Raw genomic sequence first — 72,089 nt, 5'->3', positions numbered from 1 at the left:
AAAACCTAGCAGAGGGTCTTCGCCATAATCACCCATAGGACTCCCTACCACAACCCCCACTGGCTGGGCTGAGCTCTGCTTCCTAACTTGCTCAGCCATGGCGTTCTGCCTGGTACTTGCCGACTCATGTCCTCATGTGGCCCCGACCACTGGACTCACTTGCCACCTGCATGACCCTTTTCTTCCTCTAGACATTGCCTCTGCATCTGCCTGAAGCCCTCCACGTTCAGAGTCTGCTGGGCTTGGGTGCCTCCTCTTCACCGGCACACCCTTTCACGGTTCCTTTGCTTTGGTCCCCCTCATGGTCTCCGTGCCCAGGCCATGCCAATGTGCCCAAGGGCTTCTTTGTTTTCATGATTTGAAATACATGCCTTCTTCCCCTTCCCTGGGATAGCCCTTTGCTCTGCTGGGAAAGTGTGGCTTCCCCTTTCTGCCTGAACATTCTAGAATCATTTCCCCCTCTCACATCTCTCTGGCCTCATGGAATTCCGGATCCCCCCCACCCCGCCAGCCCATCCTTCTTGTCTGACAATTAATCTCTTGATGGTTTGGGATGCTTCCAGCACTGCACTGGGGTGTTGTTATCATCTCTGTGTTATTTTGCTTCCCCTGGGGTCACACCCTATCTCTTTGAGAGAATGCCTCCAGCCTTCTGATTCCCTGGGTATCTCACTTGTTTGTTGTCGCTACCCTTCTGGAAGACCAGAAGTCTGTCCTTCCTTAGGTGAGTGCTACTTTTCTTTTAATAGCAGTGGTTCTCTGAATTCTTTAAGCCAGACAGAATTATTATGGGTCTTTCCTTGAGTAATGCGGAGGTAGTGAGCATACAATCTGATACACAGATGCCTTCAGATACCATTGAGGTCATCTGATATAACAATGACAGGACCCTCTAGTACACTATACAACACCCTCTAGTTTTTTTTTTTTATTTAAATCTTACCAAAGTCCCATGGAAATAATCACTACTGTGGTACCAATTATATATTAGGAAACTGAAGTGTAAAGAAATGACATAATTTTCTGGAGATCCATATCTTTGCATGTAGGGTACCAAGATTTTAAATTCCAGTAAGTACAAGAGAATATGGAATTTTAGCTACTATCCATGTATGGTTCAATCTAATCACATATGACCCCCTCACTAGCCCTTAGATATGTATACTATTATTCTATTTATAAACTACTTCCATAAATTATATCTTATTTAATTGGCTCAATAGCCCTCTTGTTTTTATGACTTGGATCACATGCCCCTCCTCCTCCCTGAGATGGGGACTGAAGAAATCATGAAACCCTCATTTTGTACCTATTCTTATTTATATTTTGAACGTCATCTTCTTCTGTAATCTTGGTCATTTTGTGCTGCTTCTGATTTTCCCTCTTTCTTGTAAAATGAACATCTCTACCTTGACTTTTCCCGGCACACAGTAAGCATTTATGTTAGTTTGGAATGAACAGAGCCGTTAGCAACAAAATACTCAACAGTAGCTTAAACTAACAGAGATTTATATTTCTTAATAACGTTAAGAATTCTGGAGGCAGGCAGCTGCTGGTATTTGTTTAGTAGCTGAACAACATGTGGCCTGGCCTCTGTGGTTCCCTTAGCCTTGACACTTCTCATTGGCAAACTAGTTGCTGTGGTTCCAGGTATCTTATCCTTTCAACACAAGGACAAAAGGTACCACCACCTCTTTCTCCCGGCCTATCCATTCTTGTCTCATTAGCTATGTTAACTGGCTTTGTGGAGCTACAAGAAAGGTTAGGAAAGCACATTTTCAGCTTGCAATATTTCATTAAAAGGGGAAATGGGAGGAATGAATACCAGGAAAAAGGCATCGTGGAAAGCCAACTAACTCCACTAAAGCATTTGCTGAGACTTTTCAAATCCTCTTAACCACTGAGCCATCTCTCTATCCCATGAGTCCTGAAGAAGTAAATGAATAAACTTAGTTTATTTTTCTTTTAATTTCCAAGTTACACACTGTCCTGATTAGTTTTCTGTCAACTTGACACAAGCTAGAATCATCAGAGAGGAGGGAGTCTTAATAGAGGAAATGCCTCCGTAAGATCATGCTGTAGGCAAGCCTGTGGGACATTTTCTTAATTAGTGATTGATTCGAGAGGGCCCAGCTCATTGTGGGTGGGACCATCTGTGAGCTGGAGGTCCTGGGTTCTATAAGAAAGCAGGCTGAGCAAACCTTGATGAGCAAGCCAGTAAACAGCACCCTTCCATGGCCTCTGTATCACTGGTTTTGCTCCGTTTGAGTTCCTGTCCTGACTTCCTCTGTGATGAACAGTGACATGGAGGTGGAGGCCAAATAAACCTTTTCTCCTCAAGTTGCTTTGGTCAAGGTGTTTCATCACAGCAATAGAAAGCCCGACTAAGACATTCATATAGGGCTTTCTCATTGTAGAAAGCAGAGAACCCGGGATAAAGAGAAGATTCGGCCCTCAATGGACCTCAGTCACTGAAGAACAGTTCATACTACAGCAGTACAATGTGTAAGTGCACTTTCACAACTAACTCTAAGAGTGGAGAGGTATGTTACACACATACATTTATAGTTGTTTACCCATGAACATATGGCAAGTCTCCGTTTACATTTCTACATTGATCTGCCTAAAATAAGTGAATAAATAAAGAGGACTGGCTTTTCAGTTGGAGTTCTGTGATTTGCTCTTTTTCCACTTACAGTGTTCAGTGTGCCTTAGGAATCTTTCTATGCCAGCCCCAATAATCTTCTCTCATTCTTTATCCCAACCCCAGAGTATTCCTAATTGGATGCTCATCTGTCTTAGACTCTTGTCTTTGAATGTGTTGTTAATGTAATTTGGACTGATAGCTTCATGCTCAGATGAGGGCGGTGCGGAAGGGCAGAGTGTCAGGAACTAACATTGATCAGACACTTAGCAAACTGGAGTGCTTCTGAACCAGGTAGCAGGATCCTCCATTTGCCCACTTCCCAAAGCTTCTCTCGGGCGAGGACTGAGCCACTTTGTGGGGCTCCACAAGTAAGCTGAAGTCGGATGATGCAGTTCTCCTGGCAATATTAACTAGTGTCGTGATCACACATCAAAAGACCTCTAACCAAATAGCTGTCATAGATGTTCACACAGCAAAACAGCAACAACCCAAAGCCCATCTACTTCTGAAGTTATGTTTCCAGGGATGATATATATATATGTATCCATGGGGTCTCAGAAGGGAGTGGTTCAATTTTGTTTGGGAGTCAGTTTCCTAGGTAAAGAGTGACAGGAAAGACAGATCCCTCGGGTTTTCCAACTCTTCTGAAGACCATAGTAGGAGTTATCAGGCCACACTAGAGTAGTTCCAGAGAATCACCAAGATCTTTTTTGTTCTACCATATAGCAGAGGGTGGGAGCAGATTCAAGCCAGTGTTCACATCGACAGCGCACTGCACATGTTAACACATGTAAAAAGGCAATGTGATCACATAATGGTGCATGAAAGCCTCCAGAATATCAAATAAAGGCTCAGCAGCTCCATCATTCCTGGGGATTGACAGGAAAGAGCCACCTGCTGTAGCATCAGCTTCCTGCCAGTGCTCTGTGTACATCACTGAAAATGAACGTGAAAGCGATACGGCAGCCTCTTTCAGAAAGGCTGGCTCATTCCCCGACACAGAGTGAGACTTAGGTCGCCAGAGCACAGCTGTTAGCTGATCCAGATTTTAACCAATGTTGAGCCAAGGTGACTGTTGCAAGGCTGTAGAAGAATTTTTCCCTTGACCTTAACTGGCATTCACAAACCAGAAGGAGGCAAATTCTGTTGCAGGGGGAAAAAAAAATAATTTCCCTTCTGTTTCTTTCAATGGCAAAGATTATTTACATAGACTAAAATGTTAATTTCTCTCAGAAATCAAAGCCATGGGCAGACTGTTATGCAAAATCCATGTGTGTGTGATTAATATTGGATGCCCTCTTGTTCTGGTAGAGCATATTCCTCCAGGAAACATATGGAATACATTCATGCTTGTATTATATGTATCTGTGTGTTCACAATCAAACATATAGATGTTTGACTTTGTGTTCAGTGAATTGTCAGATTTTCTCTTACAACAGATTCGGAAGAGAAGGTGCTTCTGGGAGCAGAACGACGCACAGGGAACTGAATGCAGGTATGGCTAGAGAAGCAAGGATTACAGAAGTGACTAGATAGACCCTGGACCCTGGGCGAAAAGCTACCACTGTTACTTGGCTAAAGGAGCATAATAATGGGACTCCCAATGCCACATTGCTGTACTCATAGATCAGGGCATTGCTCAAGCCTCCTCAGAGAAGTGGCTTCTTGCAGGAGATGGCAGTTAACACAGAGCTCCACATCTGAACAATGTGCAGGGAGTGAGAGCCTCAGCTCTAAGTGGTTGTCTTTATTACACCCTCTCCTGGCATCTAGGCAGAAGAGGAAGTAGGAAGATTGTAAGAACCAGAGGTGGTGCATGACCCCAGGGAAACCGTGGTTCCCAGACACAACCCAGGCTGATGCAGGTATGAACTCAGGGACTAGGACAGCATGCACAAGACCTACAAAAGCTCATGCCAGACAGTCCCAGTATGGAGAAGGGGAAGTAGACATGAAACCAAGAGCCTGTTTCCGATTCATAGCTGCTGGAAGAGGGGAAATTAGTTTTCTTCAGTGGTGTGACACTGGGTATATCAAAGACACTCCAGGCAGGCCTCATGATCAAGAGTCACTGGCCAATACACACTGGACTCCATGCCATTTTTTTGTCATGTCTCATCTTGTCTCATCTCTCTCCTCTTTCCTCTCCATCTCTCCTGTCTGTCCTTCCTTCCTCTCTTCCTCTCTCCCTCCTTATCTCCCTCCTTCCTTCCTTCCTTTCTTCCTTCCTTTCTAAGAGAAAGAACATGAAATTGGGTGGGTAGGGAGGGAGCAATGTTGGGGGGAGGGTGGTCTGGGAAAAGTTGGGGGAGAGGAAAAATATGAACAGAACATTGTATGAAATTCTTAACAACAACAACAACAACAACAACTATTACTACTACTATACAAAGGAGAGTATGCCATTTTCGGACTGGAAAGAAACCTTGAACAAGGAGAGGGGAAGGGGCAAGTTTTAGAAATGGAATTATACTGTTAGTCACATGATATTCTCTGGGGGGGTTGTTTGTTTTGGTTTCAGCATCCACGAGGAGGGATGCTTGAGGAGTATGGAGCAGCTTCTCATCTAGTTAGTTCATGAGCATGCAGGCATGAACAAGGATGACAATCTTTGTTCCCAGCGTCCCCCCGAACACACTGATTTCATTCCTCAGGCCAGTGCCATGCCTGGATGACACAGTGTCTCTGATTTTAGTTTTCTTGAGAAGCCTCCAGACGCTTCTCCAAAATGGTTGCACCAACTTATGCCATCACAAATTCTGTGTAGAGTGCCTCCTTCTCCATGTTCTTAGCATCGCTTTTTATCTTTCATATTTTCAATATTAAAAAATCTATCAGGTGAGGTGACTCCTCACTACAATTTCAATTTCTTTGTCTTAGAGATGCTGAGCAGTTTTTAAATATATCTGCTAGTCAATTGACTGTTCTCCTTTGAGAAATGTAAGTACAAACCCCTTTACTTACTTGTTTTAAGTGTGGTTATTTTATCAGCATTGAGCACTTTGAATTATGTTTTAAATATCAGTCCCTTATCAATCCCTATGGGTTGTCCATCTGCTTGGTCAGTTGTTGCCTGTGCTCTGAAGACATTTAGTTTGATGCAAATAAAATTTGTTTATTTTTTTCGTTTGTTGCATGTGCTTTGGGGTTCATATCTAAGAAATCACTGCCCTGAGCAATGACCATAAAGTTTTCCTCTGTACTTTTATAGCTTCAGTTCTCCTGTTTTCCATTTTTATATCATTTCCAAGTTCGTTCTTACATAGTCAGCTAAGCATCTGTGTTCATTCTCCTCTCTCACTGGACTATAAAGCTGGGCCTAACCTCATTTCATGTCATAACTCCAGTCTCATCTTCTCTCTCTTAACTCTTCTCTCTGTGCCAGCCATGCTGGCTCTCCTGGGTTCCTAGGACATCCTGAGTATCTTCTTGCTTCAGGAAATTTGTACTTGCTTTTTCCTCTGCCCAGGATGCTCTGCTCTAGGAAACCAACATGGTCCACTCTTACTTCCTTGAGGTCTTCTCATTTCTTATCTAAAATTTAACCCCCTGTCTGAAAGCATATTGGTTTGAAACTACCCCTTACCTAGTGGATAGTAAAACATGAAGGAGCTATAATTCCCCTGCCTCTTAAATGATGATAAGCACAGCACTAGCTTGGCCATGAGATTTCCACATCTGTAGGTCAAAGTGATGGAACACTGGTGAGTTTTTTAAGGTTCAATCTCACACCTCTTTTACTGAGATGGGATGATGTACTCTCCATGTATCGTGCAGCTTAGAATTTGCTAGCTACTTACACTGCCTGATAAAGTCCCCAGGGGTTCACACTCTAAAACCTGGTTCCCATTGTTGGTCTACCTGCATGTTCCTTCATGTGTCATACTCCGAACATCCCAACATGCAGAGGGGGGAGGAACTTGCTGCAGTCTCCTGAGCCCACCTGGCCTTCCACGGTCTTCTGCTTTTGATTACACTGATGTTTCTATCTGGAACCCTCCCTCCCCTAGCACTTAGGATCTAGTACAATAGTCCTCCTTCTTTTATCCCTCTTTGTAGGTGTCCCTGTTCTGCCCAAGTCTGTCTCACCTGCCTCTGTGCAATGCTGGGGTTTTAAAGAAGCTCCCTGCATGCGCAACAATGACTGATTTACATACCTAACTTCTTTACAACAGCCCACTCCCTCAAATACACAGGTATTGTATTCATGCCTATCGTCAGCTTCTTGCACACTCCAACACTGAGCTGCTTGTAACAAATATTGGGTGGGTGAATAGGCATACAAGTGCATGACAAGCTGAGAGCATGGAGACTTGCTTTAAGATACCTTTCCTATGCCAGGGGCTGATGGGTAATGATTAAGAAAACGTGCAAACCACCGAGGAACTGGGACAGGCCCTCATTTTAGAAATCAAGTTAAACAGGAATATAACCAGGCAGAGAAAGGGAGCAGCACAGAGCAGCAGAGATTCTGAAGAGGATTATATCCGAGAGGATGGCTGCTTGCCTTTGGCCTCTTTATGGCTCCTGATGGTGTGGCTGGCTTTTGTCCCATGGATGAGTGCAGGAAGCAATTTCCTGCTGGAGGGTGAACCAGAGGCCGGTGGGTCTCTACCCTGATTCCAAGTGATGTGTGGCAGAAGCCTAAAGGTGGAAGGCAGCTTCTAACAGCTGTCATTTTAGGGGCCCTGGGGTACTCTGGCTCAGGAAGAGAATTGCAAATGATTTTTAACTCAAATGAAATAATAGAGTGGCATTCCCCTGCACAGCGGCATCTCCTGAACCAACATCAATGACTGGGGACCTCTAGTCACACCAGGCTTATCAGCAAAATAGAGGCTGGTCGGTCAGTGCTGAGAGTGAATCTGAGAGGCCTGCAGGGGTTTGTTGAAATGACACAACATGGGTCCTTTCTCAACAGATCATTGACCTTCTATCTTGCCATGAGAAGCACTGGTCCAGAAAGAAATCAGCTTAATTGATAGCTTCATTTTCATTTAATCTATAGGCATGAAGTGGAATGATAATTATAAGAGAGATGAATTCAGTGGTTCTAATATACTGTTCAGTTAGTGTTTTTAACCCATGGACATGCTCATGGCCACAGAACATAGGTTCAGATCCTAAACCAGGGTATCTTCTGTGTCCACATTTTGTTGTTCCAATGTCTGGCTTAGGGCATTGCAAAATGGACAGTAGGCAGAATTATGATTTTAAGGCTGAATCTTTTTTTTTTTTTTTCCCCCGAGACAGGATTTCTCTGTGTAGTTTTGGTGCCTGTCCTGGATCTCACTCTGTAGACCAGGCTGGCCTCAAACTCACAGAGATCCACCTGCCTCTGCCTCCGGAGTGCTGGGATTAAAGGCACGCACCACCACTGCCTGGCAAGGCTGAATCTTTAAGAGGAAAAACTGGTCAAGGAATGAGAAATTCACCAGGACTCGCTTGCTGAGATGCATTGTGGATGATCAGAGCAAAAGGGCAAGATCTCCTGTGACTTTATCTTGCAGATTTCTGTGGAAATCAGGATCCTTTAAGATTTCCCACTATGGCCCATTGTACTGGGTGGTTTTGTTTATCAGCTTGACACAAGCTAGAGTCAGCAGAGAGGAAAGAGCCCCAGCTGAGGAAATGCCTCCTTGAGATCCGGCTGTAAGGCATTTTCTCATTTAGTGATCCATGGGGGAGGGCCCAGCCCTGTGGTGGGTGGTGCCAACCCTGGGCTTGATGGTCCTGGGTTCTATAAGAAGGTGGACTGAGCAAACCATCCGAAATAAGTCAGTAAGCAGCTCCCCTCCATGGCCTCTGCATCAGTTCCTGCTCTAGAATCCTGCCCTGTTTGAGTTCCTGTCCTGACTTCCTGCAGTGATGAGCAGCAATGCTGAAGTGTAAGCCAAATAAACCCTTTCCTCCCCAATTTGCCTTTTAGTCATGGTGTTTAGTCCCAGCAATAGAAACCCCAACTAAGACACCCACAAAAGGGTATATGAAAATGGTTTCATTATATTCTAGACATCAAAGAAACTAGAAGCCAGGGTCAGCTAAATGCATGGGGTTTTGAACCTTTGTTAATATATTGTGTTCCTGATGCATGCTAAGTAAATAATACAGAGGGCTTCTGTTCCTCAGTTTCTTTCTACAAGGTGGGGATAGTAATGGTGCCTAGGTCATCAGATTAAAAGTGAACCCATGAAGTATTGGATTTGGTACTTGATGATGAGTTAATTTGAATGAAGAAGATTGGGCTTGATTTCCATAGAATAGAAAGTATGCAGTGTGTGTGTGTGTGTGTGTGTGTGTGTGTGTGTGTGTGTGTGAGAGAGAGAGAGAGAGAGAGAGAGAGAGAGAGAGAGAGAGAAAGAAAGAGAGACAGAGACAGAGAGACAGAGACAGAGAGAGGAGAGAGTGACAGAGACAGAGAGAGACAGAGAGAGAGACAGACAGAGACAGAGACAGAGACAGAGAACCACATCCCTTTTTATAGGTAACTGCAAAGACTCGAATGTGTCAAATCCTAGAAGGAATCTCTGTCTGGCTGCACAATGATGGAAGGTCTTGCTGGAGAAAGAGTAAGCTGGGGCTCGTTGTTCTTTCGTCTGAGACTGGACTCCAGGGCAATCTCCTGGCCATTGGGAAGAGAACTGAAAGGGTGCTGGAATGTTCCTGCACTAGAGACTTGCCAGCTTTGTGAAGATATGCCTGGTCTTTTCTGAGGGCTCATCACAGGAATTCCCTTCTGAGCATCCCTGAGTATTGAGTATCTCAGGTAACTCTCGGTTCCCCGTTACATGGGGAGGAAGAGTGTTTTCGTCCTCCATGAGAGGACGTGGCAGTGAGTGTGTGGGAGTCTGGGAGACTCCAAGGGAGCCCAACTATACTATGGAAATCTTAGGTCTCGATGACTTCTGGGGCTGTCCACTAAAGACAGACCCATGCAACACACTACTGTCATTTTCTAAGGGACAGAGATTTGTCCAACCAGTAACCTATGGGCCACACATAGCCAAGGACAGTTATGAATGTGGCCCAACACAAACTGTAAAGTTACTTAAAATATGAGACTTTTATTCCAGGGTTTTTCGTTTGTTTTTGATGTCATTGTCATTGGTTTGGGTCTTTCAGTAACTTGATTGCACAGTTACTCCAGGGTGTTTTGATATCAAGTGGTTGGACATCCCTGGACTCAGTCCTTGACCTCTGACCTCTGAAATAAAACATCCCTGCCAATTTAAGCTTGACATTTCTGGATCCCTTTGCATCTGTTATTAACTAAGTTTTCTGAAGTTGCCCCAATATAAGGGACAGTGCAGAGGAGGCCTGGGAAGAGGTGCATTTAGACAGTCCCACTCATTCACTCTTGAGCAGCTGTAGTGAGGAGAAGCAGGACGAACAGGCTCTGGGAGAGAACTTGCCTACATTAGAGGGGCTAAAGGTAGTAGTTACTTGTCAATAGTTCAAACACTAGCAGGAGCCTGGAAAGGTCTCCCTTCTCACTCTCCATCCCCAGGAAAAAGAATTGAGGCTATCAATAGGCTCACAGGATATTATTATTTATCTGAGTGACCTTTGTTGCTAAGTAACAGCATGATATTCAGACTATATTAAAAATTATAATTGGCATGAGCTTAAAATAATGTGCACGGGCATTGTAGACATTAAGCCTCATGGCGGGGATGTAAATTAGTCAGAAAGGTTCATGGGGGGGGTCAGTGCAATTGTCAGATAATGCTGAACCAAGTCAAATTAATTTCTAATAATTTGTGGAAGGTAGGCAGCTGAGAAGCAGTAAGCTCTGGAAACTGTAGGAGCTGCAAAGCTTGGGTGTCAGGCTGGAAATATGGAAGCTCACCCATGCCAAAAAGCATTAAAACCGGGAGTTGGAATTCAAGGAGTGACATTTCCTAGGTTCAGATGTAATCTCATTCCAAGTCCTATTTTCTTGACTTTGCTGGGCAGAAAATTAAGTAATGATAGAGGGCTAGAGCGGACCTGCCGCCCCCAGGCTGCCTGACTAAATGCTGTCCCTGAATTTTAACCAGGGCTAGAATACATCCCCATGTCAGCAACAGGTTAAGTCTTGAGCTGATCATTAAGAAAGACCAATTCCTTCTCAGCAGGCTGACAATCTAAATAAGCTAGGGTAGGCAGAACACCAGGTAAATTAAGATACATCTTATCCTTTCACCCCACTGAGAAACTGAATCTTAATGTACAGTAGCCTTGGCAAGGAGACAAGGAAACTCTGGCAGTGGAGTCAGATCGGAAGTGGTGACCACAGGAAGCCTGAAAGTTCCACTTTGAAGTGCCTCGTGGCCTGTGCCAGTCCTTTTTTTTTTTTCAGTTCTATTTTTTTCCACGTTGCTGTCACAGAATACCAGATATAAACGACTTTGAAAAAGAAAAAGCTTGTTCTGGCCTATGAGCCATTGCTTTGAGACTGAGGAAAGGCAGAGATAGCAGGTGGTGGGAGCATGTGGTGACACTTTATAGTGGCCAGGAGAGGGGGAGGAGAATGGACGAGATGTTCTTCACAGGGCATCTCACTCATAGTGAACTACTTCCTTCCTTGTAGCCTCAATTCCTAAAGTTCTCACACCTTCCAAAACAGTGCCACCAGCTGAGGACCAACCCTTTAACCCATGAGCCCCAGACAGGGGTCATTTCATATTCAAAACCACAGCACTACATTCCATAGACTATAGAGTCAATAAGAGCAGAAACCATATTGGCTAGCTAACTATCATGTACTCCTGGAATGAAGAGGAAAAACTGACTTTGGAGACGAGGGCTCTTAGTGAGGTTTTCATCTTGTTTTGTGCTAGCCTGTCCATGGCAACTGGAAGCCTTTGTGTTGCATTTTATTCTTTAATTGTTCTGAACAAAATAAAGATTTGGAGAGAGGCTTATTTAGGTCTATCACTGGATTCCACTTCTGTTACCTAGGCATGGGCTGAGGGACTGCAGAGTTTAGGAAGAGCCACCTTTCCTTCTTGAGCAGAAACTGAATATTCACCAATGTCCATGCCCTTCTCTTGGGCATATGATCAGAATACACATTCCATCATTGTGGCTGGTAGGTATCCAACTCACACATGGAGGGAATTGGCACAGTAGAAGATACCTCTGTTATGGAATTTTTATCAACATGGCACACACCTTTAATCTTAGCACTCCAGAGGCAGAGGCAAGCGAATCTCTGAGTTTGAGGCTAGCCTGGTCTACAGAGTGAGTTCCAGAACAGCTGGAGGTACACAGAGAGACCCTATCTTGAAAAACCAAAACAACAACAATAACAACAGTGCTAAATGGGAGACATCAGTATTAAACACAAATAAGTTTGATAATTTCCTATTCTGTGTCCTCTCAAATAAACATAGACTATCTATCTTATTAATAAGCTCCAAGAAACAAATCTTCATCCATATCCCAGTCTGTTATCTATTTAGCTGTTTGATGTTGGTCAAACTACTTAAATTCCCTTGGACTTGACATCTTCCTGCCTAAGACAGGGATTGGTTGTAATAGATCCTTAATCTCTAGCACCACAAAAAACTGGGTGTAGTGAGTCTTGGCAATAATCTTAGCACTTGAGAGATCAAGCAGGAGGATCTGAAGTTCAAAGTCATTCTGAACTACATATAAAGTTTGAGCCTAGCCTGGGCTACATAAGACCCTGTCTCAACAAAACAAAACACCCCTACCCCGCCCCCAAAAAAAATCCTCACAAGCCTTTTCTGTATAGCATTGAAATCAGTGAACTTGGACTTTGGAGTTTGTGATAGGAATGCCGGTAGTGTTCTTTTGTGGTCCTGGGATGTCAAGAGCTTGGAAAATGGCTGCTGCTGGACTACAAGTCTTCAGAGTGTTGTACCCCTTCCAAGACCACCAGGGAGCTGTTTTCCCATGCAAGCACATAAGGGTCCCTTTATTCAGGTTCAACCTGGGCTACCGCATGGCAGATGGAAAGAAATGTGGCAGTGGCCAAGAGCCCAGGTGTGGAGAGTTTTTATAGGGAAAAACCAAAAGCCCAGGAATTGGCAACTTGGGATTGGGTAGAAGGGAGATGTGGCAAGGTGATTTTTTTGAAACTATTGGTCTAGACTTTGGGCGCAAAACCACATTTGAAACCATTGGGTTAGACTTTTGGCAGGGAACAACAACCTGCTGAACAGGATTATCTGGGCTGCTCAGCAGGATTATCTAGATATCTTCAAGGGCCATAAACCACAGACAGGATGTCTGCAGGAGGATACTGCTCTGTATCCATTGGAGTTGTCATGGCACATTCCTGAGGTCCTTCCTGGAACTGAGTACAGCAGGTGGTCTGAGATGGTGGCCCTTTCTCTAAGATGGAGCCTGTAAAGTCAAGTCTAGACCTTCACAAGAGCTCTGAGGGTCAGCCAGCATTTGCCTCTGTAGGTCAGTGTTCCCGGGTACGCAGCAGCTACCATTAGGGAAATGGCCCAGACATTCAAGACATCTGGGGTGAGTATGTTTGCATGCCATTTTCCTTTCTGGTTCTTTCTCCTTTCTCTCTCCTACTCTTTGCTCTAAGATGCTCAGGTATGTGCTTTACCTCAGTTGCTCCTTATTCCCTTACTTTTTGAGTCAGTTTATTCTAGATTAGGTCTTGAGTGTCCTCCAAAGATGCACGTGTTGAAACTTAAACATCAAGATCACACTGTTGAGCGATAGTGGGATCTTCAAGAAAAGGGCGGTAATTGGAGGCCTCTAGATCATCGAGAACATGTCATCAAAGGGGATTGTAGGGTCCTGCTGTCTCCCTCTTCTGTCTTTTGCTCTCAGGTTATGGTGAGGTCAGCTGTGAGCTTCCTCTATGAGGGGCTACCTGTTTACAGGGCCAAGCCCAAAGAGCCAACTAGTGGACCAAACTGCCCAAACCGAACAAAACACACTAATTGACCTTATAAATTAGTTTTCTCTGGTATTTGATATACTAACATAAAGCTGGCTAACTGTCACAAGGTGTCATAGCACAGGTGTGTGGATTCACGTGGAGCCATGGAAAGAAGACTCAGAGGCACCTTAAGAATGAATCTAGCCCAGAGCTCAGCCTGGTGCCTCGCTGTGGATCTCTGTATCTGCCTCCATCAGTCACTGGACAAAGGCTCTATGATGACAGCTAGGTTATTTGCTAGGCTGGTCACCAGAGTAGACCAGCCCAGGCACCCTCTGGACCACTGCCAGCAGTCCAAGGTGGCGTCATCCTTGTGGATTCCTGAGAGCCTCCCTAGAATCCGGCCTCTTCATATTTCCATGATGTCCTCATCTATCATGATATCTCCCTCCCTGCCTTCCCACTCTGTTCCTGTTCCAGCTCTATCCTCCTATTTCCCTGTGTTCTCATCTCTCACTCCTTGCCCTCCACCACCCCCCATACCCAGTCCACTCATGTAGATCTCATCCACTTCTCCTCTTTGCTGGGTCATCCATGTGTCCCTCCTAGGGTCTTTCCCTGTTAGCTGGGCAGGCTTTTGGGAATCCGGTGCCTGTGGTGTGATGCACAGCCTTGGTTCGGTGGGAAGGGGCTTAGACCTGCCTAGGCTCAGTGTGCTGGGCTCTGCTGACTCCCCATGGGAGACCTTGATTTGGGGGTTGTGGGGATTGGGAGAGAGGGCTGGGGGGTGGGAGGATGGATGAGGTGGGATCTGTGGGTGGTATGTAGAGCGAGTAGAAAATTTCTTAATAAAGACAAATGAAGGAAAGAAAAAAGAATGAATCTAGCCTTTCGCAGCTACATGGGGGTTCAGCCTCTAAGGACTGAAGTACTTTCCCTTCACCCAGGGCATTTTTATTTTTCTCAATATTTACAGTTTAGCCAGTTGATTTTCATATGCTTAAAACAACCTGAAAGGAGCTCCCAAAGATACAATGCCAAGTGCAAATTCCTTATCTGGTACCATGGTTTTCCAAGTTTTGCATAGGCCTTTTGAGCCTTGGGAGACTCTCAGACAAGATTCACATAGGGTGAGAAGAGAAACAAAAGGTATGGGTCAAACAAAGGATGGATTAGGGCTAGGTGCTACTCTGGAGCCAGGCCAGGAGTAGCTCAGCAGGAATAGGGTCACAGCTAACACACACCAGGAACCAGGTAACTGGTGCACCTTTTCCCCCCAGGTCACTGACTGCCTTGAATCAAGGTCACAGAACTCAAGGGCTCCCTTTCTTATGCTTTGCTCTCTCCATGTTCTGGCATCCACTTAGACCTAAAAATGCAGCAGTCACATTGCTAATCCTGGAGTACCAATGTATCCCTTGTGCCTTTTGAAATCTGTCCCTCACTTTTAGAAACAGCATCTTGTCCAACCTCCTAAGGTTTGGGCGTGTAGATGATTGAAAGAGTGCTTGTCTAGCATTCACAGGGTCAGATTTTAAATCCTTAGTACCCAAACCCAGCACCACTGCACCACGACCACCAGCACCAGCACCAGCACCAGCACCACCAGCACCATGACCACCAGCACCACCAGCACCACCTCTTAACTCAAAATTCTATTCTGAGTTTGTTGCATTTTGGCTCAGGTTCCCATCCTGCTCACTTGTAAATACAGCCATGTGTTTAGTCATCCTCACATACATGACCATCTCCTCTAAAGAATTTCTATAAGCCTGTTCAAAGTGTGGGGCTCTTAGTTGCCTCACCTTTATGTGATATTAATAATACCCAACTAACTGGTATGTTGGGAAGATAAAGATGATGATGTATGAACATTCTTCGTAACCCATAAATTTCTTTATACGTATAGGGCACAGGTCATTATTACTCTCTACTTGACTTGAAGGAACCCTCAAGGGCTTTCATGTCATGCCAGGATGAGATTTTATGTCAACCTCTGTCATGTCCGGAAAATCCAGAGGTAGCTGTTGCTAACATGTTCCCTGTTTTGCAGTCTTTCCATTATTGGCCTCTCTGCTATGACACAAGGCAACCTTCAGAGACTCCATGTTGCCCACATATCTGCAAACAGTATTCCTTCACATGATTTAACGAGGAGATGTGGGTTCTAGAGTCTCTTGGATGGCAAATGCCAACAAATGGTGTGGCGGACCCAAGTAAATGAACTTTTAAAACTAAAATGAACATGTCTTTTGAGCTCTCTGGTTGCTTTAGTCCATTGTGTTAGAAAGGGTCTATTTTTGGGGGGTGGGTTGGGGAGGGGGAAGACTCGATTCAAGTACATAGGGTAAAAATTGCCTTATTGGCTTTTCGTCTGAAATTTTGGCAGAGCATAGACATATTTCAGCATTTATTGCCCTTTGAGTGATTTCCAGCTTTGTTCCAGGAAAAACACAATTAATCTCAGGGAAGCCACAGTATGAGTCTGCATGCGGCGGCGGCGGGCTGTGTCAGATGTCATGCGGGGTCTCTAACTCCTTTGGCTCTCATCTTTTTGGCTGAGGGTGAGTGTAATGCACACCACGAGAAGCCTCTTGCCTCCATTTGTGAAGCTCTCTGCAAAGCCCAAGCCTTGCCTAAGGTGGGAGTGGGAGCCCTGCTCGTCCAGCTGTGCTCCATCAGCCCCAGGGACACATCTGGGAAAGTAGGTGTGAGAGGCCTGCCTGAGTGGGTGGGGAGGGAGCAGGACTTGTTTTTGTCTTAGACAGGACGCTGTTAGACTCTGTGGTAGGGTATGGGGAGGACTTCCACCCTCATATTCTGCGACAAGGCCATCGGATCTTCTTATTTCACCACGTTAATTTTCATAGTACAGCGTGGGAGCATGGACTTTTTATCAGGTCCAGGCTAGCTGAGAGGACCAGGGAAAACTGGCTTATTTCGTTTCTTCCCAAGTACATTGCAGAGTGGGAGAGACAGCTCGGCCGTGAAAGGATAAGGCTCGCACTTTCAAACATCAAAAGTTGAATTCCCAAGAGCATTGCAGGGCAGGGGTTCAGCCTGACTCTGTATTTGGCTCTGGCTGGTTTGATTTTGTTATCCTCATTTTTGCCTGTGTTGATCCGATGCACCGGGGACTGGGAGTTTTCTCCCCTTTGCCCTGCAACAGCGCCAGTCTGCGATCCATGTTAAAGCAGGGGTTAGCATCTCTGGGGCAGGATTCCGTGTGTTAGGAAGGTGTTCTCAAAGCTCACATTGTGCGGTCATCTCAGCTGAGTTCCAACCAGACGGAATTGATGGTGATTATTTTTGTCCACCCCCCCCCAGTAAAAATGCTAATTCATCCTTGTTAATTTTGTCCACCCAGGGAGCCGTGTCCCCAGCCTTCACAGCTGTTGCCACAGCCATGTTATATGGTTGGCTCAACGACCCTGTTTCCACATTCTTTCCCGTCCTCAAGCTGACAGGTCTTGTCCTCAAGCTGACGGGTCTTGTCGGCTACTTTCTCTTCACTGTATTCCGCCCTTTAATGCTTTCCTCTTGCTCATGTGATAAAGTCTGAAGTATTGAATGGGCCACTCACAAGGCATTGATTTGCCTCTTTGGCAATACTTCATGTCACCAGCTCTTTTCTCATGCTCTGGGATGCCAGTGTGGGCCTTGGCACACTTATACATCAACGCAGACTCTTTCCTCTGCCTGACTTATTTGGGCAGCTCACTAACTTTGCCCCATAGTCCCTGCTTATCTTTATCTCTTTGGTCACCTCTTCCCCCTTAGACTCCCTTGGGAAGAGCTCTGCAGTTGAGTACCCTTCTAGATTCATTCCTCAGGGACAGGGAGGCTATCATCACTGGTGTCTGTCTCACCAGTCCGTGAATGTTACTAGCCCAGCATATAACCTGAGTCTAGTACAGGGCCTGGCCTGTGACAAATACATGAAAGATTACTATTAAAGGAAAAAATAGGGAAAGAAACAGGGAATGAGGGAAAGAGGGAAGGCTCTCCCTTTAGTAATCAATAGCTCATCATTCAGGATAAAAATGCAGTCTCCACACCCACCTTTGAAATTGCTGTGCTTGTATGCCCCATCTCCAAGATGCTCTTAGGTTGCAGGTAGAGGATACAGGTAGAGGTGGAGGGATGTGCCCAGTCTACTTCCATTAGCAGATTTCTTTTTATTCCTGCTGTGGTGGAGGGAGGGGATGCTGGTGTTTGTAACAGTCTCTGATCTCTATGTTCTGACTGATAAGCCTGGGTCTGGGTGAGGCAGAGTGGAATTTGACTATGTAATCATTAGTTTAAGGGGGGTGGGGACGACACAGACACTGTTGAAGATGATCACATAAATAACCGGGTTTTCCTTTTTACTCTTGTGGTAGAGGACTCTCAAAGTCATTTGGCCCAGGATTTCCCTGACCCCTTTATTAGAATTTCCTGAGAAGTTTGCTGAAATAGATTCCCAGGTCCACCATACAAATTCCTGTTCAAATCTCCATAGGTCTATGGAGATTCTGACTTGGTAAGCTTATGGTAGTGTGAGCAGCTTATTTTTATCAAGTGGGCATTTGGGGATTCAGACAGCCAGATTTAGCAACCACTGATGTAGAGTCCAAAGCCGGATTTCACTTATTTCTTCTTTACAGTAGCTTTGCATGCTGTGTAAACATGGAACTGTCCATGTAAGTTGTTTTCCCATTAAAAAAGGTTATACTTTTGTAGTTTCGTGTCACATGTATTTGTCTTTCATTTGTTTGTTTGTCTGAGACAAAGTCTCACTGTATAACCCAGATGGGTCCAAATTCCCCATGATTACTTCACACTCGCCAGCTTTCCCAGTAAACCACATGCTGGGGTTACAGACATGTACCACCACACCTGGCTTTCACGCCACATTTAACTTTTCTATTACATCTTTAGTTATTTGTTTGAGGGGTGTGCCTGTGTGTGTGTGTGTGTGTGTGTGTGTGTGTGTGTGCACAAAAGTTTGTGCCACAGCACAAGTATGTCGGTCAGAGGACATCTTGGAGTCAGTTCTCTCTTTCCAGCATATGTATCCTGAGGCTCAAACTCACGTTGGTTAGTCTTGGTACAATTACCTCTACCTGCCCAACTATCTCAAAGGCCCACATTTGTTCTTTCAAAGTGCTTCCACATCTTTTATTTTCACTCATGAACAACTCTTTAAGGCAATGAAATGTCCATTAGCCATGCTCTTGGGGTAGATGGGGGTGGGGCATTGATAATGGGCAAGGTGGCCAGAAAGGTCTCACTAAAGCTCCCACAGAATGTTAGTGGCATCACTGGTCCCACAATCTTGATGCTTTGAGTATTCCCCTCCCGGAGATGCATGCATGTAATTCTAGAATGCCACACACCCTATTCACATCTTATAATATTTAATTTCTGCACTAAACATTCGCAATTAGCCTTAAGGAGAAATGATTGATGGTCTCTTCTCGTTTTTAAAAAGGCCGCTTTACAGATACATAAAGGTAGGAAGCTGTTAGGGGAGGTTTTATGGCAGGTGTTTCTTGGCAGCAATGGCCTTTCTTTTATGGCAGTCTGGAAATTTTCCTGGGTAATAACTTTCTTTTCTTTTAACGGGCATAAAATAAAGAGGTTCTAGATAGTTGGATCATTATCAAATGATTTTTCGAAGACAACCATAAATTGTCAATACCATTCAGGCAAAACTTAAGACATGCTCAACATCTGGAAATCCAATGGATAAATAAAAGCTTTGACTTTTCCCTTTCTTGCCGGTCACGAGAGCTGGCTCCCTGAAATGTAATTCCTTAAGAGGCACTCAGCTTGGGGAGCTGGGAGGCAGAAATTTTGAGAAAGGTATTCATGCAACTCCTCCAAGTGGTAAGATTTCTCTTGTGAACATGGACATTTATAGTTGGTCTCATTCACCACAGGTTAAGCTGAAGAGACAGAAAGTTTCCATTCTGAAAATAATCACAGGGAAAATTTTGGGTCTGAAAACAAAACACAGTACTCATGTTCATAGATTAAGTACCAGTATTTTGCACCTTTGCCGTGTGAATATCTGCTAGGCTAAGCTTTATGCTTAGCACTAACTGCAGAGCTAGAGAGGCCAACATGGGCAGGAGCATGGCCTTGACTAGTTAGCCCCTGACACTGTCTCATGTACAGAAGTCATCATCAAGATCATAATTTTGTTTTCAGGTGGTAGGGACTTTAAAGGCCAGTGTGAGCTGTACAGTGAGTTCCAGGACATCCTGGACTACGTGGTGAGATGGTGTTAAGAAGTAAAAACAAAAAAGAAAAAGAAACTATAATTACTGCTTTATTGTGTCTTTTATTCTAGGCACTGTGTCATAAAAATCATTAACTCAGTCAACGCTTTATAATTGTATTGGAAATCTTGATTTTTTGTTATGTGTATGCATGTGTATCTGTGTGGGGCTATGTGCACATGAGTGTGTGTTTCCATGGCGGCTTGAAGAGAGCACCAGAGCTCCCGCAGATGTAGTTATAGGTTGGTTGTGAGCTGCCTGACATGGATACTGAGAACTGGACTCAATTCTCTGTAAGAACAGCAAGGACTCTTAACCACTGTGCCATCTCTCCAGCCCCAGACTCAGCCAACTCTTACAACCTTGAAACGTGCACTTGATTATTAATTTCATATATTATCATTAGATAAAATAACTTATCTAATGTCACACAGGAAGCAATGGTGTTGGATGTTAAACCCATCAGTTGGGTTCCAGATTCTTACTGCATGAGTTAAAGAGCTAATGAACTGTTAGGCCATTTGAGATGAACCGTGATTGTCTAAGATAATCTCTCTGAGAAGGAAGCTTTGAAGCTGAGTCTGAGAGGGGAACCATGGATGGGAGTGGTAGAATTTGCCGGAATGTTAGAGGTGGAGGTCAGAAAGGCAACAGGGGATCTGGAGCCAGAAGGAACTTGAAAGGCCAATGTTGTAGAGTATTATTTTAAGGTGTGTTACATTTGTTTATGCAGTGGAACACTTGTTTAATGATGCAAAGATGTGTTGAGTTCCTTTATGTTACATTTGTGAAGCTGTGTTACTGAGCCTGTCTAAAATAAGTGCTTGGTCTCATAAAGAACTGAATGGCCAATAGCTAGGCAGGAGAGGGATTGGCAGGGTTTCTAGGCAGAGAGAATAAACAGAAGGAGAAAAAGAGGAATGAGAGAGGAGCAAGAAATGGAGGAGAGGAGGACTCCAGGGGCCAGCAACCCAGTTAAACAGCCAGACACAGAATAAGAAGGAAAGAAAAGATATACAGAAATAGAGAAAGGTAAAAGACCAGAGGCAAAAGATAGACGGGCTAACTTGTTAAGAAAAGCTAGCTAGAGAGATGGCTCAGAGGTTAAGAGCACTGACTGCTCTTCCAGAGATCCTGAGTTCAATTCCCAGCAACCACATGGTGGCTCACAACCATCTGTAATGAGATCTGGTGCCCTCTTCTGGCCTGTGGACATACATGGAGGCAGAACACTGTACACATAATAAATAAATAAATCTTTAAAAAAAAGAAAAAGAAAGCTAGCTAGAAATAAGCCAAGCTAAGGCCGGCATTTATAAGAATAAGTCTTCATGTGCATTTATTTGGGAGCTGGGTGGTGGGCCCCCCCAACAGCAAAAGAGTGAGACAGACAACTACAGGGCAACATGTGTAGATTTTACAGATGAGAAGAGAAGGGCATGGGTGTTGGTACAGGAAGCTGGACTGGGGAAGCAGAGTTCTGGCTTTAGAAAAGATTGAAAATGGACTGGTGAAAAACGAAGATTTTTTTTGTGTGTGTGGTGCTGGGGATGGAACCTAAAGCCTTTTACATGATAGACAAGTGGCCTATCACTGAGCCTGAGATATTATTTTTTTTGTTCTTGTGTGTATGTGTGTGTGTGTGCGTGCGTGTGTGTGTGTGTGTGTGTGTGTGTGTGTGTGGTGTGTTGTGTCTGTGTGTGTGTTATATGTAGAGACAGGGAATTTCGAGATGGTCTGGTGTGCTTTCCTCATCACTTTAGCTACGCTCTAATTTTGCTTTGTGTTTTGCGTGAGACAGGGTCTTTCAATGAGACTGGGGCTATGCTGGCTGGCCAATGAACTCTAGGGATCCACCTGTTTGTACCTACCCAGTGCCAAGACTGCAGATCTGTGCCTGAGTATCTGTCTTTTATGAGGGCTCGGAACTCATGTCCTCGTGCCTGTGAAGCAGGAACTGTAGCAACTGAACCGTCTCCTCATCCCAGATTTTCTTGTCCTTTTACCATCACTTACTCCATGTGAACTACATGCAGCAAGACAATCTTTACGTCATGGCCATGTAGAAATGAGCAGGTTACATGGTGGCAGCAGCTTGTGGCTAGTGGTGTCCTTGGGACTCTTGGGACTTTAGGCCCTATCCGGATGGCTGAACCCCTGTGTCCATTCCCAATACTTATCACTTCAGTGAAGACCTGAGTCCTAAAACCCAAGGATGCGCTGTGATTGGCTTCCCTCTTGGAACTGTCCGTTCCATGTTTAATTCCCAGACTTTGCTATTCCCTTCCTTCCTGGTTCTGTCTCATGTACTTCTCAGTGTACAGGAACACATGGAACTGTCTAGAAGCTGAATCCATACGTGGGAGTGCCCTCTAACTATGTTTTATAATGTTCTAAGTAGATCTTGATTTACAAGGCAGGCACATAACCATTTTTTGACCATCCACCTTTTGCTGTTGGACAAGATTACATTCTCATTAAGTTGCCAGGGACTGATAGGCTATTTGCTCTCTTAAGACACTAAGAGGATTTACCTTGTGAAAGAAGAGCCAGTTAAGTAAAAGGACACAGTGACATTGTCAGGTAAATGAGGTGACCTCCCTCCACCAGGCACAGGGGGACACCTGGGGAGTCAGTGTGCCACACATTGTCTCTCATTTCAGCTCTGATGGGTGCTGCAGTAATAAGTCCAGACTGCGAAGACATTTTGGGATTGTGACTTATGCTCTTCTGTCTCGGAGTCTTGGTGTTCTGGCTGTAATTAGGCTCTTACAAAGGCTGAATTGTTGCATAGAGAATGACTATTGGGACACAGGGGAAAGATGGCCATGTCAAATAGATATGATTCCTGGCTCTGTTTGCATGTGGATGAGTGCCTGGCTTAAGGTGTAGTACATTTAAAAAAAAAAATCAGTTCCAGGATGGGTAGAATGTCAGTGGTTACCCTTTGCATGGAAGGAAGAGAATGAAAAGGACCCGAGTGCCAAGGAAGACAAAGTTAAAGACTCCAAGTTTACCAGTGGTAGACAGGTAGACTGGCTTAGGACAGTCCCTGGCTTAGGAACTGTGCTCTGTGTATGTCAGAATGTACATGTTTCATAGTGAGCTAGGTGTCTCCTGGCAACACCACTCCAGCATCCCATCTCTGTTTCCACCTTGATACACTGGTACCAATGACGGATAAGGGCACATTTGGCCATGCCTCTTTCTGTGATGGAGTTTTTCAGATAGAGCGCCACCGCTCTCCTTGATAGAGTTCTCTCTGGTCAGTTACATACCCAATCGAGAGAGGCTTAGCAGGACTGTGCTTTTTCATGCCAGCATAGACTCAGCCAGTAGTTTTCCTGCAGGAAGTCTGACCTTCAGTGGAAGACCAGGCGGTAACAGGTAAGTTATGCCTTACCTGTTCAGTCCGACCTCACTTGCACAATGGCACAATGCCTCCCATGGCTGCTCTCATGCCTTCCACCCCCACCCTTGGTGGACTGACTCCTATAACACTAACACTATCGGCCAAATAAACCTTTCCTCCTTTAAATCGATTTTGTTCAGGGATTTTATCACAATAATAAAAGGAACTAATACAATAAAATAAGATCCCCTAGAGAAGGGGCTTTGTTCTCTCTCTCTCTCTCTCTCTCTCTCCCTCTTTATCTTCATTTCACCTCTATTTCTGCCCCTTCTTCTTTCCCTCCCTTCCTCCTTCCCATTCTGTGTGTCTGAACGTGACCCTTTCTGTTGAGCTGGGTGAGTTTTCTGGTGGGCATTTAACCCTCATTCTTCTTTAAGTTGGAAGACACAGCTAGTGTTTGTTGTGGTGTACAGGTGGGAAAATTGTACCATGGACAGAGAAGTGTCTTCCTCATCATTGAGGGTGAGATCTTATTGCTTAAGTCTGAGTGCATCTAGCACAGCTCCCAGCTATTTCTGTGTGGTAAGCCATCCTGAAACAGGGGCCTAATCCAAAAGTTGTCATGTAATCGCTACATAATTATTATTCCTCTTTAGTTATATACTATCACATACACATTGATTAGTTTTTCATCCCTGGGATTCAAATTTGTGGTATGGACCACTTGAGAGGGTTTTGCTCCTGGTTTCCAAGGTGTCAGTCAGTAGCCATGGTGGGGCAAATTTGAAAGAACAAAGCAGTTCACATCATGGTAGGCTAGGAAACAGGGAAAGGGAAATGCAGACCCTCAGATCATTTTCTTCTGTTAACCCCTATGTCAGCTACTTTTATGTGATACAAGACCAGAAGCATCTTATAGAAGGAAGAGTTTATTTGGGCTTCTGGTTCCAGAGGGATAAGAGTCTCATGACAGAGAGCCATGGCAGCAAGGAGCAGGTATGGCTGTGGGAGCAGGCAGCTGATACGATAGCTCACATCTCTAACTACAAATAGAACTGGATATGAAGTAAGAGTCGATACACTCAAAGTCTGCTCCATTGAAACATTTCCTCCAGCATGGCCACACCTCCTCATAAACCTCCTGCAGTAGTACCACCCACTGGGGAGCAATTATTCAATTGCTTAAGCCTATGAGAGACATTGTCATTCAAACTCTTCTCCCCTTTATTTCATTCAAGCTTTCAGTTCACAAATGATGACACACACTGGCAGGGCAGATCGGAAATGCTCTCCCAGACACACACACACACACACACACACACACACACACACACACACACCCCTCCTAGATAATCCTAAATCCATCAAGTTGACCATCAAATTAATGACCACAATGTAGTTGTTTTTATATCATTATTTTAGCTCCAAAGCCTGTGGGGCAACTCCACTAAGTTGGTACTGCTGAGGTGCTTTGCTGACTTGATTATTCTAAGATGGCCAGGTTTTTTTCTCCTTTATGGATCTCTCAAAGTCTTCATTTTTCCAGTAGGCTAGCATGGGCAAAACCTTTGGATCTATGCAACAGAGAGAGTAGCTGGGAGCTATGATATCTAAAAGCCCAGTCTTGGAAATGACATACTGTCACACCTCCCCTACTCTACTGGCCAAAATGAATGCCATGGCTAAATATCAATTAAGAGTGCAAGGATGGGTGAAGAACTGGAGCCAATAATGCAACCTCCCACACTAGGGTACGGGAAGTTCATTAACTTTGCTGTGTTGTTTTCTTCTTGCTTATAGGATGAGGAATGGAAATAGGGAGTGCAGTGATCCAGGCCAAAGAGAGGTGACCCATAAGGTCATTGCTGGTTTGTTTTGTGTGCTTGTGTGTGCACATACGTGCGCTGTCAAATGCAAAGGAGACACAGGCACTTTAAAATCCATCCAAATAAATCTTCCTTTTGTTTTCCTGGATCATCCCCCTCCCCCACTTCTCTACAGATTGTGTGCATGCTCCTGCTTTAATTTATGCTTTAATTCTTACCTTAGCTTATTTACTCAATTAAAAAAGAGATTCAAGCGTAGAAAACTCCATCACTCATCATCCGGTAAGATTTACTCTAGAAAGGGGTGCATATGATTTTGCAGGCTCATTAACTATTCGCTTTTTTAATTGCATATTCTGGATGCTGTTGGTTTATGCAAATGCTTCTTTTGTGCTCAAAGTGACCTTGTTTATCACCTCTGAGTCAAAAAAGAAAACTATTGCTTATTAAAGAATGAGGCGACAGGTCACCTCTTGAGGTTTTCTGAAAGGGCTGTCACCAGATAAACTAGAAAAGTTTGATTTAATACCAACTGCTCCTTTTGGGTCATGGAAAGAACATTTATTTTAATAACTGTTTGCAGGCACAGGCCCTTGCCCTAAATAAAATGATGTAAGTATTAGTTTACAGGCAAATTTGAAAGAAAAAAAAAGTCAGCTAAAGGAGAGGATTAAGTGAAATTCCTTAACAGATTTTTTTTTCAAGACTGCATGGACTCTTTGTGTCTGTCTTGAGCGTGTTACACTTTAATGAGATTATTTTGACGTTTTCAATAGATTTGAGCACCATGCATAACAAAGATTTCTTTCTGTTGCCCTTTCCTCCCAAGGAAATGTCTTTCTGTTGGGCTAGCAGTTGATAGTTGAGTTATTATGCCCAGTTGTTTTGATTTATATGTTCCAGTCTGCCTGTAGCATTTTATACATGCTGCCTGCCCTGGGCTTTGTCTATACACGTAAGCAAGTCCAGCTCCTTTCTTCTCTCGCCACATAGTCTATTTGTGGTATGGATTCCACATCTATGTGTGATTCTACAGGCCCTCGTACATACAGCCTTCTAGCTCCCATCATTGAGATGCAGTAGATGTCTACTGAGTCTCCAAGAAAATGTGTCTTGATGTGGCTCTCTCTCTCTCTCAGGAGTAGACCATTATGCTGGAAGAAATACTTAATGCCCCTGATCTCAGGTGTCTTACTGCCAAGCTGAAGACTTGGGTAAATAGTCTCTTTCAGTGCTTAAACAGTCCTGGATTCCAGGTCATCTCTAGGCTCTGTTTGCTAATGCTGACTGAGAGTTTCAGAGGAGGTAGGAGACCCATGTATCCAGAACTTGTTCAAATCAGTAGGGATAGAATCTATACTTCTACACGCAAGACCTTTCCAACCCTCACCCTGGCACACTTCTCCACTAACCTTTCTGGTTTCTAGACCTTTATTGTACAAAATGTAGCTGAAGTTTTCCTGGGTCTGAGCAGCTGCAGGCCCGGGCGGGACTGGAGAAAACTTCAGCTACAACAAAATGTCTCTTCTTTGCTACAGGTGTGTACAGTGTAGTTTGATAGACAGACTTAACTTTAGCCATCCTTCCCTTTTCCCTTCCTTCCCTTCCCTTCCCTTCCCTTCCCTTCCCTTCCCTTCCCTTCCCTTCCCTTCCCTTCCCTTCCCTCCCCTCCCTTCCCTCCCCTCCCCTCCCTCCCTTCCCTCCCTCCCTTCCCTTCCCTTCCCTTCCCTTCCCTTCCCTTCCCTTCCCCTTCCCTTCCCTTCCCTTCCCTTCCCCTCCATTTTCCTCTTTCTTATTCTATTTTCTGTCTGTTATGTTCTTTTCTTTCCTTCCCCTCCCTCCTCACTTCCCCTCCCTCCTTCCCTCTCTTCCTCCCTCCCTCCCTTTCATTCCCCCCTTTTCTTCTTTCCAGTGCTGGGGTTTGAACCTAAGGCCATGCAAGTGCTACACCAATATTCTCTACCACTGAGCTATGCCCATACTTCTTTATTTTCTTTTATGGAGGTGAGAAATGCAGGGTCTCCCTACCTAGTAGAGCCAGACTGGTATCTAACTGAACTTACAGTCTTCCCCTCTTCACGGATGGAGTGCTGTAAAGGACAGCATATGTCACCACATGCGCTTAGTCTTCATTTCCTGATGCCCACGAACTCCTTGTGGACAAGATCATGGCTTTCTCTTTCTTCATGTCACCTGACGGTAGTTTACTTAAGGGTGAAGTCCTACTATGTTCTAGACACTGCATGTGAGTTGGCCGTCCAGAAAGGTCTAGATTGGGGTTAGAAGAGAAGCAGGTTGAATTTCGAGGACAGGGAAACCTTCCTTGTTTCCTTCGCCTCAGTCTTCCATGTAAGCTTCCTTACTACTACATATTTCCTTTTGGACCAGTGCCGTATCCCAGAGGTTATTCCTGTTCTAATGTGAAAGTGATACAGGTTGGTGATGAGTCCCCAGGCACCTCGTGTCATTACCAGGGGATGGTTTTGGAGCTCAGTGGTCTGGGGAATCTGTGGAGAGGTGTTTTATCCATCTGATAAATCCAGCAGCCATAGCATCCACATACATGTGTGTACACTCACTGTGACTGCATATATGTTCATGAATGTGGATATGTATGCATGTTCACATGTTTATATGTGTATTTGTCACACACACACACACACACACACACACACACACACACACAATGAGTTTAACTCTCAGTAAGGCCTGTGATCACAGTTTAATATGTTATGTATGGATTCCAAAGCTCTAGAAAAGTCTGTGGCGTGTGTGTGTGTGTGTGTGTGTGTGTGTGTGTGTGTGACAGTGTGTGTGTGACAGTGTGTACATGCGTGTGGAGGTCAGAAGTTCACATCAGGTATCTCTCTCTATTGCTCTCCACCTTACATATTGAGGCAGGGTCTATCAGTGAACCTGTAACTCTGGGATTTTGCCTAGTCCAGCTAGCCAATGTGTTCTGGGGACTCTGTCCCCACTTCTCGAGTGCTGAGGTTATAGGTGGGTTGAGATGCTGGAGATCCAAATCCAGTCTCCTTGCCCCACAAGAACCTCTGTACCCACTGAGTTTCTTCCCAGGCCTCTCGCATATCTCCTGACTCCCTCCACCATTACGGAGTCCACGTCCTCATTGTTTAGTATACTGTTTTTTAATGACCATAAGGCAATATGGTTTGGATTTGGAAAAATCACACCAAATCTCTTGTGTCATGGTTTGTCCCTCAGCTTAGTGCCATTGGAAAGTAGGGGCTTTTTAGAGATAAGGTCTAGCAGGAGGGGTGATGTCACAAGTTGGGGGGCAGTTTAGGGGACTGTGAACACCCCTTTCTTTCTCTCCACTTTGCTCTGAGGAAAACAGACTCTATTATGTTCTCCCACCAGGCTGTACTCTGCTGCCCAAGGCTAGATCAGCAGAACTGATCAATCGTAGTTGGAAACCTATACAACTGTAAGCCCAAATAAACCTTTTCTCTTTATAAGTTGATGGGTTTCAGGTATTTGTTACAGTAACACAAAGCTTACTAACACAAACATTTGCTATCCTTTCTTTCCTTTTTTTTTTTTTTTTTTTTTTTTTTTTTGGTTTTTTGAGACAGGGTTTCTCTGTGTAGCTTTGCTCCTTTCCTGGAACTCACTCTGTAGCCTAGGCTGGTCTCAAACTCACAGAGATCCGCCTGCCTCTGCCTCCCAAGTGCTGGGATTAAAGGCATGCACCACCACTGCCCGGCGCTATCCTTTCTTTTTAATGGACATTTCATCTTCTTTAGATAATTTATTCATGTTACTTGATTTTCAATGCTCTGAAAATTTCCAACAGATTACCCATTTTTTTTTGTTCATACTTCTTTTCTCTCAACTAGAGATTTTGTTGACTTAAGGGGCCAAGACTTATTTTCTTGTGTTTGTAGCTGAGTTTTTTTTTTTTTTTTTTTTTTTTTTTTAATAATGGAGGTCATATAACCTTTATTTTTGATTCTCCAGAAAAAAGATAACCATTTCTGTGGTGCTAGATTCTTGAGACAGCTGATGAAATGATGCTTGTGAATAAAGCATCATTTAGTAAAGATAGAAGAATGCCGAATGGTAGGTAGCTTTAAGACTCATTCCTAAAATGCCTTGTATTTTCATGACCAGGCTTTGAGCTTAAGAAGTTAGAGATGAAAACACTTGAGCTATGCTTTGAACTCTTTAGCTTTTTGTGGCTTAATTCCTTCCTCCATAGAGTTACTGCTACTTACCTCAGAAGGTCGTTGTGTGGACTGCTAATTTATATTAAACATTCAGAGCAGTATCAGCATGCTCTGGGCATGAATACCAGCTATTATCTGTATAGCTCTCAACTTTTTTGACCATCTCTATGTATTTGTTTATTTCATTGTTGTTTTAATGTCTTTACAAATTTTTTACTTTGCTATTTTAATTTAAATACATTTGCACAGATACTTAATTTAATAAATTGTAATGGTTTTTATGAGAGTTATCCAACCTATTGGCTATTGTTGGACATTTAAGCTTTTCCTTATTTAAGAAAAACTGATCATAGATATAGTATATGTATAGATTTATGTATTTTTCTTTTTAAAACTTACACGTAATAATTGCACATGTTCATGGCCAGAGTATATGACACTCAATACATGTTTGTGATAATATGTAATGATATTGGGGTTTTGCCATAAGCTTTCATTTCTAAACAACCACATCTTCGGCATTAGTTATTTTGAAGTATACAGTGAACTGTTGTCAATTGTAGGTATTCTTCTATAGTGTCAAATATTAGAAATTATCCCTTACGTCTAAGGACATCACTGGTTTTCTGCTTTGAACAATAACCTTGTAATCACCCTCGGAAGCGTTCTCTGCATTAATGGGTGTGAGTGTCTTATGGATCATGTCTATGGGTTTGCTGCCTCCTGATGGACTGTACCAGGAGACATGGATGTTTCTAAGTTCTGGCAGCGTGGAGAAGGCTTTTGGCAACTTAGCCATAGGGTTTGGTGTTTTCAACAGTCACCTTAGAGAAGTAGTGACCCAGGAAAGAGGAATGCCATCAGCCTTTCTCCTCTCCACACTGTCTGTGACTTCCTCACTAACACAGTATAGAACAGGGACAAAGGGGCTGTTGGAGGTCAGCTCTTGTGGACTCAGGATTCGCCCCAGCCTCCTCCTTCTCACTGTCTGCGATAATTTTTTCTTAATAGCTCACCCCTTGTTTTTATTTTTCTTTTGGCAGCTCGTGGTGTATTTACAAAATGAAAACCTCTATTAAAATACAATTTTCACTGGGAAAAAATTAAAACAAACAGATTGTGGAGTTAGCCCAAGTAAACACTGATTCTGGTAAATTTCACTTGCAGGACAGTCCATAACAATCATGTCTGCCCTTATTAGCCCCAGAGCCACTCAGCGGCCAAGATAAGAATTTAAAGAATAATTTAAACTGAGGTTTTATTGTGTTGACATCTGGCTCCTTCACACCATTGTAGGTCAAGCTCTGAGCACTCACAGTTCTTGGACAGGAGCATCTGGAACTGGGGTGCTGGGAGAGTCTGTCCATACACAGCAACTGCATTGGTCAGGTGGTCTACACCCTTCTCATGGTCTCCTTTCACTAACAACTCTTCATTGGGCTGTGTTTCTTCCAGGAAGAATTTCTAAACAGCTTCAGCATCCCTAAGGTCAGGATGACTTGGACAGATCACCTCTTTCCCCGGCAAGCGTCTGATTTTCTTTGTTCTTGAAGCTGAGGTCACTCTGCTTCTTGCAGTGGAAGTAGATGCAGTATTGGCTGAAGAGGGTGCTGCATATACCTGCTGCTTTGGTGCCGTGCCTGCCAATCATCTTTGCTGCTTTGGGACATATGCTGGGTGCAGCATGGGCAGAGCAGTGGTTAGCACCAAGCACTGGGAGCCTGTGAGTTGCTCATAGCTACCAATTAGGACTGGAAAGACTGGTTTGCTTCCTCCTCATGTCTTCCCAGGCTGTCCTTGGAGGCCTGCTTTTGGATTCTCCATCTGGTTTTCTGACCTTACTCCACCCCTCCGATTGCCTCTCTGCCTGGATCCTCACTCACTTGCCATCAGGAGGCTCCTAAAACAGTGTGCATGCATGTGAGGAACCATACTCTCTGCCCTGAGGAATCCCCATCAGGCTTTTGGGAGATGCATAAATTCTTGTTTAATGATGCATCTGCCCAGCAGGTAATAAAAACATCTCCTGAGTGCAAAGAGCAAACACAAGGAAGGGGCTGAGCTCCAAGCTCTGCACAGTCAATGTCTTAGGTACCACAGGGTCAAGCCTCCCTGCAGAAATGCCATTTCTCTAGAATAGCAGAAGCACCCTCTTAAAAACACATGCAGAGGAAGAGAACCATTCAGAAGCTATATGCAAAACGTGTGTGTGTGTGTGTGTGTGTGTGTGTGTGTGTGTGTGTGTGTATGTGTGTATTATGACCCAACAATTCCACTTGTAAGGTATAAACTCAATAGAAAAACAGCACCTATGGTTCACTCAAAAGCATGTACAAGCATGCTTATAGCAATGTTATTCATAAGCCATAAACTAGAAACAGAATGTGCATCTTGGGAATATGGGCAAATAAAGTGTTAAGTATGCATACAAAGAGGTATTATTCAGAAACATGAGCGAGCTCCCTTAAGCTACTTGCTTCTGTATGAGTCTACCATGAGTCTACAGCTCTAATGATGAGGAAAGGCTGCCAATCACAGGCAAGTGATTGAATCTGCTCATCATCAGCCCAGTGCAGAGCTGACTGCTGGAGTTTGGGCAAGGCTTTAGTACCTAATTCACACACAGGAAGTGAAAACTGAGATCTAAATTATGTCTGATACATTTCTCTGCAAAATCAATAGACAGAGGGCTTTCTAGAACCCAGCCTAAATGGTATCTTCATTATCCATTCTTCCAAAGTGTCTTAGTTTGGGTTTCTGTTGCTGTGAAGAGACACCATGACCGTGGCAACTTTTGTAATGGAAAACATTTAATTGTAATTATGTAATTAATGTAATTCCAGGGCCTGGAACATTGAAGGCAGTCCATACATTTAAAGACACTATTTAATTGGGGCTGGCTTATAGTTCAGAGGTTTAGTTTGTTATCGTCATGGTAGGAGTCATGGTGGCATGCAGGCAGACATGGTGCAGGAGAGGTAGCTGAGAGTTCTACACTTGGATACTCAGGCAGCAGGAAGTGACTGTGACACACTGGGCCAGGTTTGAGCATCTGACACCTCAAAGCCCACCCCCTAGTGACACACCTCCTCCAACAAAGCCACACCTACTCCAACAAGGCCACACCTCCAGATAGTGCCACTCTCTATGGGCCTACAGGGCCATTTTTACTCAAACCACCAGAAGAAGTATTTATTTATTTACTTATTTATTTATTTATTTATTTATTTATTTATTTAATTATTTATCTATTTATTTATCTACCTATTTATTTATTTATTCATTTATTTTAGACTGCTTCTGGTATCACTGTTCACCAATTAATGTGGAAGACAGTAACTAGTCATGCCATCCGTGTGTGTGTGTGTGTGTGTGTGTGTGTGTGTGTGTGTGTGTGTGTGCACGTGCACGTGCGCGCGCATTCATTCGGTCTTCTCACTATCCTTAGTAGGATGCAGAATCACACCATGCGTACTTGCTCCATCTACTGTTTGCTTCAGGGCCTGGAACATTGGAGGTAATTGATATTATTTAAACACACTATTTGCTGAGGAGGGAAGAAAGCATTTCCGGGGTTTAGGCAACTAAGGATTCAGCCAAATCATTAGAGGGGGAAAAAATCACAACTTAGTTAACAATCAGGGGAGTACTGAGTGGCCACGGGAGAACTGGCTTTCTGGGGGTAGACACGGCTGTTTCCCCAATTTTCCTAACAGGCAGGGGTAAATGAGAAGAGTCAAGTCTCCTGCTTATGGCTCTCAGGCTACTGCGGGGAGAAGCCTGAGGAAAGTAGACGCTTGATTTCACTGAACTGTAGTGATGGGCACTTGGTTTGAAGGGACTGAGGTGGGATGCAGTGCTAAAAATATGGCCACAGCAGAGACGGGGAGTCTGGGTCTGGCCTTGCTACAGCCAGTCTGAGATGTGGGAAAGAGAGAGTTAAAGCATAGGAACAGACAAGACTTTGTGGTCGATGGAAGCAGGAGCCTAAAATTCAGCCAGTCATGTAGCAAGAATGGGAAAAGTAGTGAAATTCTAAAACATGTTTTAAGAAGGGACCAAGGATTAATTAGGAAGCGTTTTATTATCTGTACAAACTATGCCAATAAATTAATCTCATTTAATCTCTACCACCTAATGAGCTATATGGTATTTAATATAATTAACATTATTGAACCCATTTTACAGATTAGTAGTTGAAGCTAATCAAGGTATAGTGACTACAAGAGCACATAGCTTTCCCTGAGTCAGAGTGTTGCTCCTTACTCATCCAGTTGCAAAGCTCCAATTCAAGAGCAGAATTCCAGTGGGAGGAAGGATGTCAGGCTCGGGAATGGGAGACAGAGCTCAGTTTGGTGGAGACTAGAGTACTTAGACAGACTATCAGGGCAATGCAGAGAAAGGAGTTAGGACCAGGCATTGGACATGTAATGTGTATCAATACTGGTAGTTTATGATACACGTGGCATGTCCAATGCCAGGTCCTAATTCCTTTCTAACTTCAGGGTAGTGCTGGGCTTTTGAGGTATCAAGGTGATGGATACATGGTTCCTAGACTTGGGTCCTAGGTAACAGTGCAGAATCCAGCTACCGGCCTCTGGAGTAAGAGCTAAGTTAAGTCTTGAGGCAAGAATGAATAAATGGTGATTTATTATTTATTTATTATTTATTACTCTGAACTACCAACTTCTCTCTCTTCCTCTCAAAGCCTAGGGTGAGATTAGCTCTGAGGGAAAGATCCAGTGGCTTTACCATGGGGGAAAATATACCTTGGGCTGTGGAAAGAGTACTTTCCTAGCACCCATTCACGTTAAGAGATTGCTTCTGTTCCTTTTTAGTCCATCTTGATGAGTCTTTCAGGCAAGGTACCCCATCCTTCTGCAGAAAAGGGGACCACTGTGTGGTACAATACAAACTATTTACAATGCTAAAAAGTAGCATGGCATGGAAGGAAAGGGGTCACAGAACCCTGATTTCAGAGCAGACACCTGAAAGCCGTTCATGTTTCTCCTAGTACCTCAAAGCCAACGAGGGATCTGGTTTCTATCCTCTTGTTCTTTGCCTTGCCAGCTGCTCCTCATCCTCTAAAGATTTCCATATTTGTAGGCAAGATAGAGATGGTTTCTGTTGCTTATAGGCAATGGATTCAAAGTCCATACATTTAGGAGAGTAAGGGGAATAGATTAGGAGTTCATGCAAGAAGGGACTCTTTCTATTGTTGTGTCCAAATGTCTAGTTTGATGTCTTACTGATGTTAAATCCTCAGTGAATGTTGTCTGAGTAAAAAAATTAAGAGCACAATTGAGCACATACATCATCTCCCATCCTTTGGCCACTGCGCTCATGTAGACATACGTGGTTTAGCATTGGTGACAAATCCAGTCAGGCAGTGTCTCTAAGCCATCACGCCAATCACTTTAATCCAGCCAAGAATACTTCCTGTTTTGCGAGTAAAACAAAGCACATCTTCATTTTTATGGCAGCCACCATTTCTCCTGAGAGAAACGGGGTTATTGTAATTCCAGCTTAGCTGAAATATGTAAGGCTTACTCATCCTGCGCATAAAATTGATAACTTGTGCATCTGGGACTGTCTATCTCTTTCCTATTAATCCATTTTAGACTTTATAAGTCAACTGAGCATTCAGCTTTTGAAAAATGATTCTGGAAAATCATTTTGCATAAGTACTAGTAAATACTGGCATGTGTTCCTGGCAGGGGATGGAAATAGTCCATTTGGTCTCTGGTGGCCCCGGGAGCAGAAAGAGTGGCTGGAGACTTGGCGGAGTTTGGCCGGCAATAAGCATGCGCTGGTCAGTTTTACTTTCCATTTAATGAGGATGATTCATTTTGGAATTGCACAAGGGAGGACCACAAGGCAGATGAGAGCCATGCACACATGCATATCAACAACCAGAAGGACGGGTAGCAGGGAAAATGGTGAGCTTTCTTCTTTGGGTTCCTGGATGCGCGGCCAGTTGGAAGGTTCTAATGAGGTTATTAACTTTATGTTTGTAGACTGTAAGCACGGCCAAGCTGTTAATCTTTTTGTAAATTGTGAGCTACGGGATATTTTGCAGCTATAAGATGACAAGGATATTGGCAACGTCAGCCTGTTTAATTCCATCACTGGCCATCTCTCTGTGCAGAAGGAATGGAAATTGTGGTTCCTTCAAAAAACACCCAACTGTTTATAGACCGGGGAGACCTCAAAGCCTATACAAGCTGACCAAGCAATGTTGTCTAGAAAGAGAGAGGTGTGGGACTGGATTGGCTCTGCATGTGTTACCATGTGGGTCTGAGTTCAAATAAGGTCCAGGGAAACATGTAAATGGAAGATGAAGGTAATTAACTGGAGGAAAAGTAAAAAGACAAAGAGTTCCATCAAATATTTTGTAGCATAGACTCATTTTATGATACAAAATTAGAAAAAGAAGATGCTGCAACTTCCCACTTACATATTTTATTAGTGGAAACTTGAGCCAGTTTCTTTGATTTTTGCAGAAATTAACTTTTTAAATAATTGATCCATCCACTAGTATAATTATTTTATTAATGATGATGCTTAAAGTTAAATATTTTTTTCTTGCTTCTCCAAGTAAGTGCAAGTATTATTTAAAGGTGCACACCAGCGACATGAGATAGAACAGCCTGTGGATTACTTCTTCAATATCACAAATGCCACACTGGTTATAAAGTGCATAAAACAAAAACAAATGGGAAGAATCTGGTCTTGGAAAGTGAGAGCTCTTGTTGGAATTTATCAGGGTAGCAAGTGATAGAGGTCAACTTTGGATGAAATAAAGGGAGGTCTAAAAAAGGCTCTAGGGATGTTGGTCCAGATAGATGGTGGACCAGAGGCGGTGGCATGGCCTTATGGGTGGGGACTGGTCCAAGTTATTTTCTGAAACTGCATGACTTAGTCTCCACATCTCATCAGTCAGAGCAACACTAAAGGACCAGGAGGGTCCCGGGTTATGGTCAGCATATAAATGTCTGCTTCATCTGATAAGAAACAAACCCACAAAAGAAAGGAGTGAGCAACTGAATTAGAGTATTGGCAAAGAGCATCAAAGCCAGTAAGCCAGAATCCAGGCAAGGAGGCTGGGTCCCCAAAAAGGCAAGACTTTGAATGTAGAGTTTTGTTAATGGCTGACTTATGCCCCACAAAGAGCTATGTGAAAAATCCTAATCCTGGTACCTGTGAACATAATTATATTTGGAAATAGGATCTTTGGGACATAGTAAGTTAAGATTTAGACATTGAGTTAAGAAGAGACCTAGTGTGATATGACTGGTATACTTACAAGAAGAACATACCTTAAGTTAGAGATGTGGGGAGAAAGTACCTGGAGATGGTAGAGGCAGTGGTTAGAGCAAAGTGCTGTCAGCCAAAGAATGCAGACAAGCAGTAGATTCTTTAGGAAGCCAGGAAGAAGCAAGGAGACTGTCCCAGGAGTCTCTTCAGGACTGTGGCCCACCGATACCTTGGCTTTGGACACCCTGACTCCAGAACTGCCGGGCAATATGGTTCTGTATTTTTGGTGCATTGTTACGGCCACCCTGGCACACCAGGACAACTCTCCTTGGGGGTTTCATATTGAGTCAGGCTCCTAGCCCTGGCCGAGCTAATTTTGTAGATAATAACAAGTTGAGACCTCGGATAGAAGTGGGAATAGGACAAGGGGTGAGGAGGAATCCCTAAAGGTCTTCAGGCTAGGGCATGTGCACCCCTGGGTGCCACCATTTGCTTCTCCCGGGGTTTCCCCACACAGGCTGCAGAGTGGCCAGGGAGCACACAGGCATCCTCCCAACACTCTCCTTCACTTCCATATCTAGGGAGTTTCTTTCCGTCCATCCGTGTGTGTGTGTGTGTGTGTGTGTGTGTGTGTGTGTGTGTGTGTATGTGTGTGTGTATTTCCTGCTGATAACCACCACAAGGAAAACCAAACAAACAAACCACAACGTTACAGAAGTTTACCGAGGCTGTGAGAATAAACATGATGCTTCCGTTGGGTCCCTTCTCATGCCAGCTGCCTGTGGCTACAGTTCCTGAAGCTGCAGGCAATTCTCAAGCATGATTGTGGCAACTTTTGCCCTCTGTGACAGTGGTGCTTATTAACGTTCCCAGGCTTTTTTTTATCTTTTAAAGTCTGAAAAGACCAAATGATACACTCTTGATAATTTGATAAAATGTTATTGACTCATTAGCATCATTACTACAAAGTATATAAACTCAGCGCTGAAAAAAAAAATGCATTTTCACAGTATCAGGGCTGTAATTCACCACACTAGAGAATTTTACTTCCTTCGAAGGAAATAAAAAGAATATGGGGTAACCTTCCAGAAAAGTATAGAATGAGGAAAGGACAAATACCGTATGATTTCACTTATATGAGACATCAAAATAACCACATTTATACAGATAGGATCTAAAATCACGATTATTATCGGGAACCAAGGGAAAAGAGGTGTGTGTTAAGTGCTGAATGGTGACCGAGCTTCAGTTTGGGAGGCTGAGAATGCTGTAGAGATGGATGGCGAATGGTTATATGACCACGCTTGATGCTACAAAAGTGTGCGGTGAAAATAGAAAATTGTGTTTTGTATACTTTACACCCCTTAATGTGGTTGGCCCAGCTGAAGGCAGAAAAAAAAGAGCAGAGGTAAGCAGGGAACACTAGCAAAGCCACATTCCCTGTGGTCATCTTCTCTTCTCTCTGAGGTTGTTTCCAGGACATGATTCCTGCAGAGCATGGCCTGGTGAAAGCCACACTCGGTGGGATTCTTAGCAAGCCTCTCTAGCTGTGAATTTACACCCAACACCCATGGCTTCTTACTTTAAATGGGAGCAATGTAAAGCAATAGGGTTTACCAAAGAATGCAAAAACATCACTCTTGGCTTCTCTTGCTTCTCACAGCCAGACACTTCTTCCCCAAAGCTCCTTTATTTGTTATACAAATATAAGAAAACAGCATTTTTGAATACCCTTTGAAATGCCTTTTTGAAGGCAGCATTTTTCCTGGAGAGATGTATTAAGTTCTTAGATACTGCCAGCAGCTACTTTTCATATATGAAAATTTGCCTCAATGAAGGATCTTTTAAATACTCTGGCTTTCAGGAATTATCTCTAAAAAATATGAGTATAGTTTCCCCCATTACCATTGATGTCCATGTCACCTGAGAGCACTTTCTGAGAATATTAACATTATAATATCATCCTGAAGATTTTCATTAAGAAAAAAGTCATTCTTCATATACCTAAAGCAATTAATTATTAAATACTACAATAAGCTATTCCAATCTTATTCAAATATGCTCTGAAAATACCACCCTAATGGGACCTTGTTCTGGAAGGAGTTGCTTCTGCTTTCAGTGGATGTTAAGCATTTTTGGAATCTCAGTTTGAATAGGGCTTTAGACTTGGAATTGCTTTATAGCCTTGTCCTATGTTTTATTAACTTATATGACCTTGACTGGGTCCTTAATTGTCTTGATTCCCCATTTTCTAATCTGCAAAATGAGACTGATGCTAATTCACAGCCAGTAGAATTGCTAGGAGAATTGGAATAAGGGGCTCTGGAAGAGAATCTACCACTGTCTCTTTGTTTTTTATTTCAGTGTGTATGTGTGTCTGTGTGTGTGTATGTTGTGTGTGCATGTATGTATGTGTGTGTGTAAACAAAAGTGGATAAGTAGACAGCATTATGACTGCTAACACTAAGACTGAATAGAAGCAAGTGTGCATCATGTCAGTCAGAAGTAGGAGGAACAGCCAACAGGGAGGGCCCAAAAGTGAGTGGGGAGAGGTCATGGAGCTGGATTAATTGAGCCAAAGTAATAGAGCCACGTGTCCTCTAAATATGGTGTCTGCTGCCTCGCTCTTGAGCAGAGAGGTTGCCAGTTTCGTCACTGAACAGGATTGCCTATGAGGAAAGGCTTGAGGCTCTACCCGGTGGGACTCTGAGTCATCCTTAGCAAAGAGGATGGCGCCCGAGAGCTTTCAGCATAGTCTGAAGCATTCAGATAGTATTAACTTAATGCATACTATTTGATCCAGGTAGTGCTGGATATTACAGGGGATGCATTTTGGGGTGCTATAAGGAAGTAGTAGAATCCCATAATTTCAGAGATTTAATAAGCCATGCGGCCAAACTGGTACTTGGCAATCCTTTCTAGAAGGATTCTAGTCTGAGTTTCAGCACTTACTGTCAGCCACCACCGTGACTCAGAACTGAGTTCTTCCTCTGTCTGTGGAGGCGTCTTACAGACAATCCCGCCAAAAGCTTTATAACTGCCGAGACTGTCATAGGGGAGAGAAGTCTAAAAGATGCTGTGGAAATAGTGGTCGTGGACACTGTGGCATGAATACCGCCTTCAGGGCAGGGTCTGTCCCAGGAACAGGGCCTGGGTGAGGCTGAGGCCACTTTATTTGGTGGTTGAATAAAATCAGTCTCATGCCTTCACTTTGATTTTTGCCCATGAATTTAGAATGATCAAGGCCTGGGGGGTGGGGGGTGGGTGGGGAATGGATCAGCGATGTACAAATGCAAGAGACTGATGCGAACAAGACCACCAGTGTCTTATTTGAATGCCCATCTAGATTCCATGTGCTCAGTTCTTTGATGTGGTGACAATCCATATTCTGCCAGATCATATGTTTTACCTACTGCTTAGTTTCAGATTACAGCCTGTAACTCATCCTTTGTGTTCTCTAGGCTTGGGAACGTAAGCTCAGTCCTCTTTTTGATTGTGGATTAAAGAGACGTGGAAGGTTCCAGTAAGTCCTAGCGGGTTATATAAGGTCTCAGAAGAGCGGCTTAGCCGGCAAGGTGGGGCCGCCTGCGCGCCTGCTTTAACCACGTTGTTGAGAGGCCTGGTGTAAGAAACTAATTTTAGATTTCTTTAACTAGCCATTCTTCTCCCATTAAATGGATTCAAAAGATGCCCTAACAATGCCCTAACACAGCCTCAATTCAGATTTTTACAAGGTGTTGCTACATTTTTCTTTCCAGTCATACAATTGGAGGAATAAATTCAGCTCGCCTGTTAATACTAATATTAGATCCTTGGTGTTTTAATTTGTATAAACGCCCCCCATCTACCTGGCAACCATTTGGATGCCTGTATGCCCACCACACTCCCGTTTCTCCACAGATCAAGAGGGAAAAATAAAAATCTAAAATATTTACCAGTTACTACTTTATTATAGAAAATGTACATACGATTCTCTAGAGGCAAAGGAAATGAACGACTAAAATGTTAAAAACATGAAGCTAAACTTTCCTTAATTTGCCCCAAGATACACATAGGACTCCTTCACATACTACCTTAATAATACAGGAGAGGCTTGCTCATGTGGGTGTTCAAATTCTCAGAGTACTTTCAGGGAGAATCCTCTCCTGAATGGATATTTGATAAGACATTTCAAAGCCATGTTGGGGGACAGGAGAGTGACCCTGATCACTCTGATTAAACTGAGAATGTTATTCTCAGTGGTGCTTGAAGGACTGGGTAGCAATTTTAAATTCCTTGTAGGTTGCTTTATTGACAGCACACACACACACTACTCTCTTTTACATCATGAGCATAATTATTATGGACAACAACTATAATGTATAGCATCAAGACACTACCAGAGTGTACAAAGACTCATCAAGGCAGGGCCATAATCATCACTTTTGTTCAGTTTTTGAGTAATTAAATAAGACATTCTAAGAATTAGAGTGGGACAACTCATGTCCAGGGAAAGTCAGAAATTTCCCAGTGCCATCTTGAAGATCTAAAACCAAAGGTAGACGAAAACTTAGGTTCTTTTGCCTATGGCTCTTGTTTTGTTGATTATATCTTATCTGTCAGGAAGAGATGAAGGTATACATTTTTAGTGTATTGACTTAAAGAAACACTCACAGGAAAAAAAATCATTATTTACTTTACAAAAAGATTCATAACTAAGTTCTTTAAACTATGGGATCTCTGGTGTACCTAAAATACTTTCTCCTGTCCTCTCCTCTCCTCCCTCCCTTCCTCCCTCCTCCCTCCCTCCATCCCTGCCTTCTTTCTTTCTTTCTTTCTTTTTTTTTTTTTTTTTTTTTTTTTTTTTTTTTTTTTTCTTTTTTTTTCTTTCTTTTTTCTTCCTTTCTCATGTAGTTCAGGCTATCTTTGAACTCAACCTCCAGCAAAGTGTGTTTTGAATCTTGATCCTCCTGCCTCTGGTCTCCCAACTACTGATCTTACAGGTGTGTCCTATCATGATCCAATATCATGTAATTTACAAGCCACTAGTCATATCATTTAGGAATACGACTCTACCAGGAATATTTGTTCATATAAGAGGATTGAAGGAAAGGAGACATTTTTGTTTTCTTTAATGGTAGAGAAGGGGGCAGACCTTGAGATAACCTTAGAGTGGTGCCATTTAGCCAATCCCCCCTTCTTAGGGGTGTGGTTTTTGTTTAAGAGAAAAAAAAATATATGCTATTATCCAAATGCTGAGAACTTGAATATATCCAAGACTTGCCTATCTTGTTTTAGAAATAATGGGAAAAACCCAGTAGGGATTTGTGTTCTCTTTATGACTGTTGCTAATGCTGCCTTTTGAATGCTGATGAAAGAGACCATTTGGTTGCTTAAGTTGCACTGGAACTGAGGAGGCATTTAACACACCAGGCAAGATCAGTCTACTAACAGGATTAGTGCAGAAGGCGGTGACGGAAAGAGAACAGAGAAGACCTGAGAGAGAGACCAAAGAGCTTGCAGCAGAGTGACCGCATCCTATTAAGAGCTCAACCCTGTGGTCTTGCTGACACCATCGCGCATCACTGTGATGAGATGCTTGCAGGGTGTGATCAAAGCTATGCCCACACTGCAGTGAAATGCCAGCTTGAAAAGTGGAGGGTGCAATTAATAAACCGTTTTGTTTTTTTCTTCTAAATGATGTTGAGAAACGGGTTTTGTGGCATTTTTTCCCCCTCATTGAGTTGACAGAACAACCTGTTGGGCTTGGTTCTGGAAGGCTGTGGTCCATGAGGGGTTCTGAAAGCTCTTTCTCTTTGCTTTTCAATGTCCGGTTGCAAATTTTGTTTTCTTTTATAGCCTCTGTCTGGACACAACAATCTCAGAACTTCAGAAACCCCATTCAGAAATTTCCATGGCTCTCAGGGTAGCTTAATTGAACAAACCCAGGTGTCTGAAATGGATATCTTTATTCAATGATTATCACCATTTCTTCAATTCTTAACATTTTTGCTTAAACTGATCCCCATTTGTACATTCACGGATCAATGTGGGTGGGAAATCCAATTACATCAATATTTTATTTCGAGAAAAATAGCAGGCAAGAGGGTCCACTGAGACCCATTACATTTTCAGAGCTCAGTAGAATTGAGTGCTGTTAAATAAACCATTGGCACATAATCAGCGGCCATTTATTTTAATGCAGAATGATCTGCTAACAGTAGATAGAAACCATTCAATACCATCGACAAACAGATAGCTCATAGCCTTAAATTAGTTAGCCTATTTTTGTAATGAATAGAGACTTAATTTGAGTTTCCTCATCCTGGGAACACGAAACAGAATTATATCATACAGTGAATAACGGTTTGAGAGATTTTAATTTAGTTTGGCACTATGGGTTCTTCTAATTATTGCTGACTCTTCACGTGGCAGAGACAGTGACCCTGAGCCCAGGGGCAAAACAGATGCTTCTCACCTGCACACTCATTATCGAACTAATTATTCTTCAAATGATTCTATAATATTCACCGGGAACCCAATCCTGGGACTATAAATAAAGGTTTAAGTCATTTATAGTATGCATGCCTGCCCAGCGTCCCAACTCATGTCAGAGACCTTGCATGTCCTCATCTACCCTGAGGTAAATTCTTTACATTTTCAGTCCTGGGTATGAATTCTTTCTCAGTACCATAGTTTCCAGAAACCCGGAGTAGCCCAGTTTTGCTTGTGGCCTGAAGACTGTTAAATCTATTGATTTCAGTTGTCGACATTTGAAAATTGAAGTTTTTTGCATGAAGATCTTGGCTTCTACATTTGTCAGGGACTGTCTGGTTGGACTGGAACTCTTTGCTCAGGACCTGACTGTGGTGACCTAGTGCTGAGTGACAAGTGTGCCTTTCTCAGGAGCAGGCACACACCATTTCTTCACAACTAGAGCAGGGCTGGTTTCTGTTGCTGGCCATTATTTTATGCCTTTTCCCAGTCATTTCATTTATGTCCAGTTCTAAGGGTTTAAAGCATTCCATGGGTTTAAGGAATTCCTACCTTAAGAAGTCCCATTTCTCATCACATCCAACTATTTGACCCATGTTCCATATTAAATATGGAATTTGAGGGGCTATAAAGAATTGAAAGTAAAATATAATTTTGCTATAAAATAATTTTTCCATTTTTAGCCTTTGGATTATTTGAATATAAGGTGATAGCTCTCTGTGTGTGTGTGTGTGTGTGTGTGTGTGTGTGTGTGTGTGTGCTTGTGCGTGCGTGTGCACATGCTTGCATGGGATCACCTGTTCTTTCTATCCACTGGTTCTGTGATGTTCTCAGTCAAACTATTTGGAAGGCATTCTAGAAGGGAAGATTGTTAGCTAACTTTTGACTTACTCTAGCCAGGGCTGGATTCAGTGTTCTTTCTATCTTTCTAACTTAATGATGAAACAAAAAAGGAAAGCAAAATCATAAGCTCCAAGCCCCTTCACTTTCTCTGATCTCTAATCTAGAGATAGAGATTTTTTAATTATTATTATTTTTTTTTAATTATTATTATTTGTTTTGTTTTGTTTTTCGAGACAGGGTTTCTCCATGTCATTTTGGTGCCTGCCCTGGATCTCACTCTGTAGACCAGGCTGGCCTTGTACTCACAGAGATCCGCCTGGCTCTGCCTCCTAAAAAACAAAACCAAAAACAAACAAAAGAACAGAGAGAAATTGGTGAGATTAGTCAAATGTACAGAAAGTGGAGTGGAGGGTCAGCGGGTGGGAGAGCGAATTTTACTCAGTGGGACTGGAGGAGTGGATGGGATTCCATTGAGAGCGGTAGGACTATGACTATAGAATAAAAAGTGGAGTTGAAGGAAGGTTTTTTTCTTTATAATTTTTTTTATTTAAAACATTTTTTCTTTCCTTTTACATACCAAGTCCTGTTCCCCTCCCTCCTTTATTCCCTGCTCTCCCACCCACTTCCCCCCATCCTACCTCCATTCCCTCCTTATAGAGGGATAGGCCTCGAGGGAAGGTATTTTTAATGCAACCTTCCCCCAAAGTTTTATGTGGAAATGGAATTACGAAAGATAATGATATTAAGATATAATTGTTAAAATAGCTTTCCTAACTTGTTATCTAAAATATATTTGCCTTATGAACACATTAAATAACAAGATTTAGTGAATTATAAAAGATAATGGTATTAGGATATAACTGTTAAAATAGCTTTCCTAACTTGTTATCTAAAATATATGTGCTTTATGAACACATTAAATAACAAGATTTAGTGGGGTGTGTTCCTTTCTCTGTGTATCTGTTTATTAATGTCCGTATAGTATCGTATATCTGGAGTAGAACAAAGTTTCAAGACTCACGTCAAAATCATTACAAAGCTTCAGTCCCCAAGGCAGTCTGGCACTACGATAAGGAGAGCTGTGGGGATTCATGAAGAGAATTTAGGAAGCACACTCATCCTTACGTCTACCACTACTGACTTGCAACAAAGGTGTCCAAACCATTCAATAAGGAACAAGAAGCGTCATTTCAACAAATGGCGCTGGTATAACTGGGTACCCATCTGCAAGGAATTAAACTGTACCACACTCAGAATTGATCTACCAGTGGAAAATCTAGCACAGTAAAGTTCTCAGAAAAAAAAAACACACACACACACACACACACATCATAAGAATATATTCATGGTGTCCAGTTAGGGAATAGCTTCTTAACTATGACACTAAAAACACAAGGAATAACAATTGTTCCTTTACTAAAGTTAGACTTCATCAAAATGAAAAACTTTTAGGTTGTAGCTGATAAGATGGCTCAGCAGGTAAAGGTGCTTACTGTCAAGTCTGATGACCCGAGTTCGATCCCTAGAGCTCACATGGAGGAAGGAGAGAACAGACTCCTGAAAGTTGACTCCTGTTTGCTTGCTGTGATGTGCATGTATCAGCCCATATACACAAAATTAGTAAATAAATTAGTAAATAAATGTGCAACAACAACATTTATTTGCTGATGATACCTTTAAGAATATGAGCTGGCAAATGGACCATGGAGGAAGACATTTGCAAATCACGTGTCTGCTGAGAGATGAACATTCAGAATGTGGGAAAGCTTCTTACAACTCAGTATTTCAAAAGACTAACAACCCAGATAAGAAGAGAAAAGAACCTGAACCTATATTTCTGCGAAGAGGATATGAAAATGACAAACAGCTGAAGGGATGCCCTGCATCATTAGCATTAGGAAAAAATGCAAATCAGAAATCACAACTAACACTTCACGCCTGCAGCACAGCTATATGACGACAGACATTAGCAGGTGTTGGGATGCAGAGACACTGGAACCCCAGTATGTGTCTGAATGGGATTGTAAAACGGTGCAGCCACTTTGGGAAGACAGTCTGGCGGGTCCTCAAAATGTTAAACACAGCATTGCTAAGTAACCTAGCAATTCCCAAGGTATCACCTGCCCAAGAGAAGTGAAAACTTTTCTGCATAGAAACTCATGTTCAGACGTTCATGGTTCAATGCTATTCATACTAGTCAGACATAGGAAACAGCTCAAATGCCCATCATCTGGGGATCAATTGAGCAGAATGTGGCAACCCAGACAGTCGGATGTCACTGGGCAATGAGAAAAAACAGTGGTGACACACGTCATCACTAGGGTGGACCTCAAGATCATTATGCTGTTTGTAATCAGTGAAAGAAGAGTACCTAACACACTATTCCATGGATAGGTTCCCTTGGATTTGGACTTGGGAAGGTCATAGTGGAAGACAGGCAGATGGGTTCAGGACTGCTGTGTCCGGGTCTTAAGGAGTGGATGGAGACACAGGAAGCAGAAGATCTTAGAGGTGGAACTGATCTGTTCCTTGCATGCTCTTTCCAGGTTCAGACATCTACCACCATTCTACAAGAAGGTGGCCTCTGGAAGCTTCTACCTGGCTTATTTGAGTTCTACCTGGCTCTTTCTCATTGAGATCTTATGAGATCAAGCTGAAATTATAAGCATGATGCTCGGTATAGTGTGACTTTGCCAGAAAACAAAGGGAAGTGTCCAGGATTCAGGAAGCATGGTGTCTCTGAATTTTCTCTTCAGTTCTAGAAACGTTTTCTATTTATAAGGGCTCTTGAAGAGTAGTAACTACTTTAATCCCACACGATCCTATATAGGTCAAAAATCATCTTTCTTCCTCATAAGCATTTCCTCCGAGTGTCGGGTGTCTGCTTTCAAGTTTAAAGCAGCCTTTTAGTAGTATCATCTCTTTTAAATCTGGATCAGAAGGTGAATGTTCTGGAGAGGCTAAAATTACCTGGGTAACGGTTACAAGACACACTCACGAATTTAAAGGCCACGGCATTCCCAATATAGAAAACTCATAGTGTAAAATTCAGCCCAAGCTGAGAACACTTAGTTTTCCCCCTCTGGTTTACCAGCTGAGAATTAAGAAGAGATATTTGGAAAGGAGGAAGTTTCATTATCTAAAGAGATTTTCTTTTCCATCAGAATCCCCCTTGAACCCAATTACCAGGAGACTTGTGAAATGTACGCCCACCTTCAAAGCCAATGCTAGCTTTGCGGAAGGTAACAGATTACCATGTAGCATCCTTGTTTTATTTCAGAAAACGTACAAGAACTGTGCATAGCCAGGGGACCTGGAGACAGAGCAAACTGCAGGTTCAGACAAGAAAAAGTAAAGCGCCTGGGCAAAAGAAAGCTCTTTATTCCCATGGTGAAAGCTACCGAGAAAGCAAGAGAGTAAAATTCCTTTGAAGATGGGCTTGTACCTGGACAGAATGCAGTATTGAATCTGCACCCTTAACCTCTTCAGATTCAACATGAGGAAGCACCAGAAATCAGGAAGATAAGCACAATCTTCATACCAGACCAGACACCCAACCATGTAATCACCTGAAGGTAGTAGAGCCTAATGCAGATGAGCACTAACTTTTGGGCCAGACTGCCTGAGTTTGGATCCCAAAGTCTATGTGTTCTATGTGTTGTAGGGCAATCTATAGAAATACTGTATACCATACATTACCATACATTATTACTATTTATCAATAATGAGTTATTGGTATTTGTTGGAAGAGAGAGTCAGTACCTACAGCTGGAACTATGTCTGGATTCTGTATTTTATAATGGATATCATAACATAGGGCAACTGGGAGGATGAAACAAGCTTGTGTATGCATGGCCTATAACTCATAAGAATGGCGTACTCCATGTCAGTAAATATTAAGTACTATCATTTATTGAGTTCCAGTTCTAGTCAGAGAATGTATCAGATGTTAGAGAGACAGCAGTGAATAAGACAGCAAGGTTGTGCTGGGCAGGTCTTTAATCCTAGCACTCAGGAGGCTGAGGAATGTTGATCTCCACGAATCTGAGGCCAGGCTGGTCTACGTATGAAGTTCAAGGCCACCCAGGATTACATAGTGACATTCTGGAGAGAGAGACAGAGAGACAGATGGGGAGAGAGAGAGAGAGAGAGAGAGAGAGAGAGAGAGAGAGAGAGAGAGAGAGAGAGAGAGAGAACACAAAAAAAACCAAGAAAAGATTGCTGTACTTACAGTTGATTAGAATCTTATTATATTATGGCATGTGTGGTCCAGAGGCAAGTGATATCATTCTGGAAGCATCACAGCATCTATTTCCTCTCTGCAATGATAGTAAGTTGATTGATTTATGACGAAGATGTGAAGTCTGAATGCATACCCATAAAAGAGCCATTCTGAACTGTGGACAGAATCATGGCTGCCTAAATGAAGCTCTCCTGCTGAGAGCAGTTGATAGGGGGCAGATAAGCCTGTCAGTCACTGCTCTCCCTGGCTCTCACCCAGGAGGTGCTGAGCATGCCAAGGTCTTTGCTTAGGGCTTGGGGGGGCCGGTAGCTGTCTTAGGAAAGAGAAGACAGCGGTGAGCAGGGGAGCTTCCGAGGGGAATCTCAGCTGTGGCACAATGGGATTTTCTGCCTCCTCAAAGTCCTTTTAACCCTTGGGAGTGGGGATGCTGCTTCACCATGCATTGTCAGTATTTTGTTGGGAGGGGATGGTACCGCAGGAGTCAAGAATAGTCCGGAAAGCTGGGAAGGCCTGTGACTGGTCCTCTGAAGAGTGAATTTGAGGAATTGGTCCATCACTCTCCTTGATGGAGTTTGAAGGGACAGTTTTCTCAGCTTGAAGAATTCTCATTAGTTGAAAGAGACTTCACTTGGGACTGTAAGTACATTAGCTAGAACAGAACAAAGTGGTTTTTTTTTTTTTGTCATTTTTTTTTAAGACTTCCTGAACATTCTTTTTTTCTTTATTTTTTAAAAATTTTTTCAAGACAGAGTTTCTCTGTATAGCCCTTGACTGTCCTGGAACTCAATTTGTAGACCAGGTTGGCCTCAAACTCACAGATGCACCTGCCTCTGCCTCGGGAGCTAAGTGCTGGAATTAAAGGCATGTACCACCACCACCACCACCACCACCACCAGGTGAATATTCTATTTTTGAATTATTATTTTTTATTATTGTATGTGTTGTTTATATGAGAGTTCCATGACGCATGTGTGGAGGTCAAAAGACAACATTTGGAAGTGAGTATTTCCCTTCCATTCTTATACCCCTGCTACATTGATTGGCATTTGAAGGACACACCATAATGAATATACCCATTGAGAACCTGTTCTCTGCAACCTGTGGTCTTCACAGACTCAATCCTGAGAATTGAATCAATTACCTATGATTATTTGTCTACTCTTTAAAGAACTAGAATCCTTCTTGGGGGGTAGTAAAACATAAACCAAACAAAAACATGAATAACCTCCTGACATGCATGTGGAGGACACACATGAATCCCGAAATAGCCTAGTGTATATGTGGGACTTTCCCCATTGTTTCTTTAGATACTAACTATTTAACTTTCAAGGACTTTAATTTATCCTATTACATCATGAGGGGCCGCCAATCACCTTAAGTTCAGCAGTTGGAAGGCTGAATTCACTCAAATCTTTATATATGACTTTGGGCATATCAGAATACCTTCTGTAACTCACTATTGCATTCTGGAAACATGGGGATACTAATGTCCACTTACTAGGTTTCAAGAAACTCGCATGGTAAATGCTGAAGACAGCCACAAACATGTAGAGTGGCTATGGTGTACCCCTCGTAATTTCACACTTCCCTTCCCACCAGGAGAGCTGGTGGCTGGACACCAAGAGCTCAGTGCTGGTAAGCTGGACTGAGTTATTAGTATGATCTGTTACAAGTAATCTTTTGTCTCTTTCTCCTATCCTGTCTTTTGTAGAGTTACCATTTACTATGGTCTGGCTCAAGAGATCTATCTAAATTACAAATTGAGAATGTGGCCACGTTATTCCACTGATTTAAAAGTCATTAATTTCTCCTAATTGCACACTGAAGAGGCTTCACCCCTTACTGGCTTATGTGTCTGACCTGCTTTGCCATCCTGGCCTTATGTACCATGACCCTGAGATGCTGCCCTGCTTCCCTACCTCCTGCCCCATCATTTTTCCACCTTGACACCAACCCCAGCACACCAGGCATCCAGGCTAATGCTTCCATGCAGCCACCCATGCGGTCCCCTCTCTCTAAGGCTCTTTCAGCATCCTTTACCAGGTTCATTCAGCTCTACTGCTGTCTCCTCCAGGAAACCCTCCCTGACTTCCAGACCTAGGCGACGGGCTAGGCCCAGAAGTGCATAGCTCCCTGGCCTCATGTTTGCTCCGCTCTTGCTACCAATCTTCAAGTGATCTCTTCACTAGATTTAGAGCTGTTTGAAAGCAGGTGGGATGCCTTGATGTATCTGTTTCCCAAGTGCAGAATAAGGGAGCTTGGTCATTAGTGCCTCTTTGAGAAAAGAAAGAGCGGAAGCTCCTCCATATTGAACGCAGAAGATTTGATGATGTGATCTTATTGCAAAGGTGATTCGGAGAGCAGAGAGCCCAACCACGGGACGATGAAGGCAATCTGGGGAGAGGAAGAGTAGAATGTTGGCTGCTAGCACTCTAGGAAGGTGGTAGAATTGTTGCAATCATAGTACTGGGCATCCAAAGAGAAGTTGGACCCAAGCAGGATCAAAGCGCAGAGGGCTGGAACTTCTGCTGCCAAAGATGATGCCTAAGGTAGAAAAATGAGAAAAATGCTATGGTTTCCCCTGGCTCTTGGCCCTTCATCCGTCCTCCTACTGGGGGCTTCCAATGGCTACACCTGACTGGAAATCAACCTAATGGCATAGCCTGTGGACATCGGTCTCCCTGTGACGAAAGCGTTCTTAGGGCAATCAGCCCATTGTGACTGTAAAGGAGAGATGGGAAAGAAAACTACTTGATGTGCCAAATGCATTCACTTGTTCCTTCAACCAGAATTTATTCTGGATGCACCGAGGCATCCAAGGAGAAGTTGGACCCAAGCGGGGTCAAAGTGCAGATGACTGGGACTTCTGCTGCCAAGGATGATGCCTGAAGCAGAAAAACAAGTATAAAAATGCTATGGTTTCCCCCTGGATTTCTGCCCTGCATCCATTCTCCTGCTGGGGGCTTCTATGAGTGTGGTTGCTTATGATTGTTTACTTGACTGTGGCCAACCCAGCCGATGATGGTGACTTGTAGATCACATCCTCATGGATGAATAGTGTCCATTGCCAGTGAATGCACACACCTTCTCATTCTTCATGCCAGAAGAACACTGGGACTCACAGGAGCCAGAGCGGCATTATGGGGGTATAGAAAAAGATGGTTACTGCAGATACATTACCCAAGCTTTCATAATGAAGAGAACCATGCCGCTTTAGTATCTCAGAGGGGCTGAGAAGAGAGGGGCATGGTCAAAAGATTATTGGTGCGAAAGTGGGTAAGAGCAATGTCTACAATTGCTGAAAAATTGTTGGATGATTCTAGACACTTCATGTGGGAAAAGCTTCCATTTCAAACAGTTAGGTATTTAAGCTTAAAGGATCCTTTCATGGGATTAAATTATTTGGATAGCACCTTAACTCTAAATTTAAATGTCTTTCAATAGACAGCGTTACCTCTGTCATACTACAAGGATAAATATGTCACAATAATAAAATATTAAGCAGATATTACAATCCCTGAAGAGTTAAATCTGTGCATACACATTGTGTTACTTAGGTGATTCTCATGTGTGCCAGCATTGTTTTTAAACTATAATTGTTTTCTGACACATCTAAAATATTCCTACATATTTGTAAACATAGAGGATACACATAAGCAACAATTTTCATGCTTGTTTTTAAGCACCAAGCAAAGTGCCTTTTTTTTGTATTAATTTGAGCTTTATAAGTTACATAATAATTATTTTAAGAACTCTTAAAGATGATTCAATTGAGAATAATAACCATCTACATTCAGAATTCACATGTATATTTTAAAATTGGGGGAGTCAGGTGTGGTACCCCTTGGCTCTAATTTCAGCACTCAGGAGGCAGAGGAAGGAGAATCAAAAATTTGAGGCTATCCTGAGCCATATGGTGAGATTCTATCTTCAATAACAACAACAGCAAAGAGGTGTCTTTAGGCATAGGAGTAACAAGTCTTGCTTACACTGGTGATTACTGAATCACGTGGGTGTTGAGTGCAGATTCTTTCCCATTGTTAACATCTATACTTGGCATGCAAAAATACATAGATTCGAGAGCACTCGATTTGCCTTCAGCACGCCACTTACCAGCACTTAAAAGGTGTTTCTCGATCTCTTCCTACATCTATCAATATTCTCTCTCTTATCATCTGCTCTTTCTCTGGCGCCCACAATAGCACCTGACACTGAGCGAGCTCTTTCTAAGCGCCTGTGGGCTCACTCACTGAGTTCTTCCCTGCACAAGTCTGGAATGAAACGGGGGACAGATGCAGTGAGCGATTCCACTGGCAAACCCTTCCCAGGAAAAGCCTACCCCTGATCTCCTTCCATTCCACCCAACTTGGCCAAACTTTGAGCAGCCCTTAAGGTAGTGGTTCTCAATCTGTGGGTCGTCACTCTTTTAGGGGTCAAATGACCCTTTCACAGGGGTCACATATCAGTTATCCTGAATATCAGATATTTATATTACTGTTCCTAACAGTAGCAAAATTACAGTTATGAAGTAGCAATGAAAACAGTTCTCTGGTTGGGGGTCACCACAACATGAGGAACTGTATGAAAGGGTCACAGCATTAGGAAGGTTGAGAACGACTGCACTAATGTGTGCAGATACTCAAAGAAGACGGAGCCTGTTAATTGTAAGCTGCTTTTTCAGTTTTGCTGGAAGGTCAGCACTATCAATTATGACATGTAACTGAGGAGAAGGAAGTACTGTCTATATGGGCCATATATTCCAAGACGTCTGCTTTGTGTGCTGTAATAAGGCCAGGCTCTGTTATTGATGAATCAGTCATCCATGTCATGTATACTAGAGCATACCACCTAGGTCTGTCTCTCTGCATAATGGTGTTGCACACGAGATGGGTGCTGGGCTGTATATTATTAAACTCCATAAACATGTTGAACATTAATTGCTACTGCTGTGCAAGGAAATGTTTTTTTCCCCCTCTTTGTGATAGAGTTAAGTAATTTATACAGGATGACTCAAGCCCTGTCTCTCTGCAGCTGGCAAAACGCTGCTAAATCAATCCATATGGTTGGCCTCTGCACGAGAATCAATTGTATGTCCGGCATGGGTGAATGATATGGGGCATCTGAGCCACACCGACTTCTCTCTTGCCGTAAATGGACTAGCCCTGGAGGTTCTGTTTCCACATACCTCGGGAGGATGAGAGTAGAAACAATTACAGGGTCAATTTAAACACAAAATAAATGCTTATCTCAATTAATTGAAGTGAATTGAATTTTTCCTAGATTTTCCTTTCTGTGTGTGCTCTACCTCCAGGATCTAAATAAAGGCCTTAATGCTCCATTTCACTTTTGCGGCACAAACAGCTTGGGTCAGAGAAAACATAGCTTCTAATAAAGGAAGAAGGTGAAGCCTGGGGCCAGGCCACGGACATGGGGCCGGAACTCTTAGTTCCCTGGAGAACAAGCGTGTAAGGGCTGTGTGGCCTCCCATTCCTTTCCTGGTGCAGCTTCAGACTCCGTTTTACCTCTTTTTATTTTCGTCATAATTTGCCAACAAATTTATTACTTTAAAGAGTGTCGCAAAGGGCAGCTGTTCAAGGATGTGGGTTTTGAAAGCAGCTGCTCTCCCATTCTTTCTCCATGTCCAGCTTTGCTCTGTCTGGTTCCAATATACTGGGGAATAGCAGCACAACATCTTCTGGATTTTCAAGGCTCCTATCTATTTTCCAAACAAAAAGGTGCCCTTGCCAGTAGCCTTACCTTTTTCTTCCTTCCACAGGTGGTGTTCGTGTAGAGTTGGAGCTTAAGATATAATTTGATTTGCATAGATTTATCAGAATTTGACGACTCAGGTTTTAACAGAAGCTTCATAGGGTAATATCTTGAATTTTCTTTAATGAGAAGTAGGAAAAAAAAATGGATGGTATTAGCATGCCGTGCTTAAGCCATATGCATTCATTTCCAGTTCTTCATTTTCCATCGGTGAGTATGAACTGGGAAATCAGGAGGACCCGAGTTCTCACCATGCTTTGAAGAGAACACTTGGGTTAGGCTAACTCCTTTGTGCAAGCCTTATTCTGGTATCAGTCCTCTCTCTTTTTAGTAGAAAAGGGTCAGAAGGGTGCACCCCTCCCACTGTTTTAGTTAATCTGCATATAGACAACTTTAGAAAGCACCATTATAGAGGTAGTCATATGACTAAGACCCCATTTATCGTATCCCTTTGGTGGTGACAATTGACCAATGGATGGGTTAGAAACTCAATCCAGTGAATGCAAAATTTCCCATGCCATTTAAAAACATACCCACTATCCTTTGGGTGGCAGAGATAGTCTAAGCCTGACATTGGCTAACTGTGCTTTTAGGGCCCTCTAGCCCACCTTCTGTCATGGAGTCCATGCTGTCTAAAGGCCACAGAGGGTAGAATTAGGCTGCATGGGGATAGAAAGTGAGAGGAAGTGGGGTAGACTATCCAAGCATCCTATTCCTTCGCTCACAGGGTTAGCTCCTTCCCTGGACAACCCTACTGCCTCCTTCGCTCACAGGGTCAGCTCCTTCCATGGATAACCTTACTGCTGGCGCCTAGTACGAGGCTGCTGACTCCGAGTAGATTTTCTGTCACTCATAACTAGGCAGCTTCAGCCTAATAAACACACACTGTACTAAGCATCAGTCGCTACCTTATTTGACTGTGGATTACCCCAAACTCTCAGCTTCTTGAGAGATTCAGGGCTTCTGAAATATACAGAACAGCTGTGGGGTTTGACCTGCTGGAAGGAGGAATGGGGTGCCCTTACACGGGAGCCCCGGAAGCCACTTTTCATCTTAACTAACATGGCCATGTTCTCCAGTGTTTTCATATATGACTTTTCTTTCCCCTGGTTCCTTTTTTTCTTTCTTAGGCAACTTTTAACGGTTGCTTCTCTAATTTCTTGTTTGCATGCTCCCCCCGCCCCGCCCCCGCCCTTTGTATCCCATCTTTTTAGATACATAATCATGGATGGCGTTTCATACTAGGCCATGCTGACCGCTGCCTTTCATCTTGGTGACTGGGCAGAGGACAAGCAGCAGTGTGTCTCCCGTAACTCTCTAGGAACACAGAGAAATACTCAGCAGCGATCATTTGATGATTAGGTGACAGGATCTTTGATCTGATCCTTTGTGCCCTGACTTCTACAGACTTAGGACCATGTTTGGGGAAGATTATTCTTCTTTCAAGAAGGCTTAAGGTCTGGCACTAGCTTTTTAAAATTTTTCTAAAATTTTTTTTTGAGAATTCCAGATATGAATACTGTGTTTACTTCATTTCTCCCAATTTCTCATGCCTCCAACTCTTCCCATGTCCCCCCACGCCTCACATTCATGGTCTTTTAATTTTAATTATTATTGTTTTATACACACATACATATTATATGTAAATTATATATGCATATATATATTAAAATACATCCTACTGAGTTTTATAGTGTTTATATGTATCTAGAGTTGACAGTTTGGTATTAGATCACCTACTAAAGGTTTTGTCCCTGGACTAGATCAATTCTCACCCTCTTAGCAGTCATTAATTGCCTACAGCTCTTCATCTGGGTGTGGGGTCTTGGATATCTTGCATCCACATTGCGGTGTTAATAGATGTTGTAATTTTTCAGGCCCTGCTTCGGCAACCATACTGTTATGATTTGATGGGTGTAGCTCTCTTATCAAATACAGAAGACACTATTCTTGCAGCAGATGACCATGTTCTTTGGCAGTTAAAATCTTCCCACACTGTCTTATGCAATGTTTCCCAAGCCTTAGATACAAAAGCTGCATAGGAGATCTATCAATTGGTGTGGGGTGTCCCGAGGCCAGTTATTCTGTGCATTTTGACCAGTTGTGGCTTTCTGTAATGATTTCTGTCTGCTACAAAAAGAAGTGTATTTGATGAGAATTGAGAGCTACACTTATCGCTGGCTATAAGGATTCATATTTAGAATGCAGTATATCAGGATATGTAAGGATACATATTTAGAATACTGATTTAGGGACATAACTGTAGTAGGTTCTTCTCTAGGATTGTGGCCTCACCGATCAAGTAGTAGGCTAAGTTTACTGTGTCGGACATGAATTCTCTCCTCTGAGCAGGTCTTGAGTCTAATTGGACAGTTGCTGATTACCCTCAGGATTTGAATGCGGCCATTGCACCTTTCAGAATATCTTGCAGTTCTGGTCATTGCTGTTGTCTGTAGGGATTACAACTGTGGAAGACTATGGTTTCTTTTCTCTATTGTCAGCTTGTACAGCACCTTCTGGTACTGTGAAAACTCATCTTCTGGGAGAAGGCTTCCAGGTCAGTTCCAGCTCGATTTCTCTGAGACCTCTGTTCAAATTGTGTGGTGTCTTGCGCAACAACATCTTACCTTCAATTCCTAGCAGGCAACCAAAAGCCATGGCAATAGCCTGTGTCTTTAGGGGTGTCCCTTGGGTTCACCTGAACAATGTTAAAAACTTCCACAGGCCTGCTATTGGAGTTTGTGTTATGTAGTTACACACAGACATACAACACATGCTCTCTCTCTCTCTCTCTCTCTCTCTCTCTCTCTCTCTCTCTCTCTCTCTGTGTCTGTCTCTCTTTCTCTCTGTCTCCCACACATACACACACATGCACGTGCGCACACACACTTGTGCGCGCGCGCATGTATGTATGTGCATATAGTTGTAAGTTAACCCAAAATAATAGCCTTTCCTGTTGGAAAATGGCTTTTCCAAACATCCTTCGAGTTATTCACTTGTCCTCCTTTTCTCCCCCTCTTTGTCCATCCCTCTACCTCTCCAGGTAAGTCTTCTCACCCAGTTTTCCCCATTTCCCCCTTCATAGTACCTTAACTTTGCAATATGGCCTTGGGGATGTGAGTTATGGCTGGGGGGACTTGAGTGTCCTGTGGAGGAGAGGGTGGCTTCTTTTTACCCTGTTATCTCTATCGTCATCCTTCAGATGGCTCAAGTTTCTGTTTAGTAACGTGTTGGCCCAGTTTGGGGGCATGTAACAATTTTTGATAGCTACCGAGAAGCAGTGTAGAAGGGAGAGCCCTTTGAGGTGACTCAAGGCCTGAAGTTTATAGGTTATCACCCACATATTTCATGATAACATTTACAGGGGCTGAAGATAGGCGAGTGGACTAAGTCCTGGCCTTCCAAGTCAGAGAGCCTGGGCTGGGAGACTCAGCTTTGCTCCTTACTGAACATGGGCTCTGAACATCATACTTCATGTTTTCCAACCCTCAGGCCGAAGTGTGTGAAGTGAAGGGCGTGGTAGTACTTGCTTCACAGGCTCACTGTGTGACTCATGATAAAAATGAGATGGTAGGTATGAAAATGCTCTGTGAATGAAAAGGAATGGTTCAGATAAAAGGCATTGCTGTGAAGGTGCCATGCTTGGGAAGCAGTTCCTTTTGAGACACACTGTAACATGAAAGAGACACCAATTCTCCCTGGCAGAAGATGATCTGAGCTCCCTGCCCCCTGTTTGCAAAAGGAATTTAGGAACCAACAGTTGGAGGAGGTAGACGATACTGTTATTAATTGTTCATAATTTTTGTATTCTTTAACAAGGAAACATTTATGTCTATCCTATCGGGATGCACACCATCTGTGGCTGAGCCAGCCTGTGCCTTCATTGTGAATGACTGTAAGCAGAGAAGGTAATTGTTATTCTCCATAAAACTTGTTAATAAGCGCTTGCGAGTGTGACTCATTCAGAATTGTTGGTTGAGGTTGTATAGTTTCAAGAAACTCTGTGTGGGCATGGAAACATTCCTGCTGGTCATTGCAGCCATGCCAGATGCTTTCCCTGGTGGTTGCTGGGGTATCAGTTTTCTTTTTTGAGTTAGGTAGGCCCTAATACAAAACACACACACACACACACACACACACACACACACACACACACTCATACACATCCTTGCCCACACAAAGTGCCAGGTCACTGGAGCATTGTGGCTTCTTTGGTACTAATTAGAGTCATTAGGAATCCTTTTGGAATTTGCATACTCTGTGGGTTGACATTCCCCGCACCATGAAGACTGTAACTCCCCTTGACCAAGAGGTCAACGACATTGGTCTCTCAATTACCCTGAATTACCCATCTCTAGGCACCCTGGGATACTGAGGCTAAGAAAAGGTTGTGATATTCGGATTCAAAATGAGAAATGTGAACTGTCAGTCCTACTGACCTATCCGAGTGCTGCTTGGATGTTATGGGCCTGTGATGAGGTACCATGGTGATCCAGTGGGACTCTGGGATTTTTGTCATGGGTGAATGTGTTAAGTAGCACCAGAACGCTAATTGAAAACCGAAAGAGTTCTGAAAGCAGAAAATAACATCGTCGTACTTACACAATTTGCTTTCCAGATAAGCCCTGAAGACAGGTTGTAGAGAGAAGCCTGCATTCACTTCAGAAACGTGTTCCTGGTTTATTCGCATATGCAAAAGATGCAGCTAACTGGATGGGGCAGCCTGGACTCTCATTATAAGGAAAGAATGCAGAAGGGTTTTAACAAGCCAATTACAGAAAAAATCATGGAAGTATTTGGCAAAAATAAACAGCTAAATAGCAGGATGGGCAACAGCAAATAACTGTGTGCTCCAGCACAGGACTTCCTTAAGCATTTCGGTAAGAAAGAAAAATAGTGAAACCAATACATAATCCCCTAGCTGGGCCTGGCTAAGAAGGAATAAATAAGCGAATCCCACGAATAGGAAATTATTCTTTTGCAAATTATTTTGTTTCCTAAGTATCTAATCCTCATTAATGCCACACTGGCTTAACACACAGCCTTACCAGCTCCTCAGGGGAGAAAGCAGAAGGGAAAAGGGGGGTAACTGAGAGAGAATCCAGAGCTAATGTCAGCAGAAGGAGAAGGGGTAGGGAAGACAAAGCATGATGGGAAGGAGGTGGAGGACAGCCCTGACTGCCAAGGATGGTTCCACAGAGGACTAGAGGCCAGGGAGGCCCATTTTCCAGCCCAAGGTTAAAAAGGAATCCTGCTGTTTGGGCAACTGGGTTTGGTTGTGAATTTAATGTCTAAATGGGTTTAGCATGCTTTCTTGCTTTTGAATCACCTCCAGGCAAAAATATGTCATTTTCCCTTAAGGTATATCTGTCCTATGTCCATACGGTGTGCCTTTTCAAGGATAACCTCCAATCTGATGGGAGAGTTGCGGCTACTCTGCCAGGCAGGACCTGTTGAGTCATGACCATCTTTCAGGGGCCTCTTAGACAATTTTCTGTGTATAAGAAATGAAAGAACAGATTGGAGGTCAGAAGTCTAGTGATGAAGCAATTTTGATCATGAAGATCTTACCCTATATAGAACAGTAGACACATAAAGGTTGCAGTCAGTTTCCTGATCTATGTGTTATGGATAAAGGAGACCAAGGATGAGATAAATACTCAATGTACTTTAAAGGAGTAGGAGGCTCAGAAAGGCATGCTGCTCTTACAACAGTTTTGAAGGAGATGTGATGCTTCTGTTTCTCCCTGCTTTCCCCAGGTCATATTGTTTCATGAGTTAGGATAATCTGATATTTGGTGTCCATGGAAGGGATTGGAGACCATCAGAAGGAACTGTGGGCACTCTTGTTCTCCTTGATGTCATCTACTATCTTTTTAAAATTTTTTTATTTAAAATCAGGGAATGGATACAAGGAGTCCAAAATTCAGACCAGGACCTAGCTAGAGAAGTGGACTTCAAAAGACAAGAGCTGACGGCCAGAGAGAATAAGTTGCCTTCCTCAGCCAAGGCTGCCCAGGCCTTCTGACTCAGCAGGGTCTTCCCTACTGGCCACAGTTGGGCGGTTCCACAGTGCTGTGTAGGGGAGTGTGACTCTGCACTCTGACCTCCGAGCTATCCTAGTGTCTAGGATGGGAGACAAGTGAGTTAGCTCTTCTGAACTACTCAGCATATTCCCTTGGAGGATATGCTATAAAAAACAGGTTTCTAAGGGCTTTGGGGAAATGAATTGAGCCAGAGTCTACATGAGTCTAGAGAATGAAGGTCCAGCTGGAAGCTGGGTTTTAGGCAAATGTGGTTAATACCTTTACTTGGGAGGTAGAGGTAGGAGGACCAGGAATTCAAAGACAGCATTGTCTGTCTTGTCAGTTGAAGGTTAGCCTAGGCTATACAAAATCTCTCATTTCAATAAGACCCCAAATAAACTAGGTAGATAGATAATAAATAGATAAATAAGGGGTTGGGGATTTAGCTCAGTGGTAGAGCGCTTGCCTAGCAAGAGCAAGGCCCTGGGTTCAGTCCTCAGCGCCAAAAATAAAATAAAATAAAACAATAGATCAAATAAAAAAGCCTAGGTTTGAGGTTCTTGTTGGTGACTAAAAAGAGTCCTAAGTAGCAACTGAGCTGGGTGGTATTTTCTGTGGTGTGTGAGATGGAAACGTTATACTTCCAGGACTCTAGAGGGGTAGTTCTTGAGCGGATGGAAAATTCAGAGCTAGAAATGAAGCCTGGACCAGAGCAGTGGCCGTACTCTTGAGGACCCATGCCGTCTAGACTGTGGTTCAGGCTGAAATGTAGACTCCATGGAAACCCAACCCCTCTTGAGCTTCCTTCCTTTGTGGGTCCTCCAGAGCCTCCCCTCCAATGATGAAAGCTTATGGAGTGGTTCAAGAGCCACACAGCTGCTGGCCAGACAAACGTTGGATACTCTTTTAGCTGAATGAGGAATAGTACAACCCACCATTCACATTCAGAACAACTTGAGAAATCAGAGATAATGAAAATATTTTATGGATACCATCATGAGATTTCCTTGGCAGATTTGAGATTGAGGCCAGGGTCCCCACACAATCACAGTCTTTCAGGCATTACTGCAAGTCACTCAATGTCATCAATGAAAGGGAGTCTTAGCCTCTTGAAGAGTCCTGTATAATGCATTCTTGTTCCTTCCTTTCTCTTGATAGGCACCATGGCAGACCTAGTCATTGCTACTGTGGTCTTGAGCTGTGGAATCCTATCTGGCCACCAAAAATTATTAGTTTTATTTCTGTGGACCACAGATTCTGGACCAGTGATAGCTCTGACTATAGATTGGCTTTTCACCATTATTCTGCATGATGCTAGCTCTAGCTTTTGAGTCTGTATTGCTTGCTTCCTAGTATGTGCATGTTCCTCGGGATGGACTGCTTATCACTCATGTACTAACACTCTTGCCTTTCTCATCTATGCTCAGCTTCTTTTTGGAAGGAACGTTGAAGTCATCCATTGCCCTCCAAAACAAATCCTCAGTCTTCTTTTGGGGTGCCCCCTTGTCTATGTGACTGTATGACCAGTTGAAGGTCTAGAACATTAGAAAGGCACATCCTAGCAATCCTGTAGCTAGAGTTTTCCTGGTCCTGCCTGGCCCATGGTCAGGACAAATCTCTCTCACCTGCCAGTCACACAGCTACTCAGATCCAACACACAGAGTAAACACACAGAGACTTACATTGCTTACAAACTGTATGGGCCATGGCAGGCTTCTTGTTATCTAGTTCTTCTATCTTAAATTAACCCATTTCTATAAATCTATACCTTGCCACATGGCTCGTGGCTTACCAGTATCTTACATGTTGGTACTGATGGTGGTGGCTGGCAGTGTCTATCTGCCTCAGCCTTCCACTTCCCAGAATTCTCTTCTCTGTTTGTCCCACCCATACTTCCTGCCTGGCTACTGGTCAATCAGAATTTTATTTATACAGAGCAATATCCACAGCACAATCCTACTGACTTCCCACAACAGGCAAAGAGCTGGGGAGGGCAGGGTAGAACATAGGCCCTTTTGGGTTTCAGCCTGACCACAGGTGTTCCTTCTCTTTCACTCCTAATGGTACTTTGCTTGGTTTCTGTGTTGGGGCTGTCTTGGCCTCACTTCTTTATAACCAGGTGAGGCCCTTCCCTATTCATCCCTTTTCATGAAGTTGGCTCCTGAGGTGGCCCAGACACATTCCATGGGATTGTTCATTTTCAAGTTTATTGTCCTCCATAGACTGGGGAGTTTGAGGTCAAGAAGAGCCAAAAGGTCTGAAGATTGTTTAATTGATGGATTAAACAGAGGCTACTGCAGGTATTTTCCAACAATGGGGCATTTTATAGAAGGAATAGAATGCTTATAAAAATCCCTCAAGCAGAAACTAGCAGGCTTGGTTGTTAGGAATCCTTCGGGAGCTACTACCCCTGTAGCTAACATTTACCCAACCTGTGATTAACAAATCAGGATGCTTGGAATCAGGAAGCTACTATCATTGCCGTGACCCCATGCTGCCCACGAAGCTGGAGGAGAGACTTGGAATCTGGATGTAAGAAAGCCTCATGTTTTCTGAACCACATTGCCAGGTGTAAAGCAGCAAGGGTAACAGGTGGGGTCACCACCTCACTCTTGTCCTTGAACTCTTAGGGGATGCAACTATGCTTCAGACTGGAGACTGAAAAACAGGGATTTTGGTTTGCAATCTATCTAACAAAGAGTGGAAGGCACAGAGGTGGTTGGCAGCATCCACCTCTGCCGAGGATGGGCTTTGCTGCATTTATTACACACATTTTCATGCAGTGAACTTATTAGAGACAAATACATTACACAAAGTGGCTCTGAAGATGATATATGTTACACACACACACACTATATATATATATATATATATATATATATATATATATATATATATATATATATAGAGAGAGAGAGAGAGAGAGAGAGAGAGAGAGAGAGAGAGTAACAGATGAATAGAGACATGACCCGACTCTTTTCTCTGCACACAGCTCATTCCTCCTAGAGGAGTCAGGACAATGTTGGTCTTCGGGCTATAAGCAATTTCTAAATTGCTGTTTTACACCTGGGAGCCTAAGGATCCCCAGGGAGGCACACCCCATTGTTTGGAGGTGACTGGGAATCACAGTAGCGTGTGACTCACTCACTACTAACTACTTGCAGCTTTAATGATAGAGAAATGGGTATTTGATACATTAAAACAACAAGTGTGAGTGTGCTTATGCACTGTAAGATTCACTGTGACAGTGAGACGGGACATGGCGGACAGTTTCAGGATGTTCTTCTAGTGCTTGCTCACTTCTCTCTTCTTTGGGGACTGTTTTGAGAGAGAGAGAGACACAACCCCCTCACACCCCCAATGCTTTGCTGTTCTTAGATATTGTCCTAATGTACTTTGGTTGAATGGCATCTAAAAATGACTTTAATTGCCACTCCAACGCTGCTTGTTCTGGGAAATCTTCTCTTTCGCCCTCATTGTAATGAATTGCTGCTTTCTCTGTGCTTGCAGGGCCTTGTATTTACTGCTGGGATAGAGAACACATCACTGTGGTTTATGGTCAACTCTGGATATGCCTGTCTCCTCTGTATGATGGGGTCCCTTTGTGGGCAGACACTGACTCTAATTTATCCGTGAATCACAACACCTAGAACAGTGCCTATTATAGGGAGTGAAGAGATGATCAGGAGGGAGAATATTCTCAGAGGTTCTTGTCTCCTCTCTGGGTAATACAACTTGGGACTTCCCGCCCACTGCATGTAGCAGGGCCATCCGACCACCTGCAGCTAACGAAATGAGCAATACTAGCTCATGACCCCATAGGCTGAAGCAGTTTAAAGGTCATGTGTGAACCTCCAGCTTTTCCTTATCTGCTTTGATGACTTGGGGGCCCCACATTGAAATGGCAGAGCCTTAGAATAGATGAGAATGGCTTGGAGCATTGTCCCAACCTGGAGAAAACCGGCAATATGCCTTTGGTGGACTTACCTACTGAGGCTTTAGGGTTTGTTGCTCCAACCAATCACAGCCTTTGTTTACTAATGCTGAGATCAAGAATTCACAAAACTGCACATGCAGCTCCTGGTATATCACGGTTTGTCTGTACCTTCTATTGTTCTCTTCCTTGTAAGCTTGCACAGACATGGAGAACTCTGAAGGAAAAGGCACTGGAAAATTTTAAACCCCAGAAGCCATGAAAACAGGTGGGCATAAACCATCTCAGAATTCAATTGTTCCGTTACATGGTCCCAAAATGACAAAGGCCATTTGGAAAGCAATGGCCGCCTCAGCAGATGAGAAGACACACCTTAGCCAGAAGTCACTGGGCCTTTGATACCTTAAGGGAATTTACAACTTGACCAGATCACCTTCTTCACCTTGGCAGATGATAATTTTTCCTTAATTGGCCTCCAGGGAGTCCAGGGAGATACTAGTTGGCTCAATGAGTTTTTACACCTTGTATATGAATTTTACTTCATTTAGGCATGATGGGAGCATAATGCATTTATTACAAAGATGCATTTATTTTCTACACACACACACACACACACACACACACACACACACACACACACACACCACTTGCAACTTATTTATAGGGACTTCAAAAAAAAAAAATCCAGAAGCCAGTGGATATTTCAAAGTGAATTCTTTGTCAGCAAAACTGCTATGAGAACCTTGTCATGCTTGATGACATTTTTATTCTAGCTAACCCTTAGGCAAAAGATTTCTCCTCTTTGCACACCCATATTACTTTCTAGAAGATGGGGATAATACTTTAATTCCCAGCTATGCAAGATCAGAGCAGATATCCATAGATGATCTGGCTCCACACGAGGCAGTCTGTAAGCATCTAGTAAAAAATAGTTGGTAATACATGTTTATTACACTTTGAGAGAACTTTGTTTATAAATACCTTATATGTTTTTAGATCTTAGTTGGCTCTCACAATGACTCTTTTAGGTAGGTTTTTATTTCTCTGCCCACTTTTGTTTTTAAGTAGAAGAAAATGAATCTCAGAGAGGACACAATGATTCACCCAAGGTCACAGAGTAGGAAGTGGTAGAGTTGAGGTCAATGACTGTCGATGTCATAGCTGGGAGATACCTTGAAGTGGTACTTAAGAGCAGAGCCAGAAGGAAAACAACCTAGGCTCAAGAGTACAGTGCCAGCAAAAAATAGGAGCTGAGCGATGATTGCCACTACTACATTATGGTCATAAACTGACTGTGACTCCTAGTTTATTGATTTCAAGGCGATGCATGAACAACCATCATCGGTCAGCCTCATTCACACAGCATCCACAAACAAAGTAGGAGAGTCAGGAACCATACCATGCATGCTTAATGGATAACCAGAGCATTTGAAAAAAAAAAAAAAGAAGTACAAATTTCTGAGAATTTTCTTGTTACATATACCCGGTCTGGTTATAGTCACTCAGTGGACAGGAAGGCCATTCCTTCTATATTAAAATGGCAGAATGAAATATGGCTCTTCTCTGGGGTATAATAAAACAACCAGAGGTTTGCACCTGAAGGCAAACATGTCTCACATCTCACATGCCTCTTCTTGCAGGATGCCAGAGAATCAAGGCGCTGGCTTTAGCTCAGGATAGAAAGTCTTTGTTCATGTCAATACGTATCCTATCTCAACTCTCAAATTAGCTCCTTCAGTAATCAAGCTGGAAAACATCCCCCTTGTTGCTAGCTGCCCCCCTGCATGCTGCATTCTTCTGATACAGTTATTCATTTCAATTAATGGGAAAGCAGAGGAGGTGAGCTGCCCATCCATTTTGCCAGGGATTTGGGAATAGGATCAAAGTTGGTTTTCCTCCAGCGGAGTCCTTAGAGAGCTGTTAATTACTTGAGTTTCAAATCTGATGGCATTTGAAATAGAATATTGAGTTACACCTGTGTTTGGGGGTCAGTTTATCTTCTGATATGCAGGTAGATTTGTGGCAGGAAGGAACAGGAGGAAATGAAGTTAGTTTTCTTCCTGTGTTTGATGGGGTGGGGGTAGGAGTCTGTGTTGCTGAACTGTTCCTCAGGGTTTCGCATACTGAGTTAAACCAAGAGGGAAAATTATGTTTCAGGAACTTCAAGCAAGAGTAGACCTCCAATTATCCCTCAAGCAGATTCAAATATGTAATCTTAGATTTGTTAATATGAAAAATGACTTGTGCTCACAGTGGTGGGAGTTTGAGCACGTCTGGTGAACAGAAAACCAATCTGGTAGAAAATAAAGCAGAATCAATGTTTCTGATGCGAAGTCCTTCATTTCTCTTTAACAACAAGATTTAGAATTTCATGCAAGTGAACATAATGTTTGTTTAGGAATTTACACTCACAGGCCGGAGATAACTTACTTGGAAATATTTCACGAGCTCATTTATTCCTGAAACACACCCACTTTCCTTCTGTCCTTGGAGCAGGCTGAGCCCTTCCTTGGCCCAGGGATCTTGCTCTCTGCTCACCTGTTCCTTCCTAGCTCTTAATGTCTTATCCTTCAGGGTCCGGGTCCCATCCAGCTGCCGGGAAGTCCGTCCCTACTGTTGCGTCTGTGGCACCACCTCATCTACCCTTCAAAACTTGTCCACAGAACATGGATATGTATGCATTTGTCTGTTACATTGCATGGTCTGTTGTGACAGTGAGAACAGTCAGAGACTGGGGCGCACTACACTCCTGCATTGCCAACACGTAGAAATGTGCCTTCTGACCATCTCAGATTTGTTTAGTGAGTGATGAACCCACAGACACAAAGCCTGGCCTGACCCTCTTGGACCCTTTCTGCTTCCTGCCCCTTCCTTCCTTTCTTCTTTCTTCCCCTCCTTTCTTTTTGAGACAGGGTCTTACCATGAGGATTATGTAGAGTAGGCTGCTCTCCACTTCACACAGATCCCAAAGGCCATGGGCCAGCACACTCCATCAGATCCTCTCTTTCTGTAGAGCCCTGCTCAAGCCATTTGGAAGATATGATGTTCAGATTCATTTCCCACAATCTAATAGTCTGTGACATTGACCCTGCTCATGGATTATGTCACTCTGGCTGGAGAACGTTTTGACCACACGAGGCTTTGGCCAGCAGAGCTGTCCATACAATAAAGTTGGTTTTTGGTGGGTGTGGTTATTTCAACATCTTTTGGGGGTCTTTTCTCTTGCCACCCCTCTTTATATTCCATTGATTTTTTTTTTTTTCTTTTCCGAGACAGGGTTTCTCTGTGTAGCTTTGCGCCTTTCCTGGAACTCATTTGGTAGCCCAGGCTGGCCTTGAACTCACAGAGATCTGCCTGGCTCTGCCTCCCGAGTGCTGGGATTAAAGGTGTGTGCCACCACCGCCCGACTTATTCCATTGATTTTACCTCACAAAAACTGGTGACAATTTTCTGATGGGTTAGCCAGGAAATAGACACAAGCGATCTTTCTTTGATCAAATCCATCACGGCCATTCCTGGTAGAACTGAAGGCAACACAGTGACACTGATAATAACTACATGGACCCAGTGTGGGATGTGTTATTGGCTAAAATTGATGGCAAAATGACATCCTCCCGACAAATCTCAGACGTGCAAAATTGGATTCGAGAAAAATGTGGACTTTGTAGAAATCAAGGAAACTCAAAATGGCAGAAGCCATAACTTCAAATTTGATATGACTGAGAAACTTAATTTAAGAATATTTTTATAAAATTTCTGAGGAAAAGTATGGATGCTGATGAAATAGTGTCAGCAAAATGAAAATGATGACAAGATAAAAGTGTTTCTGTTATTTAATCAAGAGAAGGGAAATTTGAGAGGAACTCAGACAGTAAGTCTCTCAAAACAGAGAAAAACCAGTTCCTAACAGTGAAGAGTGTTCCCATGCCGAAAGGGCAGGGGCTGGAAAGTCCTCCGAGGCATTGCTATGAATTGGAGTTTGAAGATGGAGCATTCAGGGGACATTTTAGTAGTTTCTAGAGCAGTGGAACTCAACCTGTGGGCCACACCCCCTTTGGGGTTGAACAACCCTTTCACAGGGGAGGCCCAAGACCATTGGAAAACACAGACATTTATGTTACAATTCATAACAGTAGCAAAATTATAGTTAAGAAGTAGCAATGAAGTAATTTTATGATTGGGGGTCACCACAACATGAGGAATGTATTAAAAGGTCACAGTGTGAAGAGGGTTGAGAACCACCAGTCTAGTGGCAAGTATGGATGAACCAGGAGTCGTTGTCTTTATAAGGATTCCTTTTGATCTGTGTCACCATGATTCTGTCTGTGACTTTTGAATTCTGGTTATGGAATGAAGTTCTGTAATTTGGAAAATAGAACAATAAGGCCTTGTTGAAAGGCCTCTTTGGGTTTCAGTACTAAAACTTACGTTTGTGTTTAAACCTTACAAATTATTGTGTGCTTGAGTTTAGAAGCTACAGGAATTAGATTTTCTAACAATTATGTTTTTGTATATGGAATTCTTTGAATAGAATGGTCACTGTGGTCACTATTAATAATAATTGATTTAATTTAGGGTTAATGGAAGTTTTCACTTAAGGGGAAAGGATCTAAAACTTCAGAGGTAGAAATGAGACTCTAAGATAGCAAAAAATATGTGTTGGTTTTATGAGAGAAAACACAGAGGCTGGTGTAGGAAATCTCACACACACATACTCACACCCCAACACCCTACCCCCCCATCTCCTCATACCCCCACACACATGCACACACACACACATGCATACAATCATACACATGCACACACTCACACACACATACACAGAAAGAGAGAACAGGGGAGAGAGAAAGAAAGAGAAAGAGAAGAAAAATATAGAAAATCATTTGATCAAGTGTGATTGCTTGGGCTATCAATCTTAATTAAAAAAATGGTGCCAGAAAGGGTGGAGTGGGAGACGTTGTGGAATGGGAGTTCCCCAAGAGCATCTAAGAGAACAGGAAGTGGATTTAAGACAGGACAAGGTCAGCTGGAACAGGAACAAGATGGCACGCACCAACAGTAGGTACACAGTCTTCTGATGACTGGGGAAGTTCTGCCTTCTCTGCCCCATGGCATGGAGGCAGCAGGTGAGGAGTAGGAAGTGTGACAAGAGACCCTAGCATGCAGGAGGGAAGAAGTAAGGAAGGGTGTCAGTAAGAAAGAGACTGAATGCAAGAGAACCTGGAAGAGGGTTTTCGGGGCCTTCTAAGCCATTGCCTTCTTTGAAACCCTGGGAAATGCTAGGAGACTTAACAGATCTGTGAGTGTAAACCATGCTAACTTCTGAGAAAGCAATAATAACCCACTCCTGCTTGTGGGTGAGGTTAATGGGTTTTTCAGATGAGAATATTAGGAACTCTAAACTGCTGTTGGCCATCTCTTGGGCTAATGTTAAGTGCAGATGGATGGTAGAGCAGTTTTTGTTAATCAAAGTTTATGGTAAGGCTATTTGTCTTATATTTCAATTAGAGGACAGCAGGATGAGATATATGCCACCAGCCTATGAAACAAAGTACCCGGGAGAAATCATGACGCTTTACACATATATGATTGTACACTGGGAAGGCAATGGATATTTCTCTATCTGCTTAGCTTTGAAAGTAGTTATGCATTTCATTTAAATATTGTAAGATGATGATGTTAGGCAAGGGGGAACCTATTAGCACTAGGAAAAGCTATTATTGCTATTTGTTTAGGATTATCCTAGGGATTCCCAAAGGGGCCACGTGAATATTTGTAGCCTTGGTGTTCCACATCTGAGGATTCAACCAACCTCAAACCAGAAGTGTTAAAAACAAAATTATCTGTATAGAACATGTGCAAATTTTTGTGGTCATTATTCTGTAACTAGCATGCTATGAAATTATTTACTTAGCAATTACACTACATTGTGTATTTTAAGTAACCTACAGATGATTTAAGAATCATAGAAAGAAGTGGGTGTTATATGCAAATACTATTATGTTTTATGTGAGAGGTTTGAATAGCATAGGTTGGTCCTAGAGACAGTCTTTGTGGATTCTAAGGGAGGCTGTATGAATACATGCATGTTCATGCACACACACACACACTTGTTTTTTTCCTTTTCCATGGTTCTATTAAATTTCCTGTAGAGTTGGGTAATGAAGTTAAGTGCCCATTTTTAAGTCTTTAGGAATGATGCGTGTTTACTATGATTTTTATTTTTGAAGCCAAAGTTGAGTAGATTATATCTTTCCTTTAATATCACTATTCAGACTTCAAGACTCTAACCATAAATCTCATTTATCTGGTAGAGGCTGTCATTATTTCAGACAAATTATCTAGGCATCATAGTCTTGAAAAATGATAGCTTATGGCTTCCCCCACCCCCTTGGAACTCTGAACTCATTTGGAAGAAAAAAATTAAAAAATGACCTTAAACATGATGCTTTAGCAGTATGTGTTCTTATCCTAATTACTGCTCCCATTGAGGCCTGAATTATCAAAGAAGTTTTGTGTACCATTTGGAAAGTGGGCTGCAGAGAGGGTAGCCCACTGTAGGACTCCTAAAGATGAGCCTCTACGATGTTTATATTGATCTGATGCCATTGTCTTATCTGCACTGCTGAGCACAGGTTAAGAAAAAAAACTCTCCACATATACATTGTTTAAAGCTTTTTTTTGCATATGAAAAATAGTGTTGACAAGTAAATCTAATATGGATAGGATCATAGTCCATGAATATGCATGACAGCTAAGCTCCCTCCTATGGATTTCCTGTTGACTTCTGCAGCACTTTACTCTGGAAAATTTCAGCATGGAGGGAAAGAAAGTTTTACCGCCAATTTGAGCCTCAAACACAAGATGAACAGACGTCTGTTGCATTAAAAAAGGACATAGGCATGCATTAAATCCCTTATGTCTTACTTTTTAATGATGCAATTGTGAATTATGTTCTTGTTGCATTTGTAATTAGAGGCTGCGGCAGATGGTGAAGACTTATTTTAAAGCGATGTGTCTATTAAAATAAGCCACACTGCCAAATGATTGTTCACTGTAACGGCATCTTTACACCCCTGAAACACTCCGATGCTTTGTTGATGTGTGGTTGATTACCACAGCTGATTACATATGTGCACATATTTGCTCGGAAATGTATCAAGGATATTGGATATGTGCAATACTTTGTTTTAAAGTGTGTGTTATCACTATTATAGATAATGAAGCTCTCAATGAATTATTCAGTCACACCATCTACAAAGGGAATGCACCCAGCTCCCTTTTCAATAAAATTAGGCATGAATCTTTCTAAATTGTTGAGCCTCATTCTCCCGACACAGTGGGAGAAGCACTAAATGGAGAGTAGGGAGTTGCTGAGGATTGAAAATTTCTCTTGTTCGCATTTTGGGAAGAGGAGAATTTGAGGGTGAACTTGGTCCATGGACCGTGGTGGTATCGCTGGCTGAAAGTGAGACTGAAGACAGATAGGCACTAAGAGCCTGGTGAAAACAGAGAATTTATAGTATGTACTAGAATAGGTTCAGCTGAGGTAACAACCAATACCCAACTCTCACTGACTCATGGTCATATGGATCCTTGTGTGCTTTGTCAACACATCAATCATGGATCATAAAATGGGTCTATTTAGCATGATACACATGGGAGAAACTCCTGAGATAGAAGTAACATCTCAGTATGCTTTTACAGCCATCTCACCAATGGAAAAATGTTGTATAGCCTTCTATGCTAGCTTTTAAAACTTCTTTTTGTAAGAGTCACATGACACATTCATGTATCATTGGCTAAAGGAAGTCATGTGATGATGCCCGACATTAAAAGGGTAGATAAGTGCAATCCTACTATGTACTTAGAAAAAATGTAGTCCTGATATAATGTGCTGTGAGGATGCATTTCCCTGTGATAGTTTCTGTATTATTTTCTTTGGCTGCTCCATCTTTAACATCCTTTCCCAGAAAGATCATCAGATATCATTCTTATGTTTAACAGTGCATTAAATACCTTTAGAGAAAGGTACGTGTTATTTGAGGGGGCAGAGGAGCATGCCAGCTTAGTATTTTCCAACTTGTTTGCCCTTAAGATGATGGTGTAAAAATAAGGAGTATTAGAGTCAGTAGTGTTACATGAATTTGTTTACTTGAAATCTTAATAACTTCAATGTGGCTACCTATTAAGCCATGGCAACACATAATATTTCTCCAGCTCACAGAATCTGTTTTTTAGGAGATCATATGCTGTGGAAACACACTGAGAAATCTGCTTGGGTCTCTTCACTGGTTCCTATCTTAGTTTAGTTTAGTTTTTTTTCCCTGTTGCTATGACAGGATAGCAGAGAACTAGTTCTCTGAACTAGAACTAGAGAACTAGAAAAAAATATTTCTTAAAA

Source organism: Peromyscus leucopus, chromosome 13 (genome assembly GCF_004664715.2).
Source record: "Peromyscus leucopus breed LL Stock chromosome 13, UCI_PerLeu_2.1, whole genome shotgun sequence".
Classification (NCBI taxonomy): domain Eukaryota; kingdom Metazoa; phylum Chordata; class Mammalia; order Rodentia; family Cricetidae; genus Peromyscus; species Peromyscus leucopus.
The sequence above is the reverse complement of the archived record's forward strand: the minus strand, read 5'-3'. Positions refer to the sequence as shown.